This window comes from Lynx rufus, unplaced genomic scaffold (assembly GCF_022079265.1).
Source record: "Lynx rufus isolate CCGP_SWC_20201006 ecotype Redwood Valley unplaced genomic scaffold, mLynRuf1.p SCAF_3, whole genome shotgun sequence".
Classification (NCBI taxonomy): Eukaryota; Metazoa; Chordata; class Mammalia; order Carnivora; family Felidae; genus Lynx; species Lynx rufus.
This window is the reverse complement of record NW_025814845.1, coordinates 165,007,825-165,079,913: the sequence shown is the minus strand read 5'-3', so window position 1 is coordinate 165,079,913 and position 72,089 is coordinate 165,007,825. Positions and strand designations below refer to the sequence as shown.

The window sequence follows — 72,089 nt, the reverse complement described above, 5'->3', positions numbered from 1 at the left end:
TTCAAGATTTACTGGTAGTAAAGAAGCATTTTGAAACTCATTATTATCCCTTAAATTATATAAAACTGCATTATTTGTTTCCTAGTTAAGTTCTAATATCTTTTCCTAGCAAGAAAAGGAAGTGAGACTTTATGGCATAGTATTTCTTTTGAGAATCAAACTCAAAATGAAACCTACAAAAAAAAGTACAAGAGCATATTGAAAAACTACAATTTTCAACATCTGCCTACAGTATCAAATGTAAATAGCCTTCTGAGCTCTATGTGATTCATATAATCACATATGAAATAAAAAGATTAACTAACAGTAAGTAATTCCACCCAAAAGCTGGTATTAGAAGCCACATCTATTACAAAACCATCAATCTTTTTTTGATTATTCAGCCATTAAAAAAAAATCTTGCCATTTACAACATGGATGGGCCTTGAAGGCATTATGCTAAGTGAAATAAGTCAGGCAGAAAAAGATAAATACTTTTATGTTCTCACTTACATGTGGAACCTAAAAAATCCAAACCCAAAAAACTGTGAGCTTACAGATATAGAAAGGAGACTGGTGGCTGCCTAAGATGGGCACTGGGTGAAGGGAGTCAAAAGGTACAAATTTCCAGTTATAAAACGAGTAAGTCATAAAGATGTAATCCACAGCGTGGTGACTACAGTGTGTATAATACTGCATTGCATATTTGAAAGTAGCCAGGTGGGTGGATTTGAAAGTTCTCATCATAAAGAAAAAGTGTTTTGTAACTATATGTATTGATGGATGGTAACTGGATTTACTGTCATCACCTTGCAATACATATAAATATCAAGTCATTACTTGGCACACCTAAAACTAATAAAATGTACTGTCACTGATACTGCAATAAAAAATAGAAAAAAATATTTTTTGTATTAATAATAAGACTGGTAGATTATGCTATTATGGAATAGAATACCCAAGAAAGTTCTTTGAGACCTCTGACTCCATTTTAAGAAAAGTGGAAACTTCATTCTTAGTATTGGCATTCTTGTCCACAATAGGATTTAAGTATACAGAAATGACAATTTTATAGCTGTATTATAAACAATTCAAGTTGACATTTTCTGACAAAATAATTCCTAAAAGCAAAGTCAAAGTCACTAAAGAGAAACTGAAGAATAGATTTGTAAGATTTACAGCACTGCTCAAATGTCAAATACCTGTCTATTGTGCAGCTGTCTGTCCACATAGATCTGTCCCTCTGTAATATATCCAGTCAAGTCAGGGATGGGGTGAGTGATATCTACCAAAGGAAAACATCTGACATTAAAGTGTCCATATCATATGAACAAACCCACAAGAAGTGAGAGTACATTACCTATAGCATTACATAAAATGGTGCTCTTTAGAATAATTTTCTGTGGTAGAAAAGTTCTGTATCTGTGCTGTCCAATATGGTAGTCACCAGCCTAATGTGGCTATTGAGCACTTGAACTGTGGCTAATGTAAGCAAAAAACTTGATTTCAAATTTTACCTAATTTTAATTAACTTTAGAGTTTAAGCAGCCAAATGTAGCTAGAGGTTATCATATTGGTTGGCGTTATTTAGAGTTGCAGCACAGTTAGACATGTATTGGGCATTTAAGGTCAATTAGCTGCATTCAGAAAAAGTACCATGTCTCCTAGTTATTTCTCTCCAAAATATAAATAAAATTCCATTTTAAACACAAAGTTCCCTGGCAGAGGTTTACCAATTGAACATATACTGAGAGAACATGCTTCGTTCATAAGCTATTTCAAGTGGATACACACCATTTCAACACAGAAAGTATAGGAATGTTAGACAAGCAAACCACCACTATGCAGGCAGCACCAATAAAGTTCCACAAAGCAAGACGTTTTTAAGTTGGTTAAATGAATAAAGTTAATTTTGTAGGTACTTTCTTGGAACAAGTATTTTCATGTGAGAGGCAGTATAGTGTGAATTATAAATTCAGACTGTCTGGGTTCTAAAGCTATCACATCTTAACTTTAATAGGTTACTTTACCTCCCTGTGCCTCAGAGTAGAACATTTACCTCAAAACTGCTATGAGGATCAAATGAGGTTAATATTTATAAAACACTGAAAACAGTGCTTATAGTGAGTTATTACTGATTCTGAAAATACTTTGTAAAAGTGCTTTTTAAGCACGGAGGTAAGGACAAAAAGGCAGTAACAGAAGAGGACTACTGAATGGTTTCACTCCCGAGCATACACTCACACAGGCATTGCACTGTGTACTTTCACAAAATGAGAGTCCTTTTTTTAATATTTAAATTCTAGTTAGTTAACATATAGTGTGGTATTAGTTTCAGGAGTAGAATTTAGTGATTTATCACTTACATATAACACCCAGTGTTCATCCCAACAAGTGCCCTCCTTAATGTCCATCACCCATCTACTCTGTCCCCTCACCCACCCCGCTTCCATTAAGAGTCTCCTATGGTTTGCCTCCCCCTCTAAAACAGAGTCATTTTTAAGCAGCCTTTGGTGATCACTCTGTCTCTAAAGTCTTGTGGAATTTCTTATTTGTGCTCTTCATTTGGCACTTAAGCTACCTTACTAGTACACATACGTAAAAAATATCCAACTAGATCAAGTAACTTACATTAAAGAGAGACTGAATTAAAAACACAAAAGGAATTCCTTATATCTAGATCTGTGTCCCCAATAATAGCAGTCACCCAGTAGTAATTTAATAAATGAAAATTGAAAATTTTAATTATAAAGAAAATTGTTTTTCTTCTTCCACAAAAGGATGATTATTATAGGCAGTTATCAAATGAAAAATTTTATTTAGATACAAATCACTAAACTCTTGAAGGATAAACTCTCAAAAGGATTTCAACTCCAAAACAAATGAACACAGGGGAAAAAGGCTAATAACCAAGAAACAAACTCTTAACTATAGAAAACAAACTGATGGTTATGGGAGGGGAGGTGGGGAGTGGGGGGAAATGGGTAAATTCTACACCTGAAAGTAACATTGCACTGTATGTTAACTAGCTGGAATTTAAATAAAAACTTTTGGGGGGGGTGCAGAATTTCAACTCAAAAAGGTAAATGTTCTTCTGTCTTAGAATCAAGTCCTTACAGTGATTAGGTGTGCTATAATCCAAAGACCAAAACTTACCATCATTAGGCATGGTGAGAATAGGGATTTGAGTAATGGAGCCATTTCTACCTTCCACTCGACCAGCACGTTCATATATTGTGGCTAAATCGGTGTACATGTAACCTGGGAAACCTCTTCGACCAGGAACCTCTTCCCTGGCTGCTGAAACCTGACAGTAAGTCAAGAAGGAGAATATCACATACCAGAATATGAAAAGTAAGCTTAGTTAGAACATGTTTTCTTAAACATGCCCAATTACAATGTGGGAAGTATCCTCTTTTAATTTTAAATAGTCTCTAGAAGATGACTTAAAAACCTAGCAACACAAGTTCAGATTATTCTGTAACAAAAATGTTGAAGGGGGGGGCAGAAGTTTTTCTTTTTTCTTTTTTTTTTGCTACAATCATATCACCATAATGCAAATCTTCAAATATGTTGCTAGAAAAAAAATCTGCTTGTAATTCTATAAATCAAAGGAAGTTATTTTAAAACTAAGAGAACATTCTTAGTTCACAAGATTTATTTCATGCCACGGATCTTGCCATATTTATGTAAGCTAACTAATGCTGAAAAGGTCAAAAGGAAAGGAAATACATACCAGGGATCATTTGATGCAGCTTACATATTTAATTTAATCCTCACAACAATCCTGTGAGGAAGGTAATGCTGTTAACTCCAACTTACAGTTGGAATCAAGGGTTGGCTAAATGATTTCCCAAGATAACAGAGCCAGGAATCCATTCATTACACAAAATAAGAATAGTTATAGTCTTTCTCTTAGAGACATGCACACTACAATATAGGCATATATATTAACCTACAACCACCAAGAATTCTAAAGTATTAAGCCCAACTTTTAGGTGTTACTTTGGCACCTCCAAAAGAGTGTGCTACAGTAGTGGTACTCAAAGCATGGTCTGCAGACCAGCTTTTATCAATGTGTAATGAGAGAACACAGAAAGTAGAATAAGTATTTAAAAAACTCTGATGGCAATCTGACATCTGTTGAATCTAGTAAAAGTAAAATTCCAGGCTTGTAAGTTTATACCTTCTATAAAATTTGCTAATAACTCATTTTAACTGTACTTTTAAAAAGTACTGGTCTGTGATGGGTGGAAAAAAAAAACTCCTATGCTGAAAAAGCACTGCAATAGAATGAGATATGGTGATGGATCATAGGGAGTTTTAAGAAGCTGGGTATTTATACAGCATGTCTCTTCAGAAGTCCTTTTTCCCTTTTTACATGTTTAAAAGACTAACTTACTCAAAATTTCAGTAACTTGTATTAGAACAAACACCCCAAACTTCTGGGTGGTAACTACGAAAATCTTAACATTGTTCCTAAAAAAACACTGAGTTTTCTGAAGGAAAAAGTTCTAAAGAGGGTGCTATCAGAGTATGCTGTTTTATTTAAATACTAACATTATTAAGAATGAAATTCTGAAAAGGGTTAAAAATTGACAATCTGGACAAAGAACATCCTAGGAGAATAACTGAATAAACAACTTGCATCATTTGCTCTCTTTTAGAATCAAGTCTTAAATGCATGGAGCTGGTGACAGTATGATAACTAGGCTAATAATTTAAATCTTATCCTATAATAATTTCAACTAGGTTAACAAAAAAAAAGTTGTGTTTTCCTTTCCAATTAAGGTATTTTACTAATATATGAGTGATGAAGCTTAAAAAAAATGATTAAAGAAAAATAAAAACTTGTAAAGAGACAAGATAACTCTGAAAAATAATCCATTTTTAGAAAAAAGTTACCTCTCGAAGTGCTTCAGCATAAGAACTCATATCTGTTAGGATAACCAATACATGTTTTTCACATTGATAGGCCAGAAATTCGGCTGTGGTTAGAGCCAAGCGAGGAGTGATAATTCGCTCAATACTGAAATGGAACATTAAGTCCTTTGTTACTCAAATTAAAAGGCCAAAGACTAAACAACATGATTCTGGAAATAACAGTACAGTTTCCCTTCAAAGTTTTAAATAGATTGCAGAGGATAAAGCAATTATTACTTTAAAAGTTCTTAAGTAAGCAGTTATTTTATATATTTTTATAGTAAGAATTACTTAATGCTACAAAGTTAGATTATTTTAGAAACGGGCCCCTAATTTCTCAGAACTACATTGTTCTTAAAACAGAGAGAGAGAAATAGGGAGGGAAGAAATAGGCAAGGGGCTAGGTTTCTCAAGTAAGAGGAAAAGATCATTTACTAGGTACTAGGTAATTTATATGTATTATCTCACTTAAAATGCACAACAGTATGAGACAAGTATTATTTGTCATATTTTATGAGAGAGACAACTGAACTTCAGAGCCAAGGTGATTAGCCCAAAGCCAATTAGCCAGCAAGAAGAGCTGAATTTAATTAAACACAGCTCTGCCATTCCTATCCCCATGTTGCTTTCACTGTAACGTTTTACTTCCCTTGGCTTAGTAACATTTTTGATCTAAAGCCTGAATGAGCAGAAAGAAATAGCTCTATTTACTTACGTTGGGTCATTAGCCAAGTTCAAAAAGAGGCAGACATTGTCCATTGAGCCATTTTCTTCAAAGTCAGATTTGAAGAACCGTGCAGTTTCCATGTTTACCTAAATAACAATGACTTCATCAGTGCAGGGAGAAGAAAAATTCTCAGTATTTATTTCTGATGAAGGCTAAGCTATGGATCTACACTGTTCCTTCTTTTAAAGTTTCAAGTACTCCCCAAAATTTCACAAAAGCCAACAGAGTAAAAACAGCCTGCTTTGGGCATAGAGAAAATTATTCTTAAATTTTGCAGTCAAGTGCTAAATTTTAATCCTGAGTTTACCCCAAAATGCCAAATTGCAACTTCTCTACCTAGAAATAAATCCAACAATGTATGTGTTGTTTCTGCACTGTTTTAATAACATAAACAATTAATTTTATATGTCATATTAAAACAAAAAAATTATACTTACACCCATAGCAGCAAATACAATTGCAAAATTTTCCTCACTGTAGTCCACTACATCTTTGGATTTCTTTACCAAACCAGCCTGGCGACAGATTTGAGCTGCAATCTGATGACAAGTATAAACGAACTGAGTTGAAATCTAAAATTTTTACAACAAAATCGTTTTTATCCTAAACTTTTTGAAATTGGAATTATAAATGAAACGATATTCTAAAGGACTTTACCCAAAAAAGTTTTTGTACTTTTTGCAAAGATTTGTAAGAGTAAGCAAGATAAACTTCATGCATGAAAAACACAATACTGTTGAAATGGGCAATGGGTACAAGTGAGTATTGCTGAAAACCCTTTATTTGGTTTCCTACTAACAGTGAAGCATTTGAAAATTCTCCCTTGTAATGAAGCGCCTGGGTAGCTCAGTTGGTTGAACGTTTGGTTCGGGTCATGATCTTATAGTTTGTAGGATCGAGCCCCGCATTGGGCTCTGCACTGACAGTGTGGATAGATCCTGTTTGCGATTCTCTTTCTTCCCCTCTGCTGTTCCCCCCACTCACAATAACAAGCTCTCAAAATAAATAAAACATTAAAAAAAAAAACTCCCTTGTTAAATTTCACACAAAACAGATCCTAGTTCTCACCTCATTGTGTGGTAAGCCAGCAGCAGAGAAGATTGGAATTTTCTGCCCCCTAGCAATACTGTTCATGCCATCTATGGCTGAAATGCCAGTTTGAATCATCTCCTCTGGGTAGATTCGACACTGAGGATTGATAGGCTGGCCTAAAGTAGTTCCAAAAGATAACATTTAATACATTAAGACTATAGCCATATAAATAATTTCTTTCTACTCTTATAGAATCAGTTATTTTTAAAAATCTGAAATTGTTTAAGTAACTTTTCCATTAAGTAATATTTCCAGTCTTTTGTAGACACAAGATACATGGTAGCAGAACTCAAGTTCCTAAAACAAAATAAATAAGAGAGAAATCCTAATTTCAAAATCCTTTACATTTCAAAGCTATTTATATTTCAGATATACTCTAGTGATATTTTATAATCTTAAAATATTTTATATAAAATTTTAAGATTTCTAGAAAAAAATTAAATAATACAATTAATATGTACCACATTGTTTGTCTACTTAAACTATCAAAAAAAATCACTCTCTGACAAAGATATTATAAAATAGAGGCTATTTTCTTCAAAACACAGAAATTCATTTATTGCTCCTACCCATGATGTCAAGGAAGTCTTCAGCCAGTACAACAGGACCTCTATCGATAGGTTTTCCTGATCCATTGAATACCCTACCTGTAAAACAGTAACAAGACAGTACAGAATGGACTATGACTCAAACAGTCATAATTTTTAAGAAAGACTCCATGGAAATATGTTTAAAAGAAAACAGATCTCTGCTCACAACGCGTAGCATCCATTTACCAAGCATATCCTCGGACACTGGTGTTCGGAGAATATCCCCAGTAAACTCACAAGATGTTTTTTTGGCATCTATACCTGAAGTCCCTTCAAATACCTATTGAGAAAGAAAAAGTAATCAGAAGAGTAAAAGGGATTTAGATCATAAGTACTTAAATATTATTTTTGTCTGTTAAACAGCCTATATAAAGTAAAATACATCAATGCATACTATTTTCATAATAAACAGAGAAATGTCCCTGGTGATGAACCAAACTGCCAACCTCTAAACCAAGAATTGTGCCTCTAGGCCAACTCCATCAAGCTAAGAATGTTGTTTACATTTTTAAAGTGTTTAAAAACAAAAACAAGGAAAAGAAAGGAAAAGAATATGCATCACAGACCTTAGGTGGCCCCACAAAGCCTAAAAATTTACTATGTAGTCCTTTACAGAAATTTTGCTGATCCTTGCTCTATAGTACTTTTTAGAGGAACATGTTATTTGAGAAAACTGGCATTTCTCATAATTGGTAACATTAAAAACTAGGTATTATACAAGACAATGAAATAAACAAACTCAGATCTTGTTTTGGTTTCATCCCATAAGCTATAAATTCTGTCTTTTCATCTTTCTCTTTCCATGTGATTATCTGCTTTGTTTTATTAAAAAAAAAAAAGCCATTTATCAGTGGAGCTATTGGGCTAGAATGAATATAGATGCTGACATCTGGCAAGACAACAAGAAAAAATTTTTTCTACTAATAGCCAGTAATCAAGATATACTTACTCAATAATTGCTAGAAAAGACAAGAAGTGTCCCCTAATGTTTTTGTTCAACTGGCCAGGTTTTGAAAATGATGCTTACCTGAACCACTGCTTTGGAACCACTAACTTCTAGAACTTGCCCACTTCTCTTCGTGCCATCCGGTAATGTCAAGTGGACAATCTCAGCGTATCTGGGAAACTGTATAAGAAAAAATAAAAGATCAGTAACCAACTTTTAAAAGCTCCCCAAATTCCTCTGTATGCTCTATCTCCATCATAGCATGTATGCACGTAAAATCTCCCCCAAAGGTATATACTGAGAGTTTATAACATCGTCAGGTAGTTTACATTCTTTAAACACTTAGCACCTGGTACATATACTGGTAAACACAGCATAAGGTACAGAGAAAGGTCTTAAATCCATAAAAACGCAGCAATTAAATTTTTCTTCTCTGTGTATATGTCTTAAACTTTGAAACTAAAGAAAGGCACAAAACTTACAAATGACCACATTCCCAGTACTCAGAACTGACGTTTATTTCTGGGTTGTGTGTGTACTCACCCTTATACTTTGTGGGGAGGGGATAAAAATGTCAACTGAAAATAAGAAGATAAATGTTCCCCCTCAAACTCTCCTAACCAAGTATGTATGCCTCTTCCGTTTTTAATATTTTATTTTTTTTAAGTTAATTTATTTTTGAGAGATAGAAAGAATGCATGCATGAGTAGGGGGCACAGAGAGAGGGAGAGAGACAATCCCAAGCAGGCTCTGCATTGTCAGCATAGAGCCACAGAGCCTGCTGAAGGACTCCAACTCATGAACTGAGATCATAACCTGAGCCAAAACGAAGAGTCAGACCAACTGAGTCACCCAGGCACCCCCCACCACTTTTAATATTTTAAAATGCAGATTTCCCAGAAATATATTTTAGTGTTTCATTTACATAAATGGCAACATATTATATGTATCATCCTGAAGCTTTTCTTTTTCTTCACTTGATCTTATGTTTTAGATCTGTCATGGTAATACTTACCTCTTTTATCAACACAATCTATTGCAAAGTGCATCGCTCCCTGTGTGATGTGAAGGAAAACATCTCTCCATTAAACAATGGTGCATCACTGATTTTAAAACACTCTTTTAAAAATTTTATTTATTTTAATGTTTTTATTTTTGAGAGAAAAGAGAGAGCACATGAGAGTGGGGGGACAGAGAGAGAGGGAGGCAGAGGATCTGAAGCGAGCTCTGTGCTGAGAGCAGAGCCTGATGTGGGGCTTGAACTCACAACCCATGAGATTATGACCTGAGCCCAACTTAGACACTTAACTGACTGAGCCACACAGGTACCCATAAGACACCTGGGGATGCTAACATGTGAATAAATGGGCATCCCAAAATTAATGTTAAAACAAAACAAATGTAGTTAAAATCAAATGACACCACATTTTATTCAAGGTTATTCCAAATTTACACTATTACAAATATGCTACAAGAGCATTCTTGCATGCAGCTCCTCATGCAAGTGGGTTTTCCATAAGGTATTTGGTTACCAAGTGATGGGCTAGAGGCTGTGCCCATTTTCTCTAAATTTTCATACTATTCTACAAAGGAACTGTATTTTTTTAAGATCTCCCTAGCAGTATACAAAGCTATCTTTTCCCTATATTTGTGCCAATCTTTTATTATTTGAACTTTAATTTTTGCCATTTTAATGAAGTAAAAAATAGCATCTTTTCAATATGTATTTTCCAGATTCTCCTAATATGGAACAGCTTTTCATTTCCATTGACAATTAAGACTTCATTACCTATGATTGGCTTATATCTCTTCTTCACTTTTCAAATGGATCTGTTTTTTCTTTCTCTTATAGGTACTGGATATTAATCCTTCTGTAAGTATGTGGTTCTACTGTTTCTTGTCTTTTAATTTTCTTTATGGTATCATATCAAAACTTTTTATGTAAGAAAATGACTTGTCTTCCTTTATGTTGGTGCCTTTTGTGTCTGGTTTAGGAAAGAAAACCATCTAATCTAATCTAAGTCGTACAAATAGTCTTCAATTCTGTCTTCTAGTAAGTTTTTCAGGTTTAGGCTAACTTTAATCCAATTGCCTTTGTTTGTGGTATCCATTTTTTTTCTCATTTTTATTCTTTTTTCACATAGAAAGCCAATTACCCCAAAAATATTTATGCAGCACAAAATGTCCCCCATTGACTTGCAATGCTTTTATCATTTACCAAGTCACAATCTGCACTGTGACAAGAGTTGGTCTGAGGGAGCTTAATTTTGCTCCACTGATAACAATTGCTTATGCCTGCACCAAATCTTTATTTGTAATTACTCTCTCTCTGATTCTGTCGCCTGCGAAGAATCAGTATCTTGCCTATTCTGAGTCTTTTCATTAATGAACATGGAATCTCCACTTATTTTAAGTCTTCCTTTTTGTCTTCCAACAAAGTTTTAAGGTTTTCTGTAAATAAGGAGTTCTGCCACATACAACACTCCTGATTTCTATAGACTGATTCTTGTATCCAGCAACTCTGTGTTACACCATTGTTTCTAGTAGTTTGCCTACTGAATGACTTGGGTTTTAGTTAATGGTATTACCAAGAAATAATGACACCTGTGCCTTTCCCCTAATACCTTTATACTCTTCTTTCTTTTAGCCACAGCACTGGTCAGGTTCCAAGTACAAAGATAGATAATGGTGGTGACAACCAGGCATCCTCAGCTTTTTCCTGATTTAAATGGGAATGTTATTCGAGTCTCTCCTTAAGTATGTTGTTTGCTGTAGGTTATGGTAAATATCCTTTAAGAGGTTAAAACCTTTTGTTTTTGTAGAAATGAGTAACTTTATCACCTTTTCTTTATTAATTTAGAGGAGCACAAGCACTTTCTAGTTTAATCCATAAATGAGCTGAATTAAGCTAAATGACTGATATATTTCCTAACATTAAATTATCTTTGTGCTAATGGGACAAACTCTACTTTGTCACAATTCTATTGATTTTTTACATACTCATTTTTGCTAATCTCCAATACATGACTATTAAAAATTTTGGAATCCGTATTTATAAGCGAGGATAGTTGTCTTTTTTTCTTTTCCACTACTACCCTTTGTCTGGTATGGAAACCAAAGATGTGCCAATTTCATAAAATGAATTGAGCAGTCTCCATCTTCTTCTTTTCTGACACAATTTGCATAAAATTATCTGTTCCTTAACCTTTAAATTCTAAAAGCTACTCTAAATGTGGTGTTATAAACCCATTTCTACAACTACATATATTCACCAGTTTTTCCTCAGCTGGAGCAAACATCAATGAAACTTTTTGATCACTCTTAAAATTACTTCCTGAAAGATATTTTCTAAAGTCCTACTCAGGGCACCTGGGTGGCTCAGTCACTGAAGCATCTGACTCAATTTTGACTCAGGTCCTATCTCACAGTTCATGAGATCGAATCCCAAGTCAGGCTCTATGCTGACAGTGGAGTCTGCTTGGGATTTTCTCTCTCCATCTGTCTCTGCCTCTCCTCAGCTTGTGTACGTACATGTGCTCTCTCTCAAAATAAATACACTTAAAAATAAAAATTCTTTTTGTTACTGACTCTTATAGCATCCCACACTTAGCCTTCATAGCAATACTAACTAGATATTTATATATATGTGTATTATATTTGCTTCTCCACTACATGATGCTCCACGGGGGAGGGCCCATTGTTCACCATCATATCTTCTGTTCTGAGCTCAGCACTTAACATAATTGAAATGTGAATATTTTTAATTGTTTTCAGTAACATATTTATAATGAGTCAAAAATGTTATCTAACATAGAAAAAAAAAGGAGAAATAAAGGATTAAAAAAAAAAAGAAAGCATCCAATCTTTTCCTCAAAAATAAAAGTGTAGGCTCCACTTCACAAAACATTAATGGGCACCTGCCTACATCCTGCACAAACTGAGTGCAATAAATTAAGGCTTTATATCAAATTGCAGACTAGCATGAGACTGTGGCCAGAAGATGCGTTTGTTATGCTTAATCTTAAGGTTAAAATTTGTAAAGGAACCTTGTCATGCATAAAAATATAATCTTAGTGATAAAGCTGAAGAGACAATGCACTTTGCCCTTTCTTTGAGGAAATGTTTTTCGATTTATTTTCTGCTTCCAGAGAGGTCACATGTCAAACATATTTCCACCATTACTTCTCCCAACAAACTAATAATTGTGTGCTTCTCCCCTAATCCACCCCAACACCAACCAATACAGAATTACTGTTCTAGAGAGTATACTATATAAATTATTTTCTTGGAAAATATTTTGATCATAGAGCTCAGGTAGGAGGCTTTCCCTAGGATATTCAATTACAGTCTATATCCTATGCCTCTTTTTCTATAATAACAGTAATAGTGTTTTTAATTCTTAAGCATAGGTGTAGCTAAATAACCAATATGTAACTAAAGATCCTTACAACAGACTAAGTAAAAACTGTTCTTTAGAGTTTCAGTCACTGCTGAGATAACCTGTTCTTGTTTATTATTACTTGAAAACCAGTGTCAGGCCCTCAAAGATAATAGTAACTTTGTTTATTCACTCAAAGACCTTAAAATTTAGTAAAGACGACAAATACTATTAACAAATAAGTATAACACATGGCAGTCTATGACAACAGCCAAAAGATATCACGTAGCTAATAACAATCTATAGGTTATAAAACATATTCATAGATTACTGTTGTTTTTCCTCAATAAACCTATGAGGTAGGATTGACACCGCTCCCCAATTTTCTCTTTCTTCTTTTTTTTTTAATTTTGCAAATGAGGAATTCTAGGCCATAAACAGAATCCACAGTAGATCCACTACTGGAATCCAATATTCTGTCTTTTGATTTTAAAACTAGTCTCCTAGATAGCACTGACATTCAGACCAAAGAATGGCTTAAAAACAGTAACACAAAATTTAAAGTGTGCTGAACAGGACTTAATGCCATGTCTTTAATTACATAAATGTTTAAATGATAATCATAGTGGTATTACCTTAACATGATCTAAGATCACTAGTGGACCATTGACTCCTGATACTGTCTTGTACGCTGGAAAGAAACACAGAAGAGTCAGCTTTAGTCAAAGAGAACAACCTACAATTGTCTCTGTAGTATTACCAAAAAGCTACTCTCTCTACTGCACCTATTATAATATGGAGCAGTGAAACAGTTAAAAACTTTTCATTGAATTTGTGAAATATGCCTGTGCCTGTACAACTTTTCATAATCCATCCTCATCCAACAAAAACATTTTGTGTTCTTACTGTAAGTCACTTTATTTTATGGACCCAGGACACAAAAACAAAGATGGCACAGAGGGGCAGAGCTCTTTCACAAGTTCCCAGTTTTATATGGAGAAGGGGGGAGAGTTAAGGGCTATAACAGACATAGAGGGTTTGTGGGAGCACAGGAAAAACCTAGCAGTAGTTCTTACTTCAAAGAGAAAAGATAATGCTTTAAATAAGAGGTGGCACTTAGCAAAGTAGATAAGGAAGGGAAAGGAAGGCCTCAACAACTTTAAACACAAATGACAAAACTCACAAAGGAAATGTGAGAAAATGTAATCTGTGAGGTAAAAAGCCATAATTAAATGATGTCATAAAAATTACAGGGAAAAGAACTTTAGGAAGAGGGGAGTAGGCAATGGAAGAGGTCAAATAAGACCTTTTTTTTTTTTTCTTAGAAAAAGTAAAATGTTACTGTCAGTTTAGAGGCTTGTATTTTTCTACTGCAAATTATTCTCTAGGAATAAACTACCAGCCAATAAGGTACTACCCAAATCCTTCATTTCAGAAAGGAGCCAGCTATCCTATACCGACAAACATGTCAAATGTAACGCTATTTAGGTATAAAAAAGAACACTCAGGAGACAATAATTCTAATCTCACAATTAACTAAATTTCATAATCAGAACAGCTGAAAAAATGAAATAAATGAAGAAAACTTAATACAAGGCTTTAAATACATTTTAAGAAATTGTCATCTGAGAATTTTTCATTTGCTTCATTTCTTGTGAGGCCTTGGGATAGAGATTTTTGGCACAAATATAGACTTCCAAGAATGAGGAAACCATTTAATATAACTAGTCTGTCCACTCAAGGGGCTTAAAAACTTGAAAACAATTTCTTCAACCAGAAAGCAAGCACCCTGGGACAAATGCTGGAAGCAGGAAAGCACTATCAGGGGCATTTGTCTTTCATGCTCATAGGACACTTAAACCTGATACCAGATATTTGCTTGAATATCTGTAATTGTAATTATCTCAACAGAGGGCCCCAAATGACTTTTATAACCTTGGATAATAAAAACCAAGTCACAAATTTAAAAAGCTAAGTTACTTGAATGGATGGTAATGTAAAACAATTAATCCAATTCTCTTTAAATTACAGTAACAGAAAAAAACAGAGGCTTTTTATGAAAATCCTCCCCACTATATGAAAATAATCTGATACTCTTAAAAATAATTCCTACTCCTAAAAAAATTAATTTTTCTCATTTTGAGTGAATTTGAACATTCAGTTTTTCAATGACTTTCTAAAACTGCTATGTAGAAATGCAAAGGGAGCTACATCTGAAACATGTTTTCCTAGAACACAGCTTTTAAAAATATAGGAACAACACATTTTCAAAACCTTCACTTAGGGATAAGAGGAGGGTGTCAGCTGGTGGGGTGGGGGTGAGGATCTAGTTTTGAGATTTATAGGCAACTATGTCTTAACTTTATTTTTTTAATGTTTATTTTAGAGAGAGAGAGAGAGAGAGAGAGAGAGAGAGAGAGCAAGTGAGCACACAAGCAGGGCAGGGGCAGAGAGTCGGAGACACAGAATCCAAAGCAGGCTCCAGGCTCCGTGCTGTCAGTGCAGAGCCCCAACGCAAGGCTAGAACCCACCAACTGTGAGATCATGACCTGAGCCAAAGTCAGAAAGAAGCTTAACCAACTGGGCCATCCAGGTGCTCCTAGAGGCAACTGTTTTGAATAAAATGTAACCAACAAAATTCTTCAGATTCTGAAAATTCTCTCTACTTTTTCACCAAGATTGGCATCTTCTCTGAACTTTTAGCCTCCGCAACCAGATCCTTCAGAATCTCACGTTTAAATTCAAGCTCATTTCAAATTATGAAGTTTTGCCAGTCACAAGCAAAAGCCTGACCAAGAAAAAGAAACACTAGTCATTGTTTTTGCTGGAAACAATGAATCAAGTTGACTTCTATTACAGAAAATTCTATTTCATCAAAAGCAGTCTCTAAATTTGCAACAATGTACATACTTTAAAAATATAAATAACCATTCAAATTAATTGTTTAATACCAACACCACCAATATACAGTTAATAAGTAATTGTCAGGAATTCTCACTTAATCTCCATTAACAGATCAGAGTTAACTAATATTATTCCAAGTTTTAGAAGAGAAAAAGGACTCTCAGATAAGTAGTCAAGTAACTTGACAAGGATCTGAACTTTTTTTTTTTTTTAAGTTTATTTAGTTTGAGAGAGGGGGAGAGAGACAGATTGAATCCTAAGCAGGCTCTGTGCTAACAGTTCAGAGCTCGAACCCAGGATCCCTGAGATCACTAGCTGAAACGAAATCAAGAGTTGGATGCTTAACCGACTGAGCCACCCAGGTGCCCCAAGAATCTGAACTTATTATATATAGCCTGGACCCAGAGCCACTTGTTCTTTTAACTCTGTACTGCAGCTCAAATTCCAAAACTGAACTGGTTGTTTTCCGTGGTCTGGTACACTCTTGTAATTATTAGTAAGACTTAAGTAGCTATACCACTCAAAACAATTTCACAAGTCTGCAACTTTAGCTATGAAAAAGTAAGTTATTGTTGCTATTTAATGCACTGGACAATACTTCTCTTGTGTCTAAATTTTGTCACTACTGCTACACAGTCTTTCTACAATGGCATATAGCCACTGGCAGAGTGGGAGAATCTAATGGAGATGCTTACTTCTTTCCCCTCACTGGAAAGCTTAAAAAATGCAAGGAGACTACTTCAGATACAAATCAGAGCTTAAGCAACATCTTGATTTAAATTAAACTGACATATACAAACCGAACAAATAAAAGCTATAACCCAAACTAAATAAAAATATTACCAAACTTTACATTTAGAGAGTGTTTCACACTATACAGTGTGTCGTCAGAGAAGTTACCTCATTTCAGATTCACAAAATGCTGGGAGATCAGCAAGGCTGATAAAGCCACTCTACACTTAAACTAAGGCTCTGACAAATTTGTTACTAAATGTAAGAACTGGACTTAGAATTGGATTTTTGGTTTGTTTGGCTTTTTCTCCCCCTAATTCTAAGGTTGGTATTCTATGACCCTGTATTTCTGAACTTAGTCTCCTATATAATTTAATAAATATAGAGGTGACACAGTTCCTAGCATTTTGACTACAAACAGGTACTGTAAGAGTTTATATATACCAACTATAGCTCTTTGCCATAATAAAACTATTTTAACAAAAATACAAGCAGAGAAAATGATACCAAACACTACTTTTTACCTCTCAACAGTGTTTACCCAGCCTTCCTCACAATTACTATTAACAGCCCAAAGCAGAGAGAAAAGTTTAGAGTAAGGCTGCCAAAGACATTAAGCTGCTCTATGAAAAGTAAAACCTATTCACAAATTATATAAACGTTTGTATTTACCAAAATAATGACCACTCTTCTTATGAAAATTCCCAGATGAGTAAGTTGAGTCTGCAGGGGATATTCAGAACTTCTGACAACATAGATACATGTTTACATTACATGTTGAACACATTACATCTTTGATCCTTAACTATCAAGCAAGTACTATCAAGTAATATTTATGGAGTAATATTTTAAAATCTAAATTTACAAAGGTTTTAAGAAGCACTTATTTTGTCAGATGACATCCTCTTCCTCCTGCAGGATATGATATTGTTCAACACTAGTAACGCCACTTAATGATTGTGAAATTTTCAGAGAAAATTAGTCATTGCATAATACCAGATCCAGTGCTCTAGCCTCCACCTTATTAGCAAAACAAAAACCCCAAGCAATCATCTTCAATTATGCAAGAATAGTAGAGACCCACACCCTGACAGGTGGGTACTGAGAGGTTCTAAAAAAAGGCAAACTGATAATTCCTTTACTTGACTTTTCACTGAGACTAACTCTGCTCTATGAAATAGGAAACATAAGGTTAGTTCTGAGGCTAACTCTGCACTATGAAATAAGAAACTTAAGGTTAGCTCTGATCTAAGTAAGGTCTTAAGAACAATAGAGATCATCTAATTCAAAATGTTCAATGTATAAAAGTTCTATATGTATTACTGAATTTTGCTCACAATTTAAAAGAAAATTAAGTTTTCTTTCCTTGTGATTAGAAATTCAACTAAAATGCTCATGATTACTTCAAGGCTGTATATCTCATTTTCCATTTCTCGTTAACAGACCCATAATTGTGATGCTGTTTTAAAACAGGATCGAATTTTTACAGTGGAACTGCCAAATTAGTTCCACTCCTTTATTCAAAAAGCACACATTAAATTACTATAATATCACCTAAGGTGGTATAATCAATCTTTAGAAAAATTAAGAAGTTAATCAATATTTATTCAGAAGCAATTAAAACTGTGGGACTAGAATCAAGAATATGGCAATATAAGAAAAGGATGATATTCAAATATAGTTAACTGTTAGCCTAAATTCAGTATCATTTATGCTTTTCAGAATAACCCAGACACAGAAGGGCAACTCAAGTAAGTGTCCCAACTCCCTACTCTGATTCCACCCACATTAAGAATCTCCTAAACTATTAAAACAAGGGGTTTAAATGCAGGTTATCAAACAATTACAAGACACCTTCTATGTGTCAAGCACCTTGCTACACTGAGGACACAAAAAGGATTCCTGAGGTTCAGTTTTAAGCATTATATTGTAACAATTCTGTCAGGAGGCATCTCCTCTGGAGTTCTTTTGCCGCTGGCTAAGCACACAAAGAATAGTGAAAAACCACACTCCTCTCTTAAGGATTAACAACCATGTTTTAAACAATTTTATTATTTCAGTTGATACTCTCTGAATTAACACTGAAAGAAAGATTATATGGAAACTACTGCACCCTTATAATCTTTTCCTACAAGTCACTAATGTTTACCTCCTCTACCCAGAAAAGCAAAGCATGCAAATGCAATTCATAAAATAAAATGTGTAATTGTTGGGTATAAATTTATTGTCAAAATCTATATAAGAATGCAATATCTGTCAATTTCTTGAAACATTCATTTATATAAACCTCCAACAGGCATTTTCTAATTCAGATAATTCTCAATGTAAAAAGCACATTTTAGTAAACCATGGAATCAACTGTGTTTTCCCTCTTCCTCTCACTGCAGTGCTGTCATATGACCTAGTGATAGATCAGGATAGGATTAGTCAGACTGGTGAGCCCTAGACTGGAACCCTTCATTTGAAATTTTTTTTAACCAATGAGCCGCCCACAAACAGGCATTCTGGCAATTAACCAGTGCAAATATTGTCTCACCACCTGGGGAAACATCAGGTGCTTCCCCAGGTTTTAAAAAGAGTCAATTTCCAGGGCTGATCCCTAATTCCTAAGGAAGCTGTGAAGACATCTGATGCTACACAACTGTACTGTTTAGTAATAAAAATAAATAAATAAACATTTCTTTTGGTAGTCCACTTAAAACATGGTTTATTAAGGCAGGTTTTTTTTTAACAGTCACAACAACACTTAAACATGCATATGTATGATATGCATTGCACATAGACTATATAATACGGGCAAAGCTGCTTGGCTTCCCCAGGATATCCTTGCACTCAATCGTGTTAGGTTTAACTCATCAGTAAATGAAGAGACAATGGTAGAAAAGGGCCCAGAGAAAATTAAGAAACGGAATTTTAATTCCTGCTCTGCCAATCATTTAAGCGTTTAAAGTCTGGAAGTCGTGTACTACCCAGACTGTAAGCTTCACACTGTAAAATGAGAGCGTTAGACTAGATGACCTGCAGAATACTTTTCAGCTGTAGCATTCTCTGATATCAAGGTGTCCTCCCGTGGAGCAGCCCTTCCACAAAACATCTCCCTTGGCTGTGGGCCTGACCTCCATCAGGTAAAGGCCAGACCACGTCAGCGATGGCATTACAGAGTCTCCCTAGGCAGGAACTCCAGACTACCCCTAAAGGTCTATACCAGAGGGAGGAGAGGGTACATATCCAAATGATATGGGGCGGGGGCAGCTGAAGACTGAAGTCACAAGAAGCGGCCTTGCCTCAGAGACAGGAAGCAAGTGCCTGATAAAGCTCCAGTCTAGGGAAGTTGGAGAGGGCGGGGCAAATAGCCTGGAGCCCACCACCCCCAGGAAAAAGTTCCTGGCGGTTCTCTTGCCCTTGGCCTACCTATGTTACGAAAACGTTAGGTACACTCATATCTCCTTCTAAGAACAGACTTTTGGGTCAGTGTAGGGGCGGTGAGAGAGGGAAAAATAAATCCCCCCTCCCCCGCTAAGCAGGTGAATGAGAGCACGGGACTGGGTAAGGAGCAAAAACAAGATTCGTCTTGTTCTCTGATACTCACTGAGGCGAGGCTGGGAAAGGTAGTTCCGGCTAACTGCCAGCGCTTGCTCCCGAGATCCCACCACCGGCCCGCTGGTGGGCATGGGTAGCTCGGGTGCGGCCCCGTTCACGATTCCCCGCATCGCCCGCAGCGCCATCTTGTCTCCTCCGTCCCGACTGGCCCCGCAGCTGCCCAGCGCAGGCGCAGATATAGCAAGGGCGGACGGTGTGTCTGGCTCCGCCCACGCGCGCTGCGGAGCCGGGGCCTCGCCCCGGCCTCGCCCCGCCCGCTAAGCCGCCTGCTTCGTAGCTCACAGCCCGCAGACTCGTGACTCCGGCTCCGTGTGGGCGGGTGTGAGTCCGCCTACCAGCGAGAGGAGCTGACCAGCGTGCTGTGAGGGAAGGCGCCGGGCCAGGGAGAGGGAAGGAGAAGCGGAAGTGGGTCCCAGAAAGAAAGGCTAGATTTAAGAGAGAGAGAAGAAATGAACACGAAAGGGCTCCACATGAAGGGAAGGAGGGGGAAGAAAGGCGAGCATGTACAAGAAAAGGTCACCCATTTTCATGGCACTGAATGAGGAAAACTCAAGTTCTGAAAAAGCACTTTGAAAAACGGAAAAGATATTAAACCTATTCCGTGATTAACATAGGGCACTATGTGCCATTATTTATTTCACTTTACTGTCTTCCTGTCCGATTTATTCCCTCATGTATCTATTTAAAAAAACACTTGGTGGAATGTTTAGGGTGGTGATAGCAGTGTAAGACACGTGTAACATATTCCAGTACTATTTCAGAAATAGAAGGTCACCTGACTCAGTTGGTTAAAAGTTAGACTTTGGCTTGGGTCATGATCTCACAACTCCTGAGTTCCAGTCCTGTGTCTAGCTCTGTGCTGAGACCTCAGAGCCTGGAGCCTGCTTTGAATTTTGTGTCTCCCTCTCTCTCTCTCTCCGCCCCCCACCCCCACCCCATCTCTCTCTCAAAAATCAGTAAACATTTTTTAAAAATTAAAAGACAGAACTGATACAAGAACGACTAGCTAGTTGTGGGAGGTGACCGTCCAGGCTTAGGGTCTGAGCGATTGAATTGATTGTGGTGCTGTTTATAGTGCAGAGAATAGAGAAGAAAGTGTGGAACTTTGCAGATGGTGGTGAAGGAAAAGATGAAAGCTAATTGGGGATCTGTTTAGTTGTTTCCAGTGGAATATTCTGAATGAGATTTCTATTGAATTGTATAGGTAAATATCCCACAAGAATATATACAGGCTGAATTGAGATAAAAATTTGTGGCATCACCATGTAGGTAATATGGAAATAAAAGAAGTAAGTCAGTGTGTACTGTGGGGAAATGCTAAAGACCAACTTTAAGGGTTCACTAAGATTAGGGGATGAACAAACAAAGAATATCTTGCAATCAAATTTGGAATGATATTAGAGTTGGAGAAAACATAAAGCACATGTCTTAGAAGGAAAAGGAAGAGAAAATCTTTAGGAAGGATTATTGTATAATACCAAAAACTGAAGAGAAGGCAAAGGATAGAAGTACTACAAATATACATTGTATGTAGCCTCTAGAAAACCATTGTGATATAATGAGAGATAGATACTTAACGGAGAACAATAAACTTTTTCACATATGTGAAAATTTTAGAATTTGAACTACATACCTGATCATATATTACAAATTAAGTGAACATTACTTGGTTATTTAGTCTATTTTAGGTGAATCTCATTTCCATGCCTTTGGTATAAATACCCACAGCTCTTTCGAACTATAACACTGAAGCAAGCATTCCTTAATTTTGAGTGAGATTAAGTATCATTTAGTATGTCTTAATAATTAAAGAAAAGAAAGGGAAAACAATATGAGACACCATTTTGTTTTAATTTGTGAGAATGACAGCAATTTTGAACTAATGTCCAAAGTTGGTAAGAGCATAAGGAAACAAGAATTTTCATATTCTATTGCTAAAAGCATAATTGGTATGATATCTAGAAAAGCAATTTGGTGGTGTCAGACTCATCTATTTATCTTTCTGTATATCTATCTATCTATCTATCTATCTATCATCTATCTATCTCAGTATATGTGATAAATATTTTAAATTGCATATATACATCATGTATATTATTATATGATATGTAATCTATATTGATCTATATGCATGTACATGGATATATACAGACATATTCATTGAAGCATTTTGAAATAGGAAAAAATCTAGAAATAATCTAGATGCCCATTCCTAAATTACAGCCTACCCAGCCAAAGGTATTCCTTAACCTTTGAAGAATTCAGTATAGCCTTAAGTGTTAAGAAATCCTTCAAAATAAATTATAAGATTTTTAAAAGCAATTACCAAATGGTAGGTAGAGTGGATTAATTTGTATACATTTTAAGTATACAAATATATAGTATTTTAAGTATATATGTATATATTTATATAAGTATAGATGTATGTATATATGCATATATCTCCATATATATGCATAAATACATATATAAAATGTATGCACATATGTGTGAGAAAATTCTACTTTTTTTTAAAATTTTTTTTTAATGTTGATTTATTCTTGAAAGAGTGAGAGAGAGAGACGGAGCACGAGCGGGGAAGGGACAGAGAGAGAGGGAGACACAGAATCCGAAGCAGGCTCCAGGCTCCAAGCTGTCAGCACAGAGCCCGACGCGGGTCTCAAACTCACAGGCTGTGAGATCATGACCTGAGCCGAAGTCAGACGCTTAACCGACTGAGCCACCCAGGCACTCCAAGAAAATTCTACTTTTAATTTAATAATCTTTCTGTGTGATTTCAATCCTTTATTAGGTGTTTGCACTGATTTTTTTTTCAAAATACAATGTATGACAGCTTCTTTTTTTAATAAAAATTACAATTAGGTCTTCTCATGCTAATTTTTCACAATAGTAGGTATGTTTCAAATATGAATATCAGACTATTAGCTATTGCCATACCTGTTTTTCTTGTTTTCTAAAATTTATTTTCAATCAAACAAGTAATACAGTAATTTATTCTTGTTTCATGTTTTTTCCTGTTTTGGTTTTTTAATGTGCACAATACAAATATGTCAAAAGTTCCTCTTGATTCCCACCCAGTTCCACCCAGGGGGAGCCACTTTTGTTAATTTGATAGGTATCTATCTAGATTTGGGGCAAGTGTGTGTGTATTTAATATGAATAAGATCATGTTGTGCACACCATTCTGTGTTCTGTAACTTGCTCTTTTCATTTAATAATAAATCCTGGGCATCATTCTATATCAATAAATAAAAGTTTATTTCATTGTTTTGAAACTTTACACAATATTTCCATAGTAGAATCTACAGTAGTTGATTTAGCATCTCCTATTAATGGACATTTAGGCTGACTCTACATTTTGAATAACAAAAAAAATACATGTGAATTAATATAATTACACTTTTTTTTCTTTTAGGAGTAGTTTAAAATTTTTACTTTTTTTTCCAGTTTATTCATTTATTTCGAGAGAGAGACAGTGCAAGTAGAGTAGGGGCAGAGAGAAAAGGGAGAGAGAATCCCAAACAGGCTCTGTGCTGTCAGTGCAGAACCTGACATGGGGCTCAAACTCACAAACCGTGAGATATGACCTGAGCTGAGATCAAGAGTTGGACACTTAACCGACTGAGCCACCCAGGCACTCCTCAAATTTTTACTTTTTAAAAAGTTTTCTTTTATTGTTTATGTGCAAGACTCAATTATGGTCTACAGTGCATGAACAAAGTATTAACCTCAACACTTATTTAACAAATATTTGGACAATTTATCATCTGTACTGGATACTGTTCTAAACCCTAGAGATACACCAGTGAATAAGCAAAGTCTCTGTCTTCATGGCACTTATAAGAGTGAGAAAATCAGAAAACAAACAACACATTAATGAAGTGCTTAGTAACAAGTGTGATGAAAAATAGCAAAACAGGGTGAAGGACAGATTTGAAGTAGTGTGGTCAGGATCTCAGCCACCTGAGGCCTAAATAAAGAGAGAAAGATAGTCATGGTCAGAAGATGTGTGATACAGGCAGAGACAAAAGTTAAGTGGAAAGTCCTGAGGCAGAATTAAAGTGGAGCTAGAATGAATTAAGCTAAGCAGACAGCAGTAGGAGAAAGGGCTGGGCCAGATCAGATAGAGCCTTGAAGACATGAATAGGGGGTTTGAATTTTATTAGTGTGAGTAGAGAGGTTTTTGAAGGAATAATGTGATCTGGTTATGCTTTAAAAAGACATCTTGTTCTACCAGGCAAAAAATGAACTGAAACAGAAGGCAAGAGCAAAAAATGAACTGAGACAGAAAGCAAGAGAGAAATTGAGAGATCAGTTAGGGTGCTGTTGTAATTGGGTGAGCAATGATAGCTTGTGGCTCTCCTCCAATACCTCCACAGTTCTCTGGCCTTATCTTTGTCACAGAACTCAGTGCTGTAATGACAACACTGACAAGTGTCCATTTATATTTTTCTCCTCTACCGTTCCTCTCTGTAACCTCATACAGAACAAGGGGATTGGCAGGAGGATGTAGATAAGAGCATAGTTAGGAATATTTTGAAGGGAAAAATGATAGAGATAAGTCTAAGACTACTGTAAAACAGGTGTCATTATCTGGGAATACATGGAAATCTGTGAATCCTTATGCAAAAAGAATATTATGCATATGGGCATTTTCCAGGGAGATGACCAATAGAGTTTTATCCGATTCTTAAAGAAAACTAAAACTCTTGTTTATAATTATTTGTTTATTTATTTATTTTGAGAGAGAGAGAAAGAGCATGAGCAGGGGAAGGAGCAGAGAGAGAGGAGAGAGAATTCTAAGCACACTCCATGCTGTCAGTGCAGAGCCTGATGCAGCACCTGATGAGGTGCTTGATCTTACAAACTGTGAGATCATGACCTGAACCAAAATCAGAAGTTGGACACTCAATGGACTGAACTACCCAGGAACTCCAGAACCAAAACTCTTAAAGAAAAGAAATCAGTAAGCATAACTGAGTAATTGGATAAGTGGTATATCCATTTATAGAATCATAGGTGTTAAATTTCCATATGGTAGTGTCAGATAGTCTTACTTGGCATCTTCTCTAATGTCTTGGACAATTATAATTATTTTTATTTTATAATTTATTAGGGTTTTATGATGATATCTCAAAATATGACTCAATCGAAATTGAACATGAGAGTTTCTCAGTTGCTTAGAGCATTAATATTTAAACACTTTAAACATGTTTTAAAAATATTTTTAAAATATTTTCTTTTAAAAAAATTATTTCTTTAAATTCAAGTTAGTTAACACACAGTGTAGTATTGGTTTCAGGAGCAGAATATTTTTTTTAATATATAAAAAGACAAAGGTTAAAACAAATATTTTATGTATAGAAAAATGAAAGTAGGAAATTATGGAAAAATTTTAGTTTTCCTAATAATGAAAAAATTCAAACTGAGAAAACCATAAAGTTCTACTGCATCTGTTAAAATTAAGAAAACTAACCAAATGATTTTTTTTTTTAAGTATTGGCAGGATTAGGGACTAAGAAGTGCACCAAAACATTTCTCCCAGTTTTGTAAATTTACCAGTCCCATGGGTTAGGGATCACAAAACTGTTCATAGTGTGTGATCCAATAATTTGTCTTGGTAATCTCAAGAACAGGATTATGAACCAAAGGAATATGTTTATAGCTTGTTATAACAATACTACTATCCATCATAGCAAAAATGAAGTAATAACCTAAATAATAGTAGTGAACTGGACAAGGAGTTTGTATCTGTATCTATATATGGCTTTTAACAATTTTATTTTTAACTTAATTTTTAAAAACTGAAGTATAGTTGACACACAGTGTTACATTAGTTTCAGGTGTACAACATTGAGATTTGACAATTTTGTACATTATGCTATGTTCACCACAAGTGTAACTACCATCTGTCACCATACAATGCTATTACAGTACCATTGACCATATTCTCTATGCTGTAGCTTTCATCACCATCATTTATTCTTCCCATAACTGGAAACCTGTACCTCTCACTCCCTTTCACCCATTTTGATCATCCTTGAACCCCCTTTGCCTCTGGCAACCACCAGAGGGGTTTCTGATTTTTTTGTTTGTCTGTTTTGTCTTGTTTTGTTTTAGATTCCACATATAAATGAAATCATATGATATTTGTTTTCTCAGCCTGACTTAGTTCACTTAGCATTAATACCCTCTAGGTCCACCCATGTTGCAAGTGGATCTCATTCTTTTTTATGGTCGAGTAATATTCCATCACACACATACCACATCACATCACATCACATCACATCACATCACATCACATCTCTATATCCATTCATTACAAATGGACACTTAGCCTGCTTCCATATCTTGGCTATCGTATACAATGCTGCAGTAACCATAGAGATGCATGTATCTTTTTGAATTAGTGGTTTTGTTTTCTTTGGGTAAATAAAATAGCCAGTAGTAGAATTACCAGATTGTATGGTATTTCTAGTTTTAATTTTTTTAAGAACTTACATATTGTTTTCCACAGTAGCTGTACCATTTATATTCCTACCAAGAATGCATAGGGTTTAGTTTTTCTCCATATCCTTACCAACACTTTGTTATTTCTTTTCTTCTTGATACTAGCTATTCTGACTGGTGTGAGGTGATACCTCATTATGGCTTTGATTTGCATTTCCCTGATGATTAGTAATGTTGAGTGTCTTTTCATGTGTCTGTTGACCATCTGTATGCATTCTTTGAGAAAGTATCTATTCAGGTCCTCTGCCCATTTTTAATTGGATTATTTGGGGGTTTTTTGGTGTTGAGTTGTATAATTTCTTTGTATAGTTTGGATATTAACCCTTTGTTGGATATACCATTTGCAAATATCTTCTCCCAGGTTAGTAGGTTGTCTTTTGTTTTGTTGATGGCTTCCTTTGCTGTGCAAAAGCTTTTTGTTTTCGTGTAGTCCTAATAGTTTATTTTTTCTTTTGTTTCCCTTACCTCAAGAGACAGATCCATGAATATGCTGCTAAAGCTGCTGTCAAAGAGATGACGGCCTATGTTTTCTTCTAGGAATTTAATGGTTCCAACTTTCACATTTAGATCTTTAATCCTTTCAAGTTTATTTTTCTTCATGGTGTAAGAAAGTGATCCAGTTTCATTCTTTTGCATATAGCTGTTCAGTTTTCCCAGCACCGTTTATTGAAAACACTGTCTTTCCCCCATTGGATATTCTTGCTTTCCTTGTTGTAGATTAATTGATCTCATAAGTGTGGGTTTGTTTTTGCACTCTCTATTTTGTTCTATTGATCTATGTGTCTATTTTTATGTCGGCACCATACTATTTTGATTACTATAGTGTTGTAGTATATCTTGAAATCTGGGATGGTGATACTGCCATCTTTGTTCTTCTTTCTCAAGACTGCTTTGGTTATTTGGGTCTTTGTACCTCCCCACAAATTTTAGTATTATTTGTTCTAGTTCTGTGAAAAATGTTATTGGTATTTTTATAGGATTGCATTGAATCTGTAGATTGCTTTGGGTGGTATGGACATTTTAACAACATTAATTCTTCCAATCTATGAGCATAGGATATCTTTTCATTTGTTTGTGTTATTTTCAATTTCTTTCATCAGTGTCTTATAGTTTTTAAAGTACAGGTCTTTGACCTCTGTGGCTAAGTTTATTCCTGGGTACAGTTGTAAACAGAATTGTTTTCTTAATTTCTCTTCCTGCTACTTCATTATTAGTATATAGAAATGCAACAGATTTCTATATACTAATTTTATGTTCTAAATTTAGTGAATCCATTTATTACTTCTAATAGATTTTTGGTAGAAGGATTCTACATTTAATGGATATTGGTATGCATATAATATATAGCTAGTAGACTTTTTTTAAAGTTTATTTATTTATTTTGAGAGAGAGAGAGAGAGAGAGAGAGAGAGAGTAAGGTAGGGGCTGAAAGAGAGGGAGAGAATCCCAAGTAAGGTTCCATGCTGTCAATGTGGAGCGTGACACAGGGTTCAATCTCACAAGCTATGAGATCAGGATCTGAGCCAAAATCAACAGTCTGATGCTTAACCAACTGAGTTATCCAGGGGCCCCTAGCTAGTGGATTTTAAGTATATGGAACTATTTGTACAAAATAATAGTGAGTAAAATGAGCTAAACACAGATATAGACCAATTGTAATAACATAAAACACCTTTGTACGTTGATAAAAATCAGGAGACATTGTGCAGTGATATAAATAATTGATATTGCAATTTTTTAGGAGGTATCATTATTTTCTTTTTAAATGGACATTAATAATCCAAACTCACATACACTCACACAGACAGCTTGACCTGAGGAAAGGGGTGAATTTCAGTATTAGGGTTAAGAGGCTCTGGAGCTAGACAGATTTAATTTAAATCCTGATTTTATTAGTTCTATAACCTTGAACAAAAATTTGTTTATTTATTCTTTCTAGGTCTCATTTGCAAACTGAGAATCATAATACTACCTTCCTAATAAATACTCACCCTTATGCTGGTTATTGTCCTTTTCTTATTTGTTGAAATCCTGTCCTGACTTTACCCACAAGGAATGCAAGACCAGCTGGCCCTAGCAGTAGGGAATGTGGTCAGAACATGAGACTCAGAGTCACCAGCCCCAGATTCAGTGTGGACTATCTCCTAACGCACAGTGTAACTGTGGGCTGATCCTCAATTCCTTTTGTCTCTGAGTCTCCATATGTCAGTTGGGAAGATTTTATGTGATAGTTCTCAAGGATTTAAAAAGAGGGCTTTTAGAAATCAACATCTCAGAAAAAAAAGGCAAAAGCTTATTCTTTTATTACAAAAGATTATTGTGGAAGAAAATCAGGGAAGGGAAGTAAAAAAAAAAAAAGCTCATGCTAGTGACCTAATTTTCCCCATAGAAGGTGTGTCTCTTTTCATTTGCTGGAAAATTTTGATCAAGGAAAGCATTATAAAGACAAACCACAACAGAGTATAAAACAGAGCTGTACATTTCCAGGCAACAAGGCAAAAACTAGCATGAGATCATCAATATAGAATTTTGGGCATCAGATGGGAAATTAATTCCTGCATAGGTGTGTGTATTTTCTCTTTCTTGTTGTTAATGTTGGTTATTTTGTAATTCTGACCATCAGATGCAAAGTGAACTTTATAGGCTGAAAACTATTGACTTCCTGAAAACAGATCTCTGGTTCTATTCTATATTATTTTCATTGTCACTAAGATCACTGATGTGTTGTGGAAAGAGAGGGAACAATAGAGGGCCCCCTACAATCAGAATAATGACTAATGAGCAAATGGTGCAAATATTTAAACTTACAAATCCGAGACAAAGACAATGGTTGGAAGTTCCTTTATCAGGTGCTGCTTGTATCATTTCTTAGCAGTGTGAAATGGGAAGAGGTTTGAAACTCTAGGTAACTTTTGTCAAAGCCTTTCTTTTGTTGCCAGATCAAAACGGCCTTTTCTCATCCCAAATGTATCCATCCGTTTATCCATCAGTTGGATAAATGCTGATGTGTCTATTTGATGGAGTATTATTCAGACACCAAGGCAGATAGAAAAATATTTTAAGCATGGGAAATTTTTCACAATACAGTATTAAGTCAAAATTCTATATGGAATGGCATATACAGTATAATGTCTATTATCTGTATGTGAATACAAACCCTCAGAGAAAATATTGGAAAGGAATACATACACATATTAACAGTGACAATCTCTGAGTTATGGAAGGTTTTGTATTCTGTCAATATACGGTATATATATACATATATATATACTATATGTATATACTATATATACTATATATATAATATATACTATATATATACATATATACATGTATATCATATATACATATATATACAGTATATATATATATATATATATATATATATATATATATATATATAGCATGAGCCTCCATTGCATTTTTTAATCTGCAATAAAATTAAGAATGTTGGGGCGCCTGGGTGGCGCAGTCGGTTAAGCGTCCGACTTCAGCCAGGTCACGATCTTGCGGTCCGTGAGTTCGAGCCCCGCGTCGGGCTCTGGGCTGATGGCTCGGAGCCTGGAGCCTGCTTCGGATTCTGTGTCTCCCTCTCTCTCTGCCCCTCCCCTGTTCATGCTCTGTCTCTCTCTGTCCCAAAAATAATTAAAAAAAAAAAAGTTGAAAAAAAATTAAAAAAAAATTAAGAATGTTAAGATGCTTCTGTTTAAAATGGTACAGTTTTTGTTTTAACGGGCAGATTTGACTAGTGGTAAATAAGCATACAATCAGGCAAATGAAAAGTTTTATATTATAGAGATTTGAGAGGAAGCTGGGTCAAAGAAAGTAGTGACAGATGACACAGAGTCAGCATTTGATGAGAACTCATTGTTTTACCTCAAAGACTAGAGGTCTTGGGATAGACCTTACAAATCAACTAGACTTAACTCTCTAATTTACAGGCTAAGAAACTCAGGGAAGTAAAGTGATTTTTCCAAGTTCCAGAAGCAAGGTTGTAGAAGGGCTAAGACCTTCTACTTCACTAGACTTTAGATTTTAGAACTTCCTAGACCTTAGATCATCCTTTTTGGTTTGTTTGTTTGTTTGTTTGTTTTTGCTCCATAGCTTCCATAGCTGCCCAGTTCTGGCTCTATCACCTGTGTATACATTTCTTTTAAGTCTGGCAGATTCCTTCTGATGCAGGGCAAATTTAGGGTCTGTTCTATCCCTATTTAGGAGGCTTTTGGAAGACCAAATTAATTCTAAGAGAGGTGGGGGTTTCTGATTCTTTGAAATAAGAATCCAAGGCCCAGGCACTGACCTGGTGTCTGTCTGAAACCTCTACTCTGGTTGCAAAGATGACCTGGGGACAAGCTACACTTAGAACATCTGGGATTCTCAGGAAAAAACCTAGGGACTTATTCTGCTCTGGATCAACTCTAATTTACCAATAGTTGTCATGGCAGTGTGCCTGTACTATCTCAATGTCTGAATCTGACCATCACTAGGAAGGCCTTATGTCCCAGCTTACTTACAACATACTTATTAGAGAAGTATGGTTAAAACTTGAATGATATTTTCTATCAACAAGTGCATAAGTGAATACTGATAATGAACTCAGCATGGTTCTAGGCACTGGAAAACCTTGGAAACACTGAAGGACATGTTTCTGCTCCCAAGTGGTAAGTGCATTGGACTGAGCTTTGTGCTTTTAGCCAAACAGTTTCTTTAAGCCTGTAACAAATTGTTAAAGCAAAGGTGACATATTTGTAAAATGTTATTTATAAGAATCTAAAGGTTAAATTGTGGAGACAAGATTAGCACACTTGATCCAACAAAAATAACATGCAAAACAGCATGAAATGTCATGCTGATTGTCTAACTAGTAAGAGAAAAGTCAGCTAAGATTTGCTTAGGTTAGGGTGGTCTCCACAGAAAGGCAGATCTTTGAGAGGATTTGGATTAGAAGAATGTTAGTCAGGTGTCTGATGTGAGTCTTGAGCAAGGCACATAAATTCTCATGGTAAGCAAGAAGTAATAGCTCTGAAGCAGTTCCTGGTAGATATTCAATTTAGAACAGAAATTTATTTTAGGGAACTTAGTGTTTGTAAATTCCATCCCAAAACAGAGTTTAGTTGGAGCAAAGTCAATGTTTTACTGTTTCTTTGATAAATAAATTCATGGAATCTAATATGTGTCTACTATGTGACAGGCACTCTTACAGGCACTTATTGCTAATCTACTCATTGAACCTCCACCACAAACTCTATAAGTTGGCAAACCAAGGCACAAAAAAAACAAAAAACAAAAAACAAAAAACAAAAAACAAAAAACAGGTAGTTTGTGCAAAGTCTCATAGCTAGTGAATAGCAGAACCAGGACCCAAACCTTGCTAATTCAGGTGCTTCTTTTCTTTTCTTTTTTTTTTAAATTTTTTAATGTTTTTACTTATTTTTGAGAGAAAGAAGGACAGACAGAGCACAAACTGGAGAGGGGGCAGAGAGAGGGAGACACAGAATCTGAAGCAGGTTCCAGGCTCTGAGCTGTCAGCACAGAGCCCGATGTGGGGGTCGAACTCACAAACCGTGAGATCATAACCTGAGCTAAAGTCAGATGCTTAACTGAGTAAGCCACCCAGGTGCCCCACCGGTGCTTCTTTTAGACTTCCTGGTGTTTATAGAAAGATATTTACAGAAAATATGGCCCTTGTTTTTAAGATGGTACCACTGGCCTTTCATACCCTTCTGAAGTCATGGATATTTCTACAGACTCTTTGATCCAGTGCAATGGTGCATGAGATAATAGATTTTTCATCTCTGGTCTATGAATTAAAGTTAATAAGGAACCAATGCTAAGGCCAAGATCCCAAGGGTCAATGGTGGATTTCAAAACTCTCACCTCTGCTTGCTGAATTCTGCTCACACAGTCAAGATGGGTGGGAGCTGAATTCCATATAGAAAGTGGAATTTTCTTATGTTTACACACACACACACACACATATATATATATATATATATATATTTCTTTTTTTTTGAGAGAGAGAAAGCTGGGGAGAGGCAGAAAGGAAAAGAGAAATCCCCAGCAGGCTCTGGGCTGTCAGCACAGAATCACACAAGGAGATTGAACTCATGAACCTTGAGATCATGACTGGAGTGGAAACCAAGAGTCAGATGCTTAACAGCTTAACCAACAGAGACACCCAGGCACCCCTCCTTATTCCCATTCTTAAGCAACGAGGCTCTGGAAAGTGCAAGTGTCCTTCAGGGTATCTAATACCTTGCCAGTCTTATGTGATGCTCAGTGAAGCAAAAAAGTTCATCAGCATCTCATCATCATTATCACCAACAGCAACAACAAATAGTTATATTGAGTACTTCAACTGGGGAAGATGCCAGATGCTATGTAGAATGCAAAGATAAGTAGTATACGTTCTAGGAGCAGATAATTGCAATGCAAAGAAAAATACCACAAGTGGAATAAAGTATTATATCTCTGCTTCTGGCTTTTGGCCAGTCTTGTTCTTAACCAATTCCTGCATGGCAGTGGGCACTAAAGAAAAGGAGATGGAAAAGTGCTCACTGGTAACTGTACTGGGGCTTCATTTCCTAAGCATGGTGGGTCACACTGGGCTTGAGTCACCCTGGGCAGAGATGATACACACTGATAATTTGGGGGAAACACCCAGGCTGAAACTTGATAACAAGGGAGGATTTTTGAAGTGACATACTGAGAGGCAATAAAAAACTAGAAAGAAGGGAGGGACTTCACCAGTTTAAGTTAGAAGAATGTAGAAAGTATAAGATAGACAGTCATGTAGAGAAAAGAGACTTAGGTCTCTACCAAGGAAACAAAGGACTGAGGTAGCAGGTGAGAAGCAACAGCCAGAAAAGCCTCTTAAGGGCAAATTCTGCAAAGACAATCTACCACTTAGTTTTGCCTTGTAATGGGACAGATGCAGGCTTCTCCTGGTAGCCCTGGGTAAAGGAAATCCAGACTGAGTTTGAAGGCACCTGGCTCTAAAGATGAGAAAGCTGGTTTCACAGAGGCAGATTTTATACCTTCTTTGGTCTTAAACATTTCTAAGTCTGCTGTCTCTATAGGCAAGGATATCTTCTCAATAGCACTAGGGATCAAGAGATGTTGGTTGGGAGTGGGGGAGTGCTGAATTTCCCTAGCTCCAGTGTACTTATTTATTTACTATCCAGTTTGTCACCAGGGTCCCTACAATACAGTTATTCAATGAAGTTCCAGCTTGTTTTAGGTTTGGTTTTAAACCACTTTGTGTCCCTTGATCTGAAACAAACTCTTTCCTCACTTTACCAGGCATAGCAATTCCCTTCAGTTTTGGACACAAATCCACCCCTACAGGGTCTACAATGCCATGTATATCATAGCCATAAAGTAACATCTTCCTGGCCTTCTTTTCAGAAGCCTATGACCAAAACCAAAAGCTTCTAGTCTGAGGCTGGAACTCTGACATATACTTGGTATAAGAGGAAGTCTGAACTGATTGTTAAGTATTTCAACAGCAAGAAAAACAGGAAGCAATGAAAAACAAAAGCACCCTCTAGGTCTGAGCTAGAGGACTATCTGCTCTGGCAGGCCATGTCAGGCACAATTAAAGGTAAGTATAATTAGGTTATGCATGTTATTTGTCTGGAGAAAGAGCTGTCTTTTCTGATGATGCTGTGTGCTAGCCACTTTAACTGGAGTGATAACCACTCTCAAAGAGCCTCAAACGTTCATCTCCATCCCAAATTGCTCTCAATAACCTGCTCTGGCTAGAAATCATTAGTTTGTATCAAGGATTCAGAGTTCACCAGCTCAAATGCATATAGACTGGTGACTTTTTATCTTTACATTTTCTATTAATTTAGATAATAAATAATCACCCATAATTTGCCACTTAGCATAACCACTAATATAATTTAAATATATTTATCCTATGATATGGAGTTTTTATAGGTATATAATTACAATATACATAAAATTTTGAACACTTTTTGGTCATGGCAAAATATGCATAAAATTCATTATCTTAACATTTTTTGGACATGAAGTTCAGTAGTATTAAGTATACTCACATTATTGTGCAACCAATCTTATTCTTCATCTTGTAAAACTGAAACTCTATATAAATTAAACACCAATTCCTCATTTCCTCCTCTTCCCCAGACCCTGGAAACTACCATTCTACTTTCTGTTTTTATGAATTTTGACACTCTAGATACCTCCTATAAGTGGAGTCATACAGTATATATCTTTTTGTGACTGGCTTATTTTACTTGTTAGCATAAGGTCCTCAAGATTCACCCTTAAGATTAGCGTGTGTCAGAATTGCCTTCCTTTTAAAGGGTGAATAATAGCCCACTATATGGATATACCATATATGTTTATCCATTCACACATCAATGAATATTGGGGTTACGCCTACCTTTTGGAAATTGTGCATAATTCTGTCATGAATTTACATAAAGTGTTATGTCCTACCTTTCACTTCCCATTATATCTAGGCATAAACATAGATAAATTTTTCTAGATTGATATATATAGTTTTCATAATAATCTTTTCTTCTCTGTTTTAATAGCAACATGATAGTTCTTCAATCCCATGTACTTAAACATCTAAAAATTTTTTTAACATTTATTTATTTTTGAGAGACAGAGACAGAGTGCTAGTGGGGTACAGGCAGAGAGAGAGGGAGGGAGACACAGACCCTGAAGCCAGCTCCAGCCAGCCCAGAACCCAAAACGGGGCTCAAACCCACCAGCTGTGAGATCATGACCTGAGCCAAAGCTGGATGTTTAACCAACTAAGCTACCCAGATGGCCCTTAAGCATTTTTTATAGTTGAATATTTGATGTTTGACATGTCCAATTTCCCCCTAAATGCTATGGTAAAAGTTTTGTAGTTATCATGTTCTTTCCATATTTTAGCTTATGTTTTTTAGAATAGATTTCTTAGAAGTGAAATTTTGGGTCAAAAGCTATGAATATTTTACGACTTAAATGACAAAAGTTAGAAACCCACATTGCTTTCTAAAAAATTGTATCTGTTTGCATAGCTTCTAATAGTATATATGAATTTCTATTTCATTATACACACATCAGCTTTATTTTTTTTACATTAAGAAATTAAACAGGAGAATGAAAAAAATACTAGAAGTGATAAATGAATTCAGTAAAGTCACAGGATACAAAATCAATGTACAGAAATCCATTTAATTTCTATACACTAATAATGAAGCAGCAGAAAGAGAAATTAATTGAATAATTCCATTTACAATTGCACCAAAAATAATATATCTAAGAATAAACTTAACCAAAGAGGTGAAAGACCTGTACTTTGAAAACTATGAAACACTGGTGAAAGAAATTGAAGATGACACAAAGAAAAAGAAAGACATTCCATGCTCATGGATCAGAAAAACAAGTATTGTTAAAATGTCTATACAGGAGTACTGATTCATAGAGGCACTTGTACCCCAATGTTCATAGCAGCACTCTCAACAATAGCCAAATTATGGAAAGAGCCTAAATGTCCATCAACTGATGAATGGATAAAGAAATTGTGGTTTATATACACAATGGAATACTACGTGGCAATGAGAAAAAATGAAATATGGCCTTTTGTAGCAACGTGGATGGAACTGGAGAGTGTGATGCTAAGTGAAATAAGCCATACAGAGAAAGACAGATACCATATGGTTTCACTCTTATGTGGACCCTGAGAAAGTTAACAGGAACCCATGGGGGAGGGGAAGGAAAAAAAAAAAAAAAAAGGACGTTAGAGTGGGAGAGAGCCAAAGCATAAGAGACTGTTAAAAACTGAGAACAAACAGAGGGTTGATGGGGGGTGGGTGGGAGGGGCGGGTGGGTGATGGGTATTGAGGAGGGCACCTTTTGGGATGAGCACTGGGTGTTGTATGGAAACCAATTTGTCAATAAATTTTATATATAAAAAAAAAATGTCTATACTACCCAAAGCAATCTACACATTTAACGCAATTCTTATCAAATTACCAACAGCTTTTTACACAGTACTAAAACAAACAACCCTAAAATTTGTATGGAACCACAAAAGACTCTGAATAGTCAAAACAATCTTGAAAACAAAACAAAACAAAACAAATAAAACCTAGAGGTAAAACAATTCCAGACTTCAAGTTACATTGCAAAGCTATAGTGATCAAAACAGTATGGTACAATCACAAAAACAGAGACCTAGATAAATAGAACAAAATAGAAAACCCAAAAATAAACCTACAATTATAAGCTCAATTAATCTTTGACAAAGGAGGCAAGAATATGCAATAGGAAAAAGACAGTCTCTTCAACAAATGGTAGTGGAAAACTGGACAGCTACATGTAAAAGAGTGAACCTGGACCACTTTTTATTCCATACACAAAAATAAACTCAAAATGGGTTGAGGACCTAAAATGTGAGACCTGAAACCACAAAAATTCTAGAAGAGAGCATAGGCAGTAAATTCTCTGACATTGGTTGTAGCAACATCCTTCTAGATATGTCTCTTGAGGCAGGGGAAACAAAAGCAAAAAGCAAAAAGCAAAAAAGCAACACTATTGGGACTACATTAAAATAAAAAACTTCTGCACAGTGAAGAAAACAATCACTAAAATTAAAAGGGAACCTACTGGTTGGGGGAAAATATTTGCAAGTCAGAGACAGACAAACACCACATGATTTCAGTTAAATGGGGAATTTAAGAAACAAAAAAATGAACAAAGGAAAAAAATGATACAAACCAAAAAAAAAGAAAGAAAAAGAAAAGAAAAATAGACTCTTAAGTATAGAGAACAAAATGATGGTTACCAAAGGGCAGATGGGTGGGGAATGGGTGAAATAAGTTAAAGGGGATTAAGAGTATATTGTCTTGATGAGCACTGAGTAATGTATGGAATTTTTGAATCACTATATTGTACACATGAAACTAATATAACACTGTATGTTATCTACATTGGAATTAAAATGAATAAAATTAAACAGGAGGAAGATAAAAGCTCATTCCTATTTACTAGACAAAACTCTGACTGTTAACAATGATGAGTCTTTGTGAGAATACCCCAGATTTGGCTAGCCTATAAATGCTAATATGGTCACAGTCAATCCATATAAATATAAACATATATATGTATTAGAAACATGACTTACATAATGGGTGCTCAATAAATGGTAGCTATTATTATTGTCTCTGTTGTTTCTATTAATGCTCCAAGTATGATGATTTTCAGTCTGTATCTGGTCTCTCAGGCCCTCAGCTCCTGTAAACCATAGTTTTCTGGTTATGTGGGGCATTCCCAGTTCTAAAGTATCTCAGAACAGCTTTTTCTTCCTGCAAAGATGCTTCATCTGAGCCCTCTGCTGTTGGTGCTCACTACTAGTCATAGCTTTGCTTTGCTGGTGGTTTCCCTAAGCTCCCAGAGTTCCAGAACCACACTAAGGGTAGACAGCATGATGATAGAAGTGTCACATGGGCTTCAAATAGGACATCATCTTATGAGTGTCTATATTAATAAGGCTCCTCCATCTTTTGGCCCCAAGCCCCTCTCTTCACAAAGGCTCAGGCCACAGGGTATGTAAGGGGGGAAGTACATCATGCTCCCTGCAGTAGGCAGAATAATGCCTCTGGAGATGTCCACATTCTAATCCTGGAACTTGTGAATATGTTACCTTACATGGTAAAGAGCCTTCATGGATGTGATTAAATTCAGGATCTTGAGATGGAGGAAATTATTTTGGATTATCTGGATGGGCTTAGTGCAATTACATAAGTTCTTAAAAGTTAAGGGAATAGACAGAAGCTAAGAATTGAGGGGGAGAGAGAGAGAGAGAGTTAAATGAGTTAGTGCCTTGTTCCTGACTTTGAAGGTAGAAAGGAGCTGCAAGCCAAGAAACTCAGGCCATCTCTAGAAGCTAAAAAAGTCAAAGGAACAGAGCTTCTCCTAAAGCTTCAAGAAGAACTGCATTTCTGCCAACACCTTGATTTTTAGCCCAATAAAGCCTGTTTTGAAGTTTTGACCTTTATATCTCTAAGATAATAAATATGTGTTGTTTTAAGTCATTAAATTTGTGGTGATTTGTTATAGCAGCAACAGGAAACTCATATGTTCCCTTAAATATCCTTGCCTCTTCACCTTATTTCTCTTTCTAGATTTCCTTTAAAGCTCTTTCCTTATTTTTTGCCCCTAAATTGAAAGTCTTCAAGTTATTTAAAACAATTAGGAGAAACCATAAGGTGGAAACTACTGTTGCTACTCTTGCTCTTTTGTAAACTGTTAATGTTCTTTGACCCACTGATGACTCTTAGTGTCAGAAAAATATAAATCTGTAGTGCCACTCCAAGACCCCACAGTGAGTCACTCTCTCATGTAGCCATTCATTCAGTCATCCATCCAAGAAATATTTACTGAAGGCCAATATGTGCCTGGCAATCAGCTAGCACCTTTATGCAAAAAATGGCAGCATGAACTATGTCTTTACAGAAGCCATAGAAGTTGGATTTTTATGATTTGAGAACAACTTGCATAGTTTTTGTTTTTTGGGTTTTTTTGTTGTTGTTGTTGTTGTTTTGATCCTGTGGGTGGTCCAGGATTTGTTTCTTTCCAGAAAGCAATTGGGGTATATGGAGTCTCTTTGACTAGGTAGCAAGAGACAGGAGCTGTACTGTGGCTTCATTCTATCTTCCAATTTACATTCAGATCCAGGCAAGAGTTAATTAGTTCAATGATAGATAAGCACAGAGGAAAAACAACACAGCCCAGTCCATCTTCGCATAGGATAATTTCCCCTTCACTTTATCCTCTCTAGTCCTGCCTTCCTGCTTCTGACTGCAGGGAACAAAGGGTCTGAATGAAACCTGTTGGAGGTTCCAATTAAATCTTTGTGGACAAAGGGCTCACATGACATCCTCAGATAACAGGTGGCAATAAATACATCAGCACATCTACTCAGAGAACAGAGTCCCTGCTGAACAGCTAACAGCTGCCAATAACTCCTTGAGTACCTCACAAAAGATGGGCTTTAAGGTAAGATGTTTCTCTTCCTGAACACATTTAATCCTTCCTTATAATTTGCGTCCTCAACAAAGAATTTTGACTAAAATTCCCTAGTAAACTAAGTTTACTACAATTGGTTGGCAAATTCTTGATTTGGTTTTGTTGGTTTCGTTATATATTTTTTGATCTGTCCATATAGTACTTATTCCATTTTACATGTAGTTTTCTATTGCTTTTTTTTCTTAGTCTCTTATTTTTTTCCTTATGTATCCCAGGTTAAATTTGTATTTAGAAATACCTTATTTATATAGAGAAATGAAGGATCTTAAATGATTGCATGCGTTTTCTGGTTAAAACTTATCTGGGAATTTGGTTCAGTGGGGGAACCTCTTGGTCAGTTAGAACTGTCATATGGATGATGTTTTTCTCTCAGCTCTGGTCTTAGAACAGAACAGAGTAGCTCAGTACTTAGGATACTCCCAACATTTGAGGCCCACTGTTGAACTCCAGTGATAATCATTTAAATTATTTACTTCTTATATTATGAAAATAGTTTAAAATATTTAGAAATTATAGAAAAGCAAAAAGAAAATAATTTAAGCAGTGATTATAATAGCTGACACTGGGTGTGTATCTTTCTAATCTTTCAAAATATGCACATTTTTAATTTTTTATGTACTTAAGATCAAGCTGTAAATACAGTTTGTTTTTTAACTGTATTTCTAAGTCATTAAAATCATTTGGAAAAAAATGATTTTAAGAGCTGTTTATATTCCACCATTAAAATGTTTTATTTTTTCACTGATATCAATAATTTGGCAATTAATAATTTTAAACATAAATCTTTGGGTGCACTTTTGATCTTTTCTTTAAGATAGGCTCTTAGAAGTGGGGTTACCAAATCAAAGGTTACATAATTTTACAGCCTAATATATTTCATGACAGTAATATATTTTAAAATTTATATAATTGTCATTGTTGATACCACAACAGAAGCCACACACACAAAAATAAAAGTATTCCCAGAAACTGTTATTACCTGAAGTTTAAAAAAAATACTGTGACTTAATGCTGATTAATGATATGAAATCCTAAGGAAAGAACTAGCCATGACAGTATTTTATTTACACTTAGTAACACACCTTTCTGAGCAGGGATTTATAGCTCAGACAAAATAGAAGTGCTTCAAGTACCACAGAGCAAGGGAAGATGGTGGAATATAATCCTGCAAGTTAAAAAGCTTGGAGCATTATTACAGTTTAATACTAATTGTGTCACCTGAGACAGATGTCCTAACTTCCTGAGTCTCAGATTTCTCATCTGTGAGATTGACAGTGTTGGTCTAGGTCAGGTTGAGGCACATGAGATATTTTGGGGTGGTACAGACCATAGGCTATAATTTTGGGTTGGTACATAGGCATAAACCATATTTTTTTTTCAAATGTTTATTTTTGAGAGAGAAAGAGAGAGAGAGAGAAGGATAGAGGATCCAAAGTGGGCTCTGACCTGTCAGCAGAAAGCCCTATGTGGAGCTCAAACCCACAAACAGTGAGATCATGACCTGAGTCGAAGTCTGATGCTTAACTGACTGAGCCACCCAGGAACCCCACCATACTTTTTTCTTTTCTTTTGTATGGCATATTTATTTCTTAAAACAACAGTATTTTGATTTTTAAAAAGAGTTGATTTAGAGAAAAAGATTAAACAAGTGATAATACAAGTAGTCCTCAGATATTAACATAAACCATTGAAGTGATAGGCAAATGTCTGACATGTGACAAAGAGAGTTAGGTGAATAGAGCTAGAGTCTGCTTAATGTGCTAGGTAGAATTCCAAACAAATGAAGCAACAACAAAAAAAAGAAATCAAGTAATTGATGCCATTAACAATTGCACCCCACGATCTCGCGGTCCGTGAGTTCGAGCCCCGCGTCGGGCTCTGGGCTGATGGCTCAGAGCCTGGAGCCTGTTTCCGATTCTGTGTCTCCCTCTCTCTCTGCCCCTCCCCCGTTCATGCTCTGTCTCTCTCTGTCCCAAAAATAAATAAACTTTGAAAAAAAAAAAACAATTGCACCCCAAACCATAAGATACCTAGGAATAAACCTACCTGAAGAAGGAAAAAATTTGTAGTCTGAAAACTATAGAACACTTATGAAAGAAGTTGAAGAGGATACAAAGAAATGGAACAAATTCTGAGCTCATGGATTGGAAGGACAAACATGTTAAAATGTATATACTACTCCAAGTAATCTATTTAATGCAATCCCTATCCTAAAATTTATGTGGAAACACAAAAGACTCTGACTAGCCAAAGCAACCCTGAAAAAAAAAGCAAAGCTGGAGGTATCATGATTCTGGATTTCTAGTTACGTTACAAAGCTGTAGTCATCAAGACAGCATGGTACAGGCACAAAAACACATAGATCAATGCAACATAAGAAAACCCAGAAATAGACCCACAACCACATGGTCAACTAATATTCAACAGGTAGGAAAGAATATCCAATGGAAAAAAGTCAGTCTCTTCGACAAATGATGTTGGAAAAACTGGATGGTGAAGTGCAGAAGAATGACACTGGACCACTTTCTTACAGCATACACAAAAGTAAATTCAAAATGGATGAACGACCTAAATGTGAGACAGGAAACCATCAAAATCTTAGAGAAGAGTAGAGGCAGCAACCTCTCTGACCTCAGCCATGGAAACTGCTTACTAGACATGTCTCCAGAGACAAGGGAAACAAAAGCAAAAATGAATTGCTGGAACTTAAGATAAAAAGCTTCTGCAAAGCAAAAAGAAATAATCAACAAAACTAAAAGGTAGCCTATGGAATGAGAGAGGATATTTGCAAATGACATATGTGATAAAGGGTTAGTATCCAAAATCTATAAAGAACTTCTCAAACTCAACACCCAAAAAACAAAAATCCAATTAGAAATTGGGCAGAGACATGAATAGACATTTTTCCAAAGAAGATATCCAGATAGCTAGCAGACACATGAAAAGATGTTCAATGTCACTCATCATCAGAGAAATGCAAATCAAAACCATGATGAGATACCACCTCACACCTATCAGAATGCCTAAAGTTAATAACACAAGAAGCAATAGGTGTTTGTGAGGCTATCGGGAAAGAGGAACCCTCTTGCATTTTTGGCAGGAATGCAAACTGGTGCAGCCATTCTGGAAAACAGTATGGAAGTTCCTCAAAATTTAAAAACAGAACTACCCTATGATCCAGCAATTGCAGTACTAGGTATTTATCCAAAGGATATAAAAATACAGATTCAAAGGGGGTACATGCACCCTGATGTTTATAGCAGCATTATCAACAGTAGCCAAACTATGGAAAGAGCCCAAATGTCCATAAACTGATAAATGGATAAAGAAGATGTGATACACACATGCTCACACACACACACACACACACACACACACACACACTGGATTATTACACAGAATTCAAAAAGAATGAAATCTTGGGGCACCTGGGTGGCTCAGTTTGACATTTGGTTAAGCGTTTGACTTTGGCTCAGGTCATGATCTCACAGTTTGTGAGTCTGAGCCCTGCATCAGGCTCTGCCCTGGTGTTGCACTGGTAGTGCAGAGACTGCTGGGGATTCTCTCTCTCCATCTCTCTCTGTCTCTCCTCTGCTTGTGGTCTCTCTCTCAAAATAAATAAATAAACCTAAAAAATTTTTTAAAAAGAATTAAATCTTGCCATTTGCAACAGCATGGATGGGGCTAGAAAGTATTATGCTAAGTGAAATAAGTCAGTCAGAGAAAGACAAATACCGTGATTTCACTCATCCGTGGAATTTAAGAAACAAAAAGATGAACATATGGGAAAGGGGAAAAAGGGAGGGGGAATGAACCATAACAGATTCTTTCTCATAAAGAACAAACTGAGAGTTGCTGGAAGGAGGTGGGTGGGGGATGAGCTAGAAGGCTGATGGGTATTAAGAAGGGCACTTGTTATGATGAGCACTGGGTGTTGTATGTAAGTGATGAACCACTGGATTGTACTCCTGAAACCAACATTGTACTGTATTTAGTGCAACTAAGTAGAATTTAAATAGAATAATATTTATATTTTTAATATATTATATATTTAAATATGTATATATATGTATATATATATATATATAAAGAATTCAAATAAAAATTTTAAAAAATTTGAAAAAAAGAAAAAAAATATACTAGGTAGAATTCCAGATATAAAAAGCTGGTAAGCAGTGCTTTCTTATAAGGCATTCCAGGAACCCAGTAGAATTGTTGAGATGTATAAGTGAACAGAGACACAGGCATGGAAATGGTTCAAATACCATTCTAGTATCTGCAACTATTTGCACTTTTTTATTTTAATAGTGAGTTCCACTTGTCTGTGCAGGATTTCTCCCCTCTTCTGTAAAGGCTGCAGAAGACCTATAGCTATAAGAGGACCTTCCATAAGAAACTGGAGAAGACACCTTCAGCCCAGCTCTCACCATGCTCAGGATAGTTTGGGATGCTCCTCAGCAGTTGCTAAAGGAGAGGAGAGAATCCCGGAAGCTGGTACTGGTGGTGGTGTTTGTTGCTCTGCTCCTGGACAACATGCTACTTACTGTAGTGGGTATGTTTGGATGTCTCTGCCCTGGGGGTTAATTTGCTCTGGGCTCCAGCAGGGAGCACACACCCTGCTAAAATTTAGCAGTGAGTGGACTTGAAAAACACAAAAGGCAAATGAGGTTCAGAAGTGTTCTGTGACTTCCCTACTAATAGATGCTAAGTTGGGGTTCAAGCTCTGTCCAACTGATCCCAGAGCTAGACCTTCTTGCACTATACCTCCCTGACCCTACCATCTCCATTCTTTGCCATCTCTGTATGAAAGCTGAAACAGTAAGACAAAGCTTGCCTTGTTCAACCGCAGCTGTGAAAGTGAGCATCTGGTGAGTTGAAAATTTCCCCACTCTCTGTATGTATGTTTGAGAAAAATTGTGAAAACTCCATAAATAATGATTTTGTGATTAAAAATAAATGTTAGTGGGGCGCCTGGGTGGCGCAGTCGGTTAAGCGTCCGACTTCAGCCAGGTCACGATCTCGCAGTCGGGGAGTTCGAGCCCCACGTCGGGCTCTGGGCTGATGGCTCAGAGCCTGGAGCCTATTTCCGATTCTGTGTCTCCCTCTCTCTCTGCCCCTCCCCCGTTCATGCTCTGTCTCTCTCTGTCCCAAAAATAAATAAACGTTGAAAAAAAAATTAAAAAAATAAAAATAAAAATAAATGTTAGTGAGTAGGTGATTGGCCCATACAGAATCCAGGAGTAATGTGACCAATTTTATGTTAGTTGGAATTTACTTAATCTAAAAGGATAATTTGGATGGCACAGTCTTTTAGTAGGCTTCAAATCATGTCACATGGAGCATGATATAGAGCCTATAGTAATGTCTTTGAACCAATTAGCATTAAAAAGTATCCTTAGCCCTCATCACTTGTCCTTCTTGACTTTCAGTGCCCATTGTACCCAACTTCCTATATGCCACAGAGTTCAAAGAAATCAACACTCCTCTGCACCTTGGCACCACCACAGTTTCCCAGCATGTCCTTACTCCTCGTGCCTTTTCCACAATCTTCTCCTTCTTTGGAAATGACACCATGGCTATTAAACAAAGTGCACCCAGTGGCACAGCATGGACAGATCGCACTTCTGGTACCATCCCTCCTCTAGTCACTGAAGCCATCCCAGCACAACAAAACAACTGCTTGCAAGGCACAGAGTTTTTGGAGGAAGAGAACATACGGGTTGGGGTTCTGTTTGCTTCAAAGGCTCTGATGCAACTTCTGGTCAACCCATTCGTGGGACCTTTCATCAACAGGTATCTCAATAAGTTCAGTGCTCTACATGGTACTCACTGGCTCAGAAGTAAGAGGATGGGCTGTGGTATCATAAAGGTAGTTAGAGGAAGAAAAGAACTCACTTGTCTATCTCTGTGGAGTCAGCTGTTTACCCAAAGGATAACATAGTATTGATGAAATGCCATGGAGCTCAAATTTTCTTAATGATGTGATGACTATTGAGTACCAAGAAAAGAACCAGTGGTCAGAAGTATACTGTTGATGTTATTTCAGTGCTCTGGAACATATCTCAAAGGCAGGACTACTACAATTTAGAACACTGGTTTGTTAGAAGTGTTTGGGATTACCCTGATGTTTCAAAGGGATATATACTCTGACTAGGGCATCCTTCCTGGAAAAAAAGATTTTGGCCCTGGTCTCTGGGTAAATTTGCATATTTGTTTATTTGCTTATACACATTCATATGTCATATTCATCTCTAAACTTGCATTCAGAGACATGTTTTCCATGTACTCAATAACTGCATTTCTATTCCCAATTATAAGAAAAAAATATATAGTCCAAGTATATGGATGCCTATTGGGACTGTATCTTTTTCTTTTTAATTCTCTTTTAGGATTGGATATCACATCCCCATGTTTGTTGGCTTTGTTATCCTGTTTCTCTCCACAGTTAGTAAGTAATTTGCTTCATCTTTTATTTCATTCATTGATTACCTTTGATTTTATCACATGCACTACAATAGAGTAGGGTCAAGCTAGCTAGGTAGTATCTAAATAGCCTGACACTGATTTAAATATTTTGCTGCTTTTGGTATGGGTACTAGAGCAGTAGTGGCAAATCATTCTACTTGGAATTTGTATATTCTGCTATAGAAGAAAAGACACTTTGCTTCCATCAGCTGGGGAAAATTGTAAATACTTTTTAAATAGGTGGGCTATAGTGTGTGTGTGTGTGTGTGTGTGTGTGTGTGTGTGTGTATCAGTAGTCCCTTGAATGAGTTTAGTACAAACCTCCCATATTTGGGGAAAGGTTGTATTATTTTGATACACAAAGGTAAAGGGCCACCAGCAAAGAATCTAAATTGGACAATAGCAACTGGATAATACCAAAGAGTCTACTGCCTTCAAGTAAAGACATTAAAGGTTATAGCTTAGAGAAATAATTTTGTTTAAAAAAAACAAGAAAAAGAAAAACAGTCTATCCAGTATAATATAAATGTTCTAATAAAATAGAGATGGAATAAAAACAGTAAGTGAACAAAATATGTCTGGAAATTGACCATGAGAATTAAAATAAGAAGGAATGAAGGGGGGTGGGAGGTTAATACAGGAGAAGGTAGCTTGCCTCTGCTTACTCTGCTTCCAGTAACATTATTTCCTTCTCTCTCCTGTTTTTCTTATCACCTTTTTGTTACTTTTCTGCTTTTTCTATTGCCCCTCTTCAAGTTTTCTTCCCTTTCAGCATAGGGCTTAACTCTTATCAACCAATGCTTAACGGGAATTTGTTGCATTCAGGGTTGGAAAGCTGCAAAGAGCAGAAGCTTGATGTGTGAAGTTCTGAGAACTGCAGCTTACTTGTGAAAATTCTAGCTAAATAAAAGAAAATGAGGAAATTCAAGTTAGAAATGTTTATTGAACTTGTAGAATCTCAGTCCATGCCACATAATAGATTAAAAATGAATAGGATTCTGTTTTATCAAATGAGACCATAATTCTCACCAAAAAAATTTGTAGAGCACACATATTATGTCTTGATGGCAAAAGCCATTGAGGGGAGTTAAAGAATGAAATGACATGGTTCCAGTCCAGAGGTTTATGATGTGTGTCTGGGGAGATAAAACAAGCACCCTGCAAAATAAGATAATGCTATAGTATCCCAAACTCTTTAGTATAAGGTCCTTGCTTGATTCTCTGCAATTAAATAATAATTATTGTTTCCATGTTATAACCAGTGTTGCTATACTGAATTGGCCTAATTCTAACAAATGTTTGGTCTTTACAGAATTTTATGTGGCATCTCTTTAGGGTTTTTTAAATACTGAAAAGAGGTTGCTGATGCCCAGTATTACCCTTAAGGGCCTCCAGCTTAGACCTATGCTTAATGTAATTAGGAGTGAAATGGCAGACCATGTTTGGGGGCAAAGTGAGAAAGAAATTGTTTTGGTTTTCCTACATAGGGTTACCAACCATTCTATTTTGCCTGAGATTCAGGGGCCTTCCAGAATGCAAAGTCTTTGGCAAACTGTAACAAGTTGGTAACTCCATTCTCAAAGAAAATAGGAATAGCCAACCTTGAGCAGACTGAAAATCAGAAAGCTTAGGAGAAGGCATTAGAAAGCCAGCAAAGAGAAACCAAGTCCATGCATGTTTGAGAGATTGTGATCACGTCAGGAAGTAATGGAAGAAAATTATAAGACCGCAAACAACCAAACACATCTGTAATGAAAGGGTAAATGTATTCAAATTATGCTGATTCAAATACTTTGGGAGAGAGTCTTCTTTCTTTCAGGGACATTGTCCTGAAATGGGGGTGGGACATGTCTAGATTTACCAAGCTTACCACCAACACCCTGTAATTTAGTTTTTGATAATGTATTTCTATTTGGTACTCAGTTTTTTGTATGCTAGTCTTGAGTAGGCTGAACCTCTTAAAGGGCATGAACTGGATGTTTTCTTTATTTCACATCTGCTACAGAGTCTGTATGATAGATGTGTGTTTGGTATTACTTAACACATACTCACTGGTTTGATTTGGTTAAAAGATCTTCCAGGTAAAATAAGAGGAAATACCTGATTGGATCACAAGATATTATTTTCTACCCAATGCCAATGGTCCTTCAATTACACATAGCTTTTGTCCCCTCACTTTAGATGACCCAATGGAGCCCAACAATGGCAAAGGTCAAATGTGGGTGTTGAATATAAAGGATTGAGAAGTAGGATCTAAAGCCATTAAAGTTTTTGGACAGCCATGATTCCAATGGACAGGATGTTGAGCTTTGGACAGGAAATGTGGAAATCCAGCCTTCCATCCACTGTGTGGTGAATTGGTTTATGTCTCTGTGGTTTCTCAGTTTTCATGTCAATGAAAATTAAATCCTAAATAAGGCATAGGAGATTAGAAAGACAACTCCAAAAACAGAGAGCAGTGATCATGCTTTATTAAAACATACATTTAGTGGCTTATATCTATAATATCATGGGCATATTTTCTGGTGGCCAGGGATAAAGACAATTTGCTAACTGGAGCATTCTTGCTGTTCTCTTTACTCAGTGTTTGCTTTTTCTGGTACCTATACCCTACTTTTTGTGGCTCGAACCCTTCAAGGCATTGGATCCTCATTTTCTTCTGTTGCAGGTAATACTGACATCTTATGCACACACACACAGACACACACACACACACACACACACACACACACGCACACACACACAACACACACACCCATACATCTCTTACCATCTTCAGACCCTATAAGATTTATATGAATAGATAAGAAAGTATCTTAGTAGGAAGAAATTATGATTCAAAAACAAGACAATTGGGTCACCTGGGTGACTCAATTAGTTAAGTGTCCAACTCTTGATTCTGGCTCAGGTCATGATCTCACAGTTGTAGTATCAAGCCCTGCATCAGGTTCCATGCTGACAACATGGAGCCTTCTTGGGATTCTCTATTCCCAACCCCCCCCACCTCCCCCTCCTCTCAAAAATAAAATAAATAAACATTAAAAGAATAAACAAAAACAATATAATTGTAGTTATTGGCAGTGTTATAAATACCTAAGCCTGACATAACTTCCTCTGATAATATTTGGATATAGCCATCTTAGGTCCAAGTAAGCCCAGTAAGACCATGCAGTAGGCCAGGTTTGTATTTAATGCTACTCTATGGTCTTTTCTCTGTCCCCCTCTTAACATCTTATAGAAAGAATAATGTGAATACTACCAGTAACCCTATCACACTTTGCAAAGTATCATCAAATACAACATTTAATGTAATCCTATGAAGTAGATATTTTATGCCATTTTTCACATGAATAACTGACCTGAAAGCCCAACCCATGCTGTCTTCCACATACTCTGTTTATGTCTTCCTTGAGCACCTCCATTGAATAGAATAGTGTTCTGTGTTTATAGATTTTTTCCTTTTTTGACCTACTTCATATACATTCCTTCAGGAAAATAAGGTAGGGAATGATAAAATGCAATAAATGCAGAATCAATGGACAATGGTATTCTGTATTACCCTTCCCAGAGACTTTTAAACTTCCAACAGTATTGTGAGCAGAAGGAGACAGCAATGTGAGAGTTTGGGGGACCAGTGAGGACAGTATTTATAAAGTACTGTGCATTAAGTTTTATAAAAACCCTCAAACTGGAACTCTAGGTAAGATGATCCCTGAAGATATAATAGGGATAGAAGACTAAGAACTAATAGACCAAGAATTCAGTGAAAGAGGCAGACAGAGGGCTCCTGTATGCTAACTCCATTATGTAACTCTTCTTTCAGGTCTTGGGATGCTGGCAAGTGTCTACACTGATGACTATGAGAGAGGGCATGCCATGGGAATTGCCTTGGGGGGCCTGGCTTTGGGAGTGCTGAGTAAGCATAACCTGGACCCAAATCTAGGTTCAGAGGGGAGGGTAGTGCATACTCTTTGAAGATGGCTCCAGGAGGCAGGTGTTTCTAAGTTCAAGGAAGACAGTATTTTTTTTCCCTTTTCTGTCCAATTACATGTGGAGTCCTTCTGAAATGTTTCCCAAAAAAGGCAAAGTCTCTTTCCCCTTAAGAAGCTTAATAGCCCATGAGGGCCTGGGAATGGTCCAGAAACCTAGTCTATTCAAGTTGAGCAAATATACCCATGTTAGCAGCCACTGTCTCACCTCCATTTCCACACATGGCTAGTGCTCTCAAAATGAAAGGAGCTCCTTGACAGATTTTGTGCTAAATATATTGCAGACATAATCTCTCTTAGTCATCACACTACTATAAAGGAGGAATTATTGTCTTCATTATACAGATGAGAACTAAAAAGTTTAAGCAACCATCCAAGATTACACATACAGAAAATGCCAGAGCCAGGATATAGACTCACGTTTTCTGGCCTAAAAACCCAAGCTGTAACATACTTCCTTTGAGGTTCATCTCTCATATGATTCATTTGACTAGTCCAACAAGTCAAATATTTTACGGAGCACTTATTTCATGCCAAGCACAATGTTAGGACAGAGGGGATATGGGTAAGAAGCCTCACACATTGTTTCTCCCCTCCTTGCAATCTAATTGAGGGAAAAACACCAAAGGTCTGTTCCCTGGTCCATACCCCACCTCCCACCACAACCATGGGAGAAGAGGGAACAAAAACCCTGTTCTTTGTTAATATCCATTTTCCCACCCAAGCTAAAATTTTGGTTCATCTTGGTCTCCTTTATCACTTCTCACTCTCAAATGGATAAGCCCAGTATATTCTGTATAGCCACTTCCTCAAGGTTGGTTCCTCATCACATCTCAGTTGGAACCAGCCTACTGCCTGATCTCGTTCACCTTCCTTTCTTCCCCCAAGTTGCCACCAGAAAAAATGTCCTATGCCCAGAGCTGGTGGCATTTCTTCCCTGCTAAAAAACATGTTTCTCCATAGCTCACAAGGCCAAATACATGCTTTATCTGGATATATGGGGCACTTGACTATTTGGCATCAACATTCCCCACCTCTACTCTTTCTCTCCCAAATACTCACATTCTAGTGACTGAACACTGAACTGACTTCATTCTATTTCTTCTCCAACTACAGTCTCTTTTATGACACCTCAATATTCTTCACTTATGCTTCTTCCCCACCTGTATTATCCACTTGACAAAGCCCTTGTGGCCACCTGAACTCACTGCACTGTGTTTACACAGCACTTTGTAGATTGAAACTTTCCTGTTGAACTTTACTTTTCACCATGTTCTAATTATTTGGGTCATCCCACCCCACCCCAATCACATGCATTTTCTCTATTTGAAAGTAAGCCCCTGGGAACCGGGTCTTCTTCATCTCTGAATCCCCAGAACCTCATGTGGAGCTCAGTGCCTAGGAGAGCTTTGGTAAATCTCATTGGATATATGTGGACAAATCACGCCAACTAGGAATTGACCCTTACCTCTGAAATCTGTTTTTCCTTTCCAGTGGGAGCTCCTTTTGGAAGTTTGATGTATGTGTTTGTTGGGCGGTCTTCACCCTTCCTTATATTGGCCTTTCTGGCACTACTAAATGGAGGTAAGTCACCATAAGAGATCACCAGACAGATGATAGCTTAAATCAGGTTGGCAATGTACTCTGCTATGGTGTCAGTCTTGACATACTTGAAAAATCAAGGACTGCCCCATTCTTGGAAAGAAGGAAGAAATTCAGAGAGTTAGATCTCTACATGATAGGGTGATAATAGCAGTATGGCTGTTACTGGAGTTTCCAAATAATCAGTGGACAAACTAAACTATCCCTTTCTCTGCCACTTTCTTTCTTAGCACTCCAGCTGTGTATCCTACAGCCTTCCAAAGTCTCTCCTGAGGTAAGAGGGCACCAAGCTCCATTGCCAAGGGATATATAGAGTGGTTAAGTGCTGAGACCCAGTCTCCCCTAGATCATCCCTGTCAAACCATAAGAAGAAAGGTGAAGAAGAGTGGAGTGATGGAAAGTGAGAACTATATCTGGATTCCAAGATAGTTCCATATTTAGGGTAATGTTGGGGATGGTGAGGGAGTCTGGTTTGATGTTGGACAAAGATGGAGGAAGGACCTTATGAAAAATGAAAGAAACATTACAGAATTTATATATATGAACTCAGAACAAGAGGCAATGACATTGGGACCTGTGAATTCATGGTTATAACACCTCAGAGCTAGAGAAGACTTTAGATGCTGTTCAATCTCTCCACCAAGAGCATCTTTGCACACTATCATCCTATCATGATTAAATATCAGAGTTGGTATTTGTCTGACCCCAAGCCAAAGATGGCTCTGAGAAATTCATATCAAACCACATAGAATAAAAGACAAGTAAATACAAAAAATGTGGGAAAGTTTGATCTTGTGGCTTGATTTTATAGCCACATCAGACAGAAGTGTGGGTAATATGGGAACACACTACTTGCAATTGGGATCTGAAGTGGGGGCAGTCTTGCGGGACCAAGTTGTTAATCTGTGGGGTCTGTGCTAACTCCAAGTACTTAGTGTCAGAATTGAATTACATTCTAGGACAACCAATTGGTGCCTACAAAGAACTGAATAGTTGCTTGGTGAAAGTTCCCACATTCAGTGTCAAAAGTGTTGTGAGAGGAGAAATTATTTTCCTTTAATATCTTTTTCAATAATTTTGACTTAGATGGTAATGTTACAGATATGCAAAAAATTCAATTATTATTTTTCTGGCTGTATGAAACGCCATTGTGCATGTACCATATTTTATTCAATCTCATAGATTTGAACATTTAGGTAGTTTCTAGTACTTTGCAATTATAAATAGTGCTACAATTAATAACTTTATGTATATGCGTTTTTATTACATTGGAAGTAATCTATAGAGTAAATTTCTAGAGGTGGAATTTTTGGGCCAAAGGGCTTATTGGACTTCTTTATGTGTATTTTATGATTTAGGTTTGTCTCTTTAATTTGAATTATATATTTAGTTTTAATATCTCTGAATATTTCAATCTACCCCTGTGTGTATGCACAGATGATTATCATACCAAAACTATTCATTCTATTACAAGATAAGATGTAGTTAGCACCATGGATTAAGGCACAGAATTCAGGAAGTTTGAAAGTGGGAGAAGCTCCAGCTACTGAGTCATGGAATACTGTGGAAAAGAAGGAGCTATTTAAGATTGACTATGAAGAAGGGTAGAATTTGGATGATTTGGACCTGTAGAGAGAAGGAAGATAGTTTAGGCAAAAATAACCACGAAGTTAGTTAGGCAAAAATAACCCACTGAATGAATGGGAAGAAGATGGAATGACTGAGTTTAGCTGGAATAAAAATTTGCTGGGGGTAGACAGAAGTTAGAACTGAATATTTAAAACTCTATTTTATTTTTATTTTTATTTTTTAAAGTTTATTTTGGTATATAGAGAGAGCATGAGCAGATGAGGGGCAGAGAGAGAGGGGGAGAGAGAATCCCAAGCAGGCTCTGCACATCAGTGTGGAGGCTAACGCAGGGCTCAAACTCAAGAACCACAAAACCATGACCTGAGCTAAAGCCAAGAGTTGGACGCTTAACAGGCTGAGCCACCCAGGTGCCCATAGGCTCACATTTTAATCTAGATATTCAAACACTTTCTGCTACACTTGTCTAGTATGGCTCAAAATGGTTAGAATAAAGCATTCAGAATGCTTGAGAAGCTTTCTAAGTTATCACCTCTGTGTTCACCTTTGGGATTCAGTACTTTGCCTGTGGTTCTCCCAGGGCAAACATTAATGCCAGTGAGATCTAGTGGTAAGGCCCAAGACCAGAAGTCCAGACATCCATTGTCCAAAGTTGGTCTTGCTGACAATCCACTCTCATATTGTTGATGATCATTTGAAGGCAGGAATCATGTATGGAATATGTTGTCCTACTCTTTATGACTACTACATTGTCTGTCTTACACACAGGAGGTAAACTGCCAGGTGACTCTGTGACATTGGGCAAGTCACTTTATCTCCTTTAACTTGTGTGTCTGCTCTCTTCAGTAAAGGAGCTGACATAGATGGTCTCTAAGGTCCTGTCTGCATATTCTCAGATTCTATGAAAATAGGAGAGATGTACACTGTACAAATGGATGTTTTTTTGTTGTGCATGTCCTCAGAGTGCCAAGGGGACTCCACTCCTTACACTTCTCAAAGACCCTTATATCCTGGTGGCTGCAGGTAAGCTGACAATGCCTCCCTTTGGGATAGGAAGAGTCCGGGCTTCAGGGTAGCCATGGGAGCTCACAGAAATGTCTCTCCAGGATCCCTCTGCTTTGCTAACATGGGAGTGGCCATGCTGGAGCCCACACTGCCCATCTGGATGATGCAGACCATGTGTTCCCCTGAGTGGCAGTTAGGTAAGTGACCTTATTCCCCAACTTGGGCTTGGCCAGAGGTGTGTGCCATGGCCATTTCTCAGGTAATTGAGAAGCATTATCAGGTCCAGGTCTTCAGGGTCACAATGTGCTTCCTTTGTCACCACTTTTCTTTTTTTTTTTATTTGTATTTTCTCTTTCCATACTTATAAATTGAGCCTGAGTGGCCAGGCAGTACCTCCAAGAAGCATCCTGAGATGGGCGGGGTGGGAGGGATTGAGAGGGGCTATGGAGTCAACATGCCCAGCTAAGTCATAGAATGATCAATAATTTTTAGTCAAATACCTCAGTTTTCATTTCAGCTCCATTGATTGGCTATGCAAACTTATGCAAACCACATCAATTTTCTGAGAATAATTTTTTTCATCTCTGAAGAGGGCATCAGAATACTGTCTAGTTCAAAGGGTAATATGAGGAATACATGTTATAATTTGTAGAAATGCTTTGCACCTGTGGAATATTAATATGCACCACCATTAACATCCACACTTTTCTCTCTTCAACTCTCCTTCCTCTAGATTACCCTTTTGCTATCTTTTTACCTCTAACAAGGTGTTTATGGAGTATGTTGTTCTGAGAGAAAGGCCTCTAGCCTCCTCTGATTCATGGTGAGAGGTACTCATGACTCATCTGAGCTTAGATGAGCTTAGGTTCAGGAAGCCTAAGAAAAGGGAACATAGAAGGCTACATGTCATTCAGTCACTGTAGAGAGGAGAAGCTTATGGGACCAGAGGGGAAGTTGATATGAATCTGATAAAATTCAGTATACGATAAAAAGCACTAAATCTAATTTTTTAGGGGACAATTCTAAGCAAGGCTCCAAGCTGCACTCCTAGCCTCAAATTGAATTTTTCTGGGCTGCGACTACCTCTGACCATGACAATTAATTGAATTGGTGCTTGTACTAGAAAAGTATCCTCTGCTCCAAGGCTCTGCTGGCTCAGGCTCTTGATGCAGGTGGGCAAATACAGCTCAGAACAACTCCTCTTCAGCCTTTCTTCACCCTATAGGAGAGAAAAGCAAACCAGCCTTCAATAACTGCTGAATTGTTGACTTTGGGTTTAACTGTAATTGTCATGACAGTTTCTTTTAGGGACCACTATTTCCTCTAGGTACAGAAAAGCATAGAGAGGCTAGTGACACCAAAAGAAATTCACTGGGCTAATTCCACACAGTCCCTTATGGAGGTGAGGCTGCAGCAGAAAGCCCTCTGGAGAGTAAGTCAAAACACCAATAAGGCTTTGTCTCCCACCATCCTTTACAACTTTCCTCAATGCTATCTGCATCTGTAAGTCTAGCTTCAAAAAGTCTCACATCATCTGGAAAGCTTGTTAAAATTCTGAGTGTTGGGCCCCACCCAGAAATTCGACAGAATCAAGTTTGCATTTTCATAAGTTTCCTGGTGATGTTGATGTGTTATCAGTGACCACACTAAAAAATATTGCACTAAATGGAGACAACCTCTCATGGTTGTTAGGAGTTGGAGACAGCAGTTTTGAGGGTGCTTTGTAGTCTGTGACCGGACACTTTTTAAGTGACCCAGCACTCTAAGTGGAGGAAACAGCACAGGCTTTGGAGATAGGCCCACTTGGGTTTGAATCCTGATTACTTACTGGCTGTGACCTTGGATAAGTTATTTAACCTCTTCATACCACTTCACACCACTTTTTTTTTCCATTTGTAAAAAGGGAGATGTTTTCAGGGTTGTTTTCAGGATTAAATAGATCTATGTATTCTAAAGGGATTAGCATAGTACATAGAATACAGGATAGTTATACTCAGCAAATAAAAATTATTATTTTCATCATTATTTTTCTAGAAATTATTTAGACAGTCACAGATATGTGTAATTTCCTGCTCCTTTGAAGATATGCTGTGAAAAATATATGTTTGTCTGTAGACATATAGTTTGTAACACCTATTTTGCACAAAATACTATTGAAATACAACCTATACCCAGATCCTAAAGAACAAGCCACGTTAGTTGAGGAAAATCTCATTTAGAAAATTCCATGTCATTCAAAGCAATATTAAGGAGATGTATTTAAGTGGCTAGTGGGATTCTTAGAGATGCTCATTTCCAGATCTCAGGTAAAAAATGGAGTAGGTATACTTTTAAATTTTTAAAAGCAATTAAAAATAAACAACTGGGTAAAGTTTTGCTGCCCTGTACAAATAGACAAATACACTAATATATGCTTCACTTTCACCCCATTGAAGAGAATATTAAAGTCAAACAAGCCATTGACCAGTAACTGGTGAATTGTTGTACTTTGGGTTTAATTGTAATCATCATGACAGTTTCCATCAGGCAACACTGCTTCATATAGCTACAGAAAGGCATAGAGAGCCTAGTGAGACTTGAAGAAATTCACACTGCATTCTCTACAGTCCCTTATGCCAGAGCCATCTGTGCTCTCACACCACTGGTATGGGTAGTGGAGACACAGGAAGTCGGAAGGAGAAGGCCTGGGTTCAAGTCCTGATCCTGCTACTCACTGGTTATGATGTTAAAAGTTAAGGCTGGTGCTCTGAGGGCACTTATTGTGTCCCAGACACTGTGAAAAATGGTTGGCATACATTATCTCAAAGCTCACAACCAGCCCATCTGGTAGGAATTATTATTAACACCATATTTCATATGTGCAGTATGGAGGGCATTTTTTGGGATGAGCACTGGATGTCATATATAAGAGATGAATCACTGGGTTCTACTCCTGAAGCCAAGACTACATTGTATGTTAACTAACTTGAATAAAAAAAAAGAAATTTCTTAATCTTACCCAATTGTCTATTTTCCCCTCCAAAAATTCCCTGGCTTTGTAGAACCTCCTGTCATTGACATGTGTCCCAGTGCCTTCATCTTCTTCTCCAAACACTTCCTTCATCTTCTCTTGCCCTGAAACCCTAATGTTTCCTGAGAACACCCTTTCCCAGCCCTCTTGATGGAAGTCCACATTCCTCTAGACTTTGATTACTTTTGCTGCTGCTGGATCATTTCTTCTTAATTCTCCTTCAAAGACCCAAACTCCCTTGAAGATCATGTCATCATATTATACCCTCCTCTACCTCTCTTCATTGCAATCACCTATTGACCCCTTACTTACCCATTCTCATTCATTAAAGTTGTCAATACCTGGTTAATATTCTTTTATCCTTTACACCTATAGCCACTTTTGGTGGCTTCAATATCCAGGTGGAGAACTTTACCAACATCTTGGCCTATTCCTTAATCTACTTTCTTACAATAATCTTTTGCAATTTTTTTTCTCCTCTCCACCTCAACCAATCAAACCTTTAATTGTATCACCTTTGAAATTTCAATTCCAAGCTTTCAGGTTATCAACTTACATATTCCCTGCTCAGGTATTCTAATATCTCCATATCAACAAATTTTGGCTACTCTAAGCTCACCAATCCATTGGCCTCAATTCTTTTCCTATTTCCATCATTTCTCATATCCTCACTTATTCATTTACTCAGCTTGGATTCCATCATGATGTTACTCCTTTGAAAGCATTGCTAATTCCTTTGCCTTTCTCTTCCTCTAGGGTTGTCAGCTGGCACAGCATTAATTCTGGTTAAGCCAATCTGTTTTCCCACTCCCTGTCTGCACATGAGTAGTGGATTGGGGCTGTAGGAAAACACACAACTAGGCTCTCAGTTTAACCTTATATTTATTGCTACAAATCTAAAGTAGGTTTTCATAGGAGCACCTGGGTTGTTCAGTTGGTTAAGTGTCTGACTCTTGATCTCAGCTCAGGGTCATGAGTTCAAGCCCCGCATTGGGCTCACTGCTGGTTGTGGAGTCTACTTTACAAAAATTGAAGTAGGTTTTCATATTACCCAACAACATTTTTCTAAGTCCCCAGTTTTGTTCTCCTTCCAACTTTCTGAAATGATAATTTTACTCTTATCCACTCAAACTTCCTCTGTACCCTGATTCCTTTACCTTCATCCTTCTCATCTCCTATTCATTGAGAAAATAGAAGCAATGAGATAGGAACTCACATATTCCCTGCACTTGTACCCACATTCGTTGCCTTCTGTTTATGGTTGAAGCATCCCAACTCCTTCAGAGGCCAAGCTACTTCTACTGCTGCTATTTCTACAACCACAACAACTAATACTACTACTACTACCACCACCACTATCACCACCATCACCACCCTCACCCCCACCTGCCCCCAGCACCACTATTACTACTTTTTCTTCTTCCTCCTCCCCCCATCTCCATCTCTTTCTTCTCCTCCTCCCTCGCTCAACTCCCTCTTCCACCTCCTTTTTTTCTTTTATCTTCTTCCTTCTCCTCCTCCTCCTTCTTCTCCTTCTCTTCCTCTTCTTTCTTCTTCTCCTTCTTCTTTTTCTGCATTCCATCCCTTCTCAACCACTTCTTTGGCTACTTCTTATTACTTTTGTTAGCTCCTCTTCTTTTGCTAACTTTTAAAGTTAAGAGTCCCTGAAGGTTCAGACCTTGGATTTCTATTCTTCTCTATCTGATATTTCAGAGGTGATCCCAGCCCTCCCTATGGCTTTAAGAACCATGTATAAACCAATGAGTCAAACATTTATATCTGTGCTAAGGATCTGTCCTTGGAAGTCTAGACTTGTATGTTCACAGCCTGACATCTCCAGTTGGATATTTAATACACATTTCAAACCTTTCATGTTTTTTCCCCCAAGCTCTTCCTCTACCAAATTAAGTAAGACAAAATTAAGTAGTACACCAAATTAAGACAAAAAAGAGTGATCCTTGATTTCTTTCTTTCCCTCACTCCCACTATGCCCACGCCCAATCCGACAGAAAATTCCACTGACTCTACCACCATAACACCTCTGATTTTATTCACTTCTTTCTATTGTGACCTCTAAGCTGAAGCATTGTCACTTTCCTCTTGGATTCTACAAATAATGTTCTGACTTCCATGCTTGTCCTGTGATCCCATTCTTCTAACCACAACCAGAGGACTTTTTTTTTTTTAATGTTTATTTATTTTTGAGACAGAGAGAGACACAGCATGAATGGGGGAGGGGCAGAGAGAGAGGCAGACACAGAATCGGAAGCAGGCTCCAGGCTCCAAGCCATCAGCCCAGGGCCCGACGCGGGGCTCAAACCCGCGGACTGAGAGATCATGACCTGAGCTGAAGTCGGACGCTCAACCGACTGAGCCACCCAGGCGCCCCCCAGAGGACTTTTAAAAGTGTAAATTAAAATATGTCGTTTCCCTCCAAAGTTTCCCATTGCACTTGGAATAAATCCCAAATTCTAGGCCTATATTTTCTTTCTTTTTTTTTTTTTTTTTTACTTAAATTCAAGTTAGTTAACATACAGTGTAGCCTTGGCTTCAGGAGTAGAACCCAGTAATTCATCTCTTACATATGACACCCAGTGCTCATCCTGAAAAGTGCCCTCCTTAATGCCCATTACCCATTTAACCCATTCCCCCATAGACCTACATTTTTTTTATCACTCTTCACTTTGCTCATTGTGTTTCAGCCACACAGACTTCCTTTTTTTTTTCTATAACAGACAAATAGTTTCTTCTTTAAGGTATTTGCATTAGATGTGTTTTTCCCCCTGCTTTGAAGGCTCTGCTTTGATTTGCAACTCTCAGTTTAAATGTCATCTCCTCAAAAAAGCATTCAACTCCCAAACTGAAGTTAGCCTTGTTCCTGGTCACTTCCATGTCACCACATTAAATTTTCTTCACAGAACTTATCATTTTACAAAATTATCTTTTTTCATTCATTTGTTTGTGTGTTTATTATTTTCTGGCTCCCCTCTCTTGGAATGTAAACTCTCCAAAAGCTAAGATTTTGTCTATCTTATTTACCCCCTCTAATCCTAGAACACTTGAGACATAGTAAAAGCTCATTAAAAGTAAACTGAATGAATGAATGAGACTCAGAGAGGGTAAGTTGCCCAAAGTCACAGAGCTAAAAAGTAGCGAAACTAGTTTGAACCCAAAACTGTGTGGCTCCAAAGCCCATGATCTAAACCACCTGGCTCTACAGTGAGAGAAAGCAATGTAGCTGGTGCTTCAGTTTACAAAATACTTTTACATACATTATACAATTTACTTCTCAGTGTAAATTGGTATGATAGAGTCATAGCTTTGTTTTTGCCAGATGTATATACCAAAGCTCAGAAAGATTTAGTAACATACCCAAGATCATTACCAGAGCAATAGAAAGAAAGGTGAATAGCAAGGCAGGAATTTCACGTCCCAAGATATATTTATTTCTCTCTCTAATGCTGATGATCTTATGATGATAATCAAAAGGATTTTATACATGAGAATGGCTCATTAGAGCCATTCTTCAAGAAGTTTAAGTGAGGAGCTTGGAACACATTGTATTAAAGCTAAACAAAGCCCTACTCCTGAGGAAAATGGAGGTGAGAGCCTTATGTCAACTTCTCTGGGTTTGCACAAGGATCTCCAAACCACAAAACAAAGTGGCTTGGGGTCCTTGAAGGTAATAGGGGGACTTAACTGTCTTGTAGGAAATAAATTATATAATAGTTAACTGGGAATGTCCTAAGATGAGGACCTTTGTCTTTCCACAGGTCTAGCTTTTTTGCCTGCCAGTGTGTCCTACCTCATTGGCACCAACCTCTTTGGTGTGTTGGCAAACAAGATGGGTCGGTATGTAACCTGGGAATCTGTGGAGAATAAAAAGAATGTAGGATGAGAGAGCCTTTTGAGGTTGTCCCTGAGCTTAGGATAATGAACAGCTTCTCTGATATTTAAAGTTTAGAACAAGTACACATAGATAAAAGCTGCCCACAGGGAGGATGAGGGTGGGTAGTTGGTGAGGACAATATAGAGAAAGGATGGCCCTGAGCTGGTTGTGAGGGATAACCTTTATTTCCAGTTGTTTGTTGTCTAGTTGAAGTGCTAAAATAACCCCACAGAGAACTGTCATGAGAAAGCTCAGTACTTTGGGGGCAGTGGTTATCAGATTGTGTTCCATAGATCCCTAGAGAGTTCTAGAGGGACCTCAGAGGCCATCAAGTGGAAAAGGTTGAGGGCTAAAAATATGAGTATGGATTCTGTTCAACTACAGTGAGAACAGCTTTAATTTTATCTTTGGAGCTCAGCATAAAGATTTAAAAAATAAGTTCTTAAAACCCCTGCTATAGGAAGTCAGAAAAGGAAAGAAGTATGGTATTTTCTGTGGCTTTTGAGATGAACCTTGAAGACCAGAAAAAAATATGAATAGGGGAGATATAGTGTGAACTGGGAGTAGCATGAATTAAGTTTGAAGGTTACTACCAAGGGGCAAGTACATTCTGAGTAAGTTGATTCCTCTTCTAGAGGAAGAAATATTATGTTCCGTTGCACCTCCTCTGCTTCTACTATGGAAAGAGATATGGAGCCTGGAATAGATGAAGGCAATGAAAAAACAGGGAAAGATCTCTCACCTGGTTATAAACAAGTCATATAGAGATGTCTTCATCTTCTCACATCCTAAGGGATTCCTGGAATTAGGGGTGGTAGGAATATTTCCCTTTAGCACTATTTGCTGATGGCTTTTTTCTTCCAGGTGGCTCTGCTCCATGATTGGGATGATGGTTATAGGTACCAGCTTGCTTTGTGTAAGTATAAGTCTAGGAGAGAGAGAGACATTTAAAGACCATTTTCTTTAAAATGAACAGAGGGTTAACTTGGCAATGATTGTTGGCAGGACTGTTTCTGCATAGGTAGGAATTGAAAACTGGGAGAGATGCCATCAGGCATCCCATTAAAGGAGGAGGGAAGGAGGGAGGAAGTGTAATTGGGGCAGCTGTAGCCAGAGGTCTGAGGTCCTATGTATGGGCACATGAAACTATCCAAGTTGGTATCTATTTCTGGGGCCAACAGAGTGATGAATTTTATGACTCAATTTATTCATCCCACCATGACAGGACCCTAGGGGAACCATCATCTGAGTTGCAGGCTCTGGTGCCAGAATATTTGGTATAAAAAGAAAGAAAGAAGAGCTTTCCTATTTTCAAGAGCCCCCTTCAAGCTCTCTAAACCTTCATTTTCTCCTCTCCATAATGGGAATCATCAGCACAATTGTCTCCTAGGCTTGAGGGAGATGAGACTAGAGCTGTAAAGCACTGAATACAGTGTTCAAGAAAGGCTGGAGGTCCTGATCAGGAACATGAGCTCCACATTCATTCTCAGATTTTCCACTTGCTGCTCGTGTGACTTTGAGCTAGATATGTCACCTCTTTTTGCTCAGTATCCCCATCTGTGTAGAGAGGATTCTGTTAGCATTTCATAGGGCTGTCCATATAAATAGCAACAGTGTCTGACACATAGTGAGCCCACAGTAAATCTTAAGACAACTGCTGGTAAAATACAAATACCCCTTGGGAATAATCCTTAAAATTGTGTTTAGCCACTAACATCTAAGTGGTATTTTAAACCTCTGAGGGGTTAATGTTTTGGGGCAGGTGTAGGTAACAGATGCTCAAGGAGAGAGGGAGGTAAGGAATCAGCAAAAGAGGAAAGGAAGGCTCTCAGTGGAGCACTGGTAAGCAAAATAATGAGTTTCACAAGCTTGCTGATATAGCACCCCAAACATGCCACCTGCCCCTCTAGATTATGGGTAATTCGTTGTTGGTGTATTTTGTCTTGCTCCAGTGGCTACCAAGTTAGAATTTAACTAAAACCTTTGAATGTTCCTAATAGAAAAGGGAGGAAACACTATTCAATGAATAGTGAGGACAGAAATGTATGTCTGGGGCAGGGGGGGTGGGCGGTGGTTAAAGTAGGGGGAGGGCTCATTCAACAGAAGCTCAAGCACTGTTATAGTATAATGGAGTCAAATTTGAGGTTTAGACTTAATCTTGCCACTTATTAGATCTTAACTTTGGATAGGATGTTTAATCCAAATGGCACCAATCTAGCTTTCATATCTTTAAATTGGAGGTAAAGATTCTTCTTCATAAGGAGATGTGAGAATCCAGATAGATAATACATGTGGTACATAGCACATGGCTAATAAATGCATTTCATATGAAAACCCTTTGTTTCTGTGGTGATTCAGCTGGACTCCTGATGAACTCTTCTCCCTTCCCTGTTGCAGGTTCCTCTGGCTTATAATATTTTTGGTCTCATTGGCCCCAATGCAGGACTTGGCTTTTCCATAGGTAAGAGTACTTTTAAAGGAGATAAGAACCTCCTGAATTTTGGCTTTGGGTCAGATAAGAGGAGGTATATGAAAAGGCAGAAGGAGCAGGAGGGCAGCTGGCAAAGATGTGGACTTCTAACTCCTACCAGGAATAGGTGTCAGTGCTGAGTGGGAGGATAGCAGATAAAAAGACTAAAGGAGAATAAGAAGGAAAGATGCCACAAAAAGGGAAGGGACTGTGAGTAGAGCTGACAGTGTCCTGTTTCCTCTGGCTACAGGTATGGTGGATTCCTCTGTGATGCCCATCATGGGACACCTGGTGGACCTGCGTCATACCTCGGTGTATGGGAGTGTCTATGCCATAGCTGATGTAGCTTTTTGCATGGGTTTTGCTATAGGTATGTTGGCAGGGGAGAAGGGAGCACCCAGGACCTGGTTCCCATTTTCTCTTATTTACTGTTTACCAACTGGAAATAGAGTCAGAAGGCTGATTCTCCTAAGGTTCTGGAGATATTTGACTTCAGGACATCCTCTGGGTCACCTATTGCCCCTTGCATGGTGTCTTCTATGTGATCAAGGCTCAATAAATACTGGTAAATTTGGTTTATTCCTCACAGGCCCATCCACCGGGGGAGCCATTGTGCATGCCATTGGCTTCCCCTGGCTTATGGTCATCATTGGGGTCATCAACATCATGTATGCTCCTCTCTGTTACTACCTGAGAAGCCCCCCAGCCAAGGAGGAAAAGCTGGTAAGGGGCTCTGACTGCTGCTAAAAAAATAATAATCTGCGGTTTTTTTTTCCATATCTCTCTCACATTGTTTTTATCCTATGCCATTTCCTCCCTCTTTGAATGTTTTTCTGCTTTGCCATGTTTTCTGATCTAATTTTCACCTTTATCTTTCCTTTGTTTTCTTCCTTATTTTCCCTTTTCTATATAACCACTTTGCTTCTTACATCGGGTGGTTAAAAAGGGTCCTAAGTAAAGAAGAACAATGAGAAGCTTAGATGTGGGGGCCATCAAAAGCATCCTGTACTTTAGTTACTAGCAAAATATGAGTTACCAAATTATTTCCGCAAAGAAGGCAAAATTCCACCAGGCTAATTCATTCATTAATTCATTAATTTATGTCTGCCATTTTATATACATATATATATTTTTTTTTTTTTTTGTCTGCCATTATCTTTACCAGGTCATCATTTAAAGTACAAAACCCAGGGAAGAGAACCACAACATATGATTTTAGTTAATAAGATATTTTCCTTTTATTGCAGCGTGAGCACCCTAAGGGTGCTTAGTGATGGATATGGGGGCTGCTCAAAGGGATGGAAGAAGACAGAGGGGTCTGATAGGGGATTGTTCCAGTTTCAGCTGACTCGCTGCTATAGCTTGTATTACCACTGTTAAGATTCAATTAAAAGCATTCCAGATATTTCTCTTGACTAGAGTTGCTACACCTAGGTGCCTTGGGAGGCCTGTGCCTGTAAACGAAGCAGAAAAAGAATCCTACCCCATTTCCGGAGTCTTTCCCGAACAATACTAGACTTGAGTAAGCTAGTGAGGGAAGGGAACTGGGAGACTGGTAAAATATATGCAGTAATTTCTCTTCCTGACTCTTGCTTCAGGCAATTCTGAGCCAGGACTGCCCCATGGAGACCTGGATATGTGCAACTCAGAAGCCCACAAGGGAATTTCCTCTGGGAGAAGACAGTGACGAGGAGCCTGGCAGTAAGCAGTAGCAGCAGAAAGTGGTCTCTGAGCCTTGTCACATGTTCGATCCATGAGCCTTGGACTTCAGTGACCAAAGAGTGACCACCTCTTTCCCTAATCATGAGATCTCTATGGGCTGCTCAACAGGCTTTACTTCCCTCTCCCCTGAGTATACTCCCCCTACCCCCGACTTCCATGAGTGCCATTCCCCGGTTCTCTCCTTATCAACGTAACCCATAGCTCTTCCTCTAATGCTTTGCTACCTCAGCTGGCCCATCTTTTATGGGAGGACATAGCTATGCTTTCTCCTAAGCTGTTGTAAGCCTGATTAAACTTAGCTGTGGTGGATTCTGCAAGGAGTGACTCATTCCATTGAAACAGCTTTGAGCACAGTGTGCCCCTGAAACCAATGGGGTAAATGACAAACTGCATTTCATCTATTATCTGATATTCTTTGGCACATCCCCAACAGACCATAAAACTTTGTCCTCTGTTCCTCCATTTGGTCTTTCCTGAGTTTTCTCAGCTGAGTTGAGAAAGTGTCCTCAACATTGTACTGCTGCCAAATTGCAAATGTGGGAAATTGTTTGCCTGGTTCTTAGAAGCTGAGTAGTTTTTCTGTGGCTAAACCTAGAGCTGCTAAAGTGACTTTGTCCTCGGTGAATGGATGGCCGGGTTTCTACCTTTCCTAAACTTCTTTCACTTTTAGAAATAAAAGCAGGAGGGCAGAAAAAAGAAAACATTTTTTATCCAAGATTTTATCAGAGGAAGTGAAAAGAAACTTCCCTGAAATCCCTTCAAACAGTGGATTTCCTAATACAAATATTATAATGAGGAATTGTTCTCACTTGTTAATGAATAAGTTATTAGCTAATTCAGACATAGTAAACTAGATGCTCTTTTATAGCAAAAGAGAATGTGTGGGCAAATACATAGGTCCTATAAATATTTTGACATTTTGCTACCTTTTTCAAACATTTATTAAATGTGGGGTTTTAAAGAGATGAGAGTCATGGCACCCACCTGTAAATAGCTTCCCATGTATTTTAGCAAATAGGATATACACAGTATGAAAATGACCATTAATGCAAGTTAGTATACATTCTGTGTTAAATGTGTTAAAGTACAAAGAGGCAGAAATGCTCATAGTCTGGGTGGGAATAATGGTAGAGATAGAGGCAGAGGTGGAAATGGAAAGACCCACAGGTGCAGGCTGTGAGGTACTTGGATATCAGATTGAAATGTTAATAGTGTCTGGCTTTGATTATTACATTTCTTTGCAGGAGTTTGTTGGGCTCAGTACAAACTCCAAATTACTGGAACAAGTTCAAGCTGAACCTCTGTGAATCCTTATTACTTGGACAATGGATAGCTGATTTATGGATATGTTTTTAGAGGGTTAGTATTAACTAGACTTACCTGATTTTTAAAACCAGAGGTGCTTATATTGTCCTTTAGTCAAGATGATATTGTCTCAGAATTTGAAGAGCCCAAAGGTAAAATTAGAAAATCCTTTGTCAGAATATGTAAGCTGTAACTAAAAATGTACACTGAGTGAATGGCCACTGGATCCCTGTACAAAAGTGGGAGTGAGGTAAGGTAGGGCGCAGAAGAGTCAGGGGTACTGATAATGATACACTCTTACATGTGGAGGAGAATTTATAATAAAGACTGGGCTTATTACAAAAATTGTACCACATTTATAAAGTAGGAAGAAGTTTTAAATTTAAATTTTAGTTAACATACAGTGCAATATTGGTTTCAGGAGTAGAATTCAGTGATTCATCCTTACATACCACACCCAGTGTTCATCACAAGTGCCCTCCTTAATACCCATCACCCATCTAGCCATCTTCCACCTACCTCCCTCTGTCAACTTTCAGTTTGTTCTCTATCATAAAGAGTCTCACTTAAATTTAAACAATAATAAATAAATTAATAATAAAAGAGTCTCTTGTGGTTTGTTTCCCTCTCTTCTCAAAAATAGGAAGAATTTTTTAAAGAACTCATCTCAGGGATGCCTGGGTGGCTCAGTCGGCTGAGCGTCCAACTTTGGCTCAGGTCATGATCTCACAGTTTGTGAGTTCAAGCCCCATGTCAGGCTCTGTGCTGATAGCTCAGAGCCTGGAGCCTGCTTCATATCCTGTGTGTGTGTGTCTCTCTCTTTCCCTCCTCTGCTCACGTTCTCTCTCTCTCTCTCTTCCTCAAAAATAAATAAACATTAAAAAAATAAAATAATAAAGAGGAACTCATCCTTGACTTGTCGGTTAGCATTGTTTAAGCAATATAAAACATATATTTAAGGGGAAAACAATGGATATAATTTATTGTAATTATAATTTATTATAGAAAAGTCAACAACACATACTACAAAGTAAGTCAGGGAGCATTTTTTATTTTAGATCACAAATAGATCATAAACATAATCTATGTTTGGAAGAGTAAAAAAAGGAGAATCCTATAAAAATAGAAAATGGGATTGGTCTTTATTCATGGCTTTATATATGATATGAAGAAAAGAATGTATTATAAATTTTCCACATTCATAAGTGATACTAAGTTCTTCTAAAAATGAAAATATCAATCCAGCAAAATGAGCCACAATATATATTTTTTAAATAGCATACAATGTCAGATGACCACCCCTGTGGAAAAGATGATGTGTATTTTCTCATTTGGAAAGAGAGGAGTTGAAGAGACCATAAACATGTTTATAAGATGATGGGCTCTGAATTATCAATTATGGTGCAGCAGAAAAGACAGTGGGACTAGTGAGACTTTGTGTTCAACAGGCCAGTGAAACAATAGGCACTCTAAGAGAGACTGTTGGAAACAAACCAAAAGACATTTGTTTCCAAAATACAAAACCTGGGCGGAAGCCACAGCACCACAAATTAAGGCAGTGACTGTGGAGTCAGAGAAAATGCAGAGGGGACTCTGATGAATGTGTGGCAGGAAGAGCGGCGTGGAGAAAGAAAGATTTTTTTTAAAATAAGCTTCATGCCCAGTGTGGAGCCCGATGAGGGGCTTGAACCCATGACTCTGAGACCAAGACCTGAGCTAAGATAAAGAGTTGGATACTTAACTGACTGAGACACTCATGTACCCCAAGACAGGAAAATTCTTACAGGGAGGGACCCAAATCTGAGGGGATATGATTAAGGTAGCTAAAATATTTAAGAAAGTCCCAGTCTTAGTGATCACAGAGTCTAAGAACACTTCCACAAAGAACCACTCTAAAAGCAATAGAAAACTGATAGTTAATATTAGGGAATATTATCTTTTACTGTGTTGTCTTACTTGCAGAATTTATTATTCCAAGATATAGCCCAAACTGACTTGACCCTATTCCTGGAGAAAGCTCTGTAACGCTTGTGTGAGTCTGTCCTCTGAGGCTGACACAAAGAAAGGGGAATGCAGTCCTTTCACCTAACATCCCTGAATATCTCTGGATGGGATGTGGCAGATTACCTCTGTTGTCTTTAATACCCGTTAGTTCTCTCCAAGTATGCTGAGCTTTATAGGCAGTGCACCAGAGCCACTGTTACACAACTCAGTCCTGCAGAGTTCATCCCTGCAGCCTTGTCTGTAGGAGAAAAACATTTTCTGAAACAAAGGAGGATTGGAACAAAGTAGCTTTGGAACACAGCACTCTCCATACTTGTATTGAAGGTCTTAAGAGAGGAATGGTTGTAGGTCATAAGGTGATAGAAGGAAAATCAAGTCAGGAGTAGACAGGCCTAATCCTAATGTTTTCATCTAGCTCCCCCACATTTTAGTTGTGTGGCCTGGAGTGGATCATTTCATATCTCTGGGCTTTTGCGTCACCATCTGCAGAACTTTATATGTTTTCTTTCTCCATTGGATTATGTGGGGGCACTTCCACTGAGGGCCAGAGGCAGGGCCTTTGTGAGCCTGAGTCAAAGCTGAGAGGTCACTCCAATGTTACACATCACCTCAGAAATACAAATGTCCCTTGAGGTTTGAATTTCTGCTTTCAGGAAATTACTGGAAATAAAATGTAATTCATCTTCCTCTTTCTTCTCCTCCCCCTTTTTGTCTTTGTTCTTCTTCCTTTATAGAGTGAAGAGCACAGTGGTAGCAGAGGCAAAAGGAGTGATCAAGGACTATTTGCATTTATCCTCCAAAGTGAGTTATCATAAAGTATCCTGAAATTACAAGAGACAAGAGTGAAGTTGAATAGAATCTTGCTTCTTTTGGTTACTCAGACTCTTGGCCTAGTTCAATAACTGACAACTGTTCTTAAAGGGAGGGTTGCAAAGTCCTGTGTGTATTCTGGGTCAGCAGACAAGGTGGAGGACACAACAGATAGCTTGGGAAATCTTCAGAAGAAAACAAGAAAGGTAAGGTGTAGTGCATGACAATGTGGAGATGGCCTGGTGCTCAACCTACATCTACCATGGAATCATGTCATGGAATGTCAAGGCCCTGGGGAGAGGAAACAAAGCAGTGGTAGAACCCCACTACCTAAAGGAAATGTTATAATAGAAAATCCCTTATTTGTTAAGTGGGAATAATAGTAGTGCTTTCACAACAGAGCTGTAATGAGGATTAAATAAGATAATAAATGAATAAGAACACATTTTATAAACCATAAAGTATTTAAGTGCTATTTTCTTCTATCAGTTATTCCAACTCTTTCAGCTCACAGAAGAGGAAGCTGAGATTCAGTAAGGGAAAACAAGCTGCCTAAGATCACACAACCAGAAGGAGGCATAATCTGCATTCAAATCCCTTACAGATATATGATCTGCAAGTATTTTCTCCTATTCTGTGGGTTGTCTTTTCACTCTCTTGATACTGTCCTTTGGTGCACAAATTCTTGTAGTTCTGATGAATTCCAGGTATCATTTTTTTTTTCTTTACAGCTTTGTGCTATTTTATGACCATGAAGATTTATACGTGTATTTTATTCTAACAGTTTTTAGGTTTAGCTCATCTCTAACCCATTTTGTGTTTGTTTTTGTATATGGTGTGATGTAGGGGTTTCACTTCATTCTTTTACATGTGGATTTCCAATTTTCCCAGTATCACTTCTTGAAAATACTATTTTTTCACCATTGAATTTTCTCAGAACTTGTTTTGAAAGTCAGTTTGGAGGAATATGGCAGTGTAGGAGGACACTGGGCTCACCGCATCCTGCTGATCACTTAGATTGAACCCACACCTGCCTAAATAACCCAGAAAACCATCAGAAGATGAGCAGAACGGATTCTCTGGAGCCAAGCGTAGACGAGAGGCCCACGGAAGAGGGTAGGAAGGGCGGAGAGGCAGTACGCGCTCCACCGACTAGCAGGAGGGAGCCGGGGCGGTGGAGGGGCAGCCAGCTGGCAAAACAGAGCCCTCAAGTCTGGATTGCAAAAGTGGAGGGGCTGGACGGAGTGTGTTCGGACAGCAAGTGGGACTTAACATCTGGAAGATTATAAGCTAAAAGCTCTGCTCGGAGAGCAGGAGGGCTGGAGAACTATGGGAGGGAGAGTTGTTGAGCCCCGGATGACAGAGCTCAGCATGGCGGGGAACAAAGGCGCTTGCCAGTGCCATCTCTCTTGCCCATCCTCCAGCCAAAATCCCAAAGGGAACCAGTTCCTGTCAGGGAACTTGCTTGCACCATGCAAACACCCAATGCTGTGCTTCTGCAGATCCATCCCTATGGCGGCAGGTCTGACTCCCTCCCAGCAGCGCAGGGCCCCTCCCAAAAAGTGAGCTGAGCCTGCCCCTCCCACCCCCATGCACCTTGCTGATCCACCCCAGCTAATAGGCCAGATGCCCAGCACCACAAGCCTGGCAGTGTGCAAGTAGCCCAGACGGGCCACGCCAACCCACAGTGAATCCGCCCCTAGGAGAGGGGAAGAGAAGCCACACACCAGTCTGACTGTGGCCCCAGCGGTGGGCTGGGGGCAGACATCAGGTCGGACTGTGGCCCCACCCCCCCCACAAGTTATTCAAGACAGCACAGGGGAAATGCCCCGCAGTTCCGCACCACTCCAGGGACTATCCAAAATGACGAAATGGAAGAATTCCCCTCAAGAGAATCTCCAGAAAATAACAACAGCTAACGAACTGATCAAAAAGGACTTAAACAATATAACAGAAAGTGAATTTAGAATACTAGTCATAAAATTAATCGCTGGGCTTGAAAACAGTATACAGGACAGCAGAGAATCTATTGCTACAGGGATAGGGACTAAGGAACAGTTAGGAGGAGCTAAAAAATGCTATAAATGAGTTGCAAAATAAAATGGAGGTGACCACAGCTCGGATTGAAGAGGCAGAGGAGAGAATAGGTGAATTAGAAGATAAAATTATGGAAAAAGAAGAAGCTGAGAAAAAGAGAGATAAAAAAAAATCCAGGAGTATGAGGGGAGAATTAGAGAACTAAGTGATGCACTAAAGAGAAATAATCTATACATAATTGGTATTCCAGAGGAGGAAGAGAGAGGGAAAAGTGCTGAAGGTGTACTTGAAGAAATCATAGCTGAGAACTTCCCGGATCTGGGGAAGGGAAAAGGCATTGAAATCCAAGAAGCACAGAGAAGTCCCTTCAGACGTAACTTGAATTGATCTTCTGCACGACATATCATAGTGAAACTGGCAAAATACAAGGATAAAGAGAACATTCTAAAAGCAGCTAGGGAGGGGCGCCTGGGTGGCTCAGTCGGTTAAGCGTCCAACTTTAGCTCAGGTCATGATCTCACGGTCCGTGGGTTCAAGCCCCACGTCAGGCTCTGTGCTGACTGCTCAGAGCCTGGAGCCTGTTTCAGATTCTGTGTCTTCCTCTCTCTCTGACCCTCCCCCATTCATGCTCTGTCTCTCTCTGTCTCAAAAATAAACAAACGTGAAAAAAATAAAAAAATAATAAAATAAAAGCAGCTAGGGATAAACGTGCTCTAACATATAAAGGGAGACTGATAAGACTCGTGACAGATCTCTC

The 72,089-nt window shown here is 37.7% G+C and overlaps 2 protein-coding genes across 4 annotated transcripts in view; one reads left to right on the top strand and one right to left on the bottom strand.

Moving 5' to 3' along the window:
* ATP6V1B2 (ATPase H+ transporting V1 subunit B2) overlaps positions 1-20,033 on the bottom strand; it is a 24,176-nt gene extending 4,143 nt beyond the window's left edge. The window contains exons 1-11 of the mRNA XM_047090679.1: positions 19,861-20,033; positions 13,271-13,326; positions 8,339-8,437; positions 7,498-7,591; positions 7,291-7,368; positions 6,698-6,837; positions 6,067-6,168; positions 5,618-5,715; positions 4,885-5,008; positions 3,136-3,286; positions 1,182-1,264 (exon numbers count right to left, since the gene is read on the bottom strand). Of these exons, the coding sequence (XP_046946635.1) occupies positions 1,182-1,264; positions 3,136-3,286; positions 4,885-5,008; positions 5,618-5,715; positions 6,067-6,168; positions 6,698-6,837; positions 7,291-7,368; positions 7,498-7,591; positions 8,339-8,437; positions 13,271-13,326; positions 19,861-19,996 (1,161 nt within the window). The 5' untranslated portion in view covers positions 19,997-20,033. The remainder of the gene's footprint in view (positions 1-1,181; positions 1,265-3,135; positions 3,287-4,884; positions 5,009-5,617; positions 5,716-6,066; positions 6,169-6,697; positions 6,838-7,290; positions 7,369-7,497; positions 7,592-8,338; positions 8,438-13,270; positions 13,327-19,860) is intronic.
* A 23,832-nt stretch (positions 20,034-43,865) lies between these two features.
* SLC18A1 (solute carrier family 18 member A1) lies at positions 43,866-65,166 on the top strand. Of its 3 annotated transcripts, XM_047092162.1 has the most exons (15): positions 43,866-43,989; positions 44,867-45,230; positions 45,827-45,885; positions 48,487-48,570; positions 49,726-49,818; positions 51,386-51,475; positions 51,724-51,767; positions 54,043-54,103; positions 54,187-54,282; positions 60,869-60,947; positions 61,849-61,900; positions 63,382-63,445; positions 63,705-63,824; positions 64,044-64,177; positions 65,053-65,166. In XM_047092162.1, the coding sequence occupies exons 1-15, from the start codon at positions 43,866-43,868 to the stop codon at positions 65,164-65,166; spliced, it is 1,578 nt and encodes a 525-aa protein (XP_046948118.1). The 3 variants fall into 3 exon arrangements, with proteins under 3 accessions (XP_046948118.1, XP_046948119.1, XP_046948120.1); XM_047092163.1 differs by lacking the exon at positions 54,187-54,282; XM_047092164.1 differs by lacking the exon at positions 64,044-64,177 and having other exon boundaries at positions 65,053-65,141.
* The last annotated feature ends 6,923 nt before the right edge of the window (positions 65,167-72,089 follow it).

What these genes read in the sequence shown, in the direction of transcription:
- SLC18A1 (XM_047092162.1), top strand. Translation starts at nt 43,866, where the DNA reads ATGCTCAGGATAGTTTGGGATGCTCCTCAGCAGTTGCTAAAGGAGAGG. An exon ending in TTCCCCTGAGTGGCAGTTAG is followed by an intron (nt 54,283 to 60,868) that starts GTAAGTGACCTT and finishes GTCTTTCCACAG; the next exon opens with GTCTAGCTTTTTTGCCTGCC. An exon ending in TTGCATGGGTTTTGCTATAG is followed by an intron (nt 63,825 to 64,043) that starts GTATGTTGGCAG and finishes TATTCCTCACAG; the next exon opens with GCCCATCCACCGGGGGAGCC.